We start from the raw sequence: 72,089 nt of genomic DNA, 5'->3' as shown, positions 1-72,089 counted from the left end.
GGTTTCCAGCCCTGGGGCATAAACTTCCCCAAAGCCCAAACCACTTAACACCACTCACGTGCCTCACCCAGAACCCACAGCTGGATGGCATGAAGCCAGCCCCAAATGTTAACGTAACCATCCCCACTGCCCCCAGACCACCAGTCCCTTTCCCTTTTCACATGTTCGCTTTAAACTAACCAGTCCTTGCCTCCCTCGGGAAATCTGCTAAGCTCTACCCCTGGACCACCATAAAGGCACAAACCCACGGGTCCCGCTTGCTCTACTTATGTGATCCCCACCTGCTTGTTCAGCCACCTGAGCTGATGGTGCTTCCCATCAACCCTTCAGGGACCCAACACTCTCTAGAACCTTTTGTGAGTAACAAACTTTCTTTTTTCATGCATTATGGACTTGGTTTCCCATTGTGTCATGCCTGACCTCTACCTGGACCCAAATTTTAACTCCAAAAAAACTAATTTGAAGCCCCTCCTCCCCTGCTCTGAACTTCTTCCCCCAGGAAACCATTGTTTTGCTCCCTGCCACCCATAGATTAGCTTGCTTTATCTAGAATTTTGTATAAATGAAATTGCATGGTATCTACTTTTGTTGTTGTTGTTCTGGCTTCTTCCTCTCAACATAATTATGAGATTCATCTATAGTATACCATGTACCAATAGTACATTCCCTTTTATTTCTGTGTAGTATTCCATTGTATGGACATACCACAGTTCATCCATTCACCCAATGATGTACATTTGGATTTTTTTAGTTTTTGGCTATTACAAATAAGTTTGCTATAAATAGTTGTGTGCAAATTTTGTGTGAACAGATGCTTTTATTTCACTTCAGTAAATACCAAGGGGTAGAGTGGCTGGATCCTATGGTAGGCATATGTTTAACTTTTTAAGAAACGGCCAAGATTTTTTCTGAAGTGGTTGTACTATCTTACATTCCCACCGGCAGCATGTGGGAGCTCTAGTTCATCCACATCCTCCCCAATACTTGGTAAGTCAATCTTTTTAATTTTACCTATTCTAATAGGTGTGTAGTACGTGTTAAAGTGATTTGTACATGTTAAAGTGATTTGAAAGCTAAAATTCAGTATGCAAATGAGAAGTTTTATTAACAATACCTTTTTACTCTGTATAACCTAAGGTTTGTAGATTTAGCTTGCATATCAGTTTCCAATCATTGGTTAATTGTTTTGAAAATATTTTCCAAAGTTTGGGGACTATTTTGAATACTTAAGTTTGCAAATGCTTCAACAGCAGTGATGAGGATTTTTATTTCTTTGATCTTAAAAACAAACAAACAAACTGTTCACTTACCAAAGAGAATATTATCTTCCTACTACTCAAGATTTCTCCAGACTACTTTGGCTCAACATCTACATCCAGCTGAATAGACCTAACCTTGGAGGATTTTACAAATTAAAACCTCATTCAACTAATATGTCCCAGTGACACTGATAGTATCTGTTTAATTTGTGTTGTGCATAAGTCTTTAGGCCAGTTCTTATTTTCACTGTGAAGGCAACTTCAATAAAATTTGGAATTTGAGTTGATTGGAGGAAAGAATAGCTTCAGAATTTTCTTGCAGCTATTTCTTACATAGGAATAACCTACGTAATGCAATCTATCTAAGAGACATTCTGATTTGCATCCCCAGAATCACACTGACTCTCATACCAGAAGGCCTTGCTAACTCTGATTGCTAAGGAGGAAAAAATAGATCCTTAAATAGATCATTAAATAGAAGGAAAGACCAGAATCATTTCTAAAAATAAACACTAATTAGATACACTTTTTAGAAAACAAACACTTAGTTCCTTGTTTTTCCCTTCAGTATTAATCTATGGGGTTACTGCCTATTATTAATAAACCCTTTATCAGTGTTGATAACTTAATAATTTGTAAAACAGTTTTAGATGCATTATTTTATGTGGTCTTGCAGTAAATCTAGGAGGAATTCCCACTTCAGAGATTAACAAACAAACAAACAAAAAGCAGCTGGAGGCTCAGAAAAGTTAAGCGACTTTCCCAAGGACTGTGTATTAGTTTTCTATTGCTGTGTAACATGTTGCCATACGCTTAGCAGCTTAAAACAACACGAATTTACTATATCGAAGTTTCCATGGGTCAGGAGTCCGGGCATGGGTTGACAGTTCTCTGCTCAGGTCTCACCAGGCTGAAATCAAGATGCTGACCAAGGCTGCAAAATCATCTGAGACTTGGGGTTCTCTTCCAAACTCTTGTGGCCATAAGGTTACAAGAGAATTCAGTTCCTTGCGGTTGTAGGGTTGAGATTCCTGCTTTCTGGCTGGCTGGAAACCACAGCTTCAGTTCCTTCTCCCTTGGTCCTCTGACAGTGTGGCAGCTTGCTTCTTCAAAGTCAGCAGGAAATCTTTCTCCAGTCTGCTGTGATGGAGTTATATATAATGTAATGTGATGGGGGTGGACTATTCCAGTACCTTTGCCATTTGTGGTAAACTAATCCCACCTATTAATAGTCTCACTCATGCTCAGGGAATTATACAGGGCCAACTTAGAATTCTGCCTTTCACACGTACACATGTAGAAAGCTGTAAGCATCAGAATTCAGATCTAGATGATCCAATAGCTTTCCAGGTGAGCTTATGAGATGGTCATCAGAGGTCTTAAGCATACATTCCTGTCCTTTATCACATCCGTCTCCCCTGTAAAGCTCCTCTTCAAAGTCAACGAGCCCTTCCCTGCCTTCCCGAGTACACAGTTGAAGTATGTTCAGCAAGACCTGAATTGAGCAATTTGCCCTTGGTTGGGACCAGTCTAAGGTAGGTCATGAGGGTATCCTGAGTGCCAGAAAACAGCATAACAGATGGTCACACACTATCTGGGTGGCTGACAGCATGTTTCAACCTGTACATAGATAAAGAGAGGCCTGTTGTTTCTGGCTGTCTACTGCAATTGTGGAAGCTAGCATCCTTTGCTTCTTTATTTCAGTTTTCCCAGTGACTCTGTTCACAATGCAGCACCTCCCTTTTGCAATCATGTCTTGTTCAGAGGTTCTTTTTCCATGTCTAACAACTCTCAGTTATCCTGTGTCATCATTCCATCACCTGTAATTGTACTTCTGTGGACTTCACCCACCGTTAATTGTCCAATAATATTTGTTCTCTCTTCTTTGGGTACAAAGCTAAAGTATATTTCCCAGCCTCCCTTGCAGCTAGTTATGGCCACATGACTCAATTTATGTGCCACTTCTTGGCCTTACTCATAAAAAAACTCTACATATTTTCTCCTCCATACTCTTTCCTCTTACTTTGGCTAGTCATAGATAAGGTAGAGGCATTTATGGATGAAGAAGCCATGAATGGAAGGAACATTGGAAGAAATCTGCTCTTCCAACTGAGCATCCTCCCAGATCAGTTGCATGAGAAAGATACAGTCTTCTGTGGTGTTGAGCCACTTGCTATTTAGATCTGTTAACTTGTCTAACCCACACTAACACATTCACTACTGTTTCCTTGGCTTCTAACCCTGTGCTTGCCACAGAGCAGGCAATTGACAAAGAATGAACAAGCAAATATTTGTGCCTGCTCAGGAATCCAACCATCTTCTCTTCATTTTCTTCTTGCAACTTAGCAGAATTTCATCATAGCAAACAATGAATGCTCTAAAACCTTTAGTCCTGATATTTAAAGTTCTAGGTATTAATTATAGATAACCTTGACGTTATGCTGAAATTTTTGACCAATTTCACCACCTGAAAGTCATTTCCTCTTTGGGGGCCAGCTGACAGAACTGCATGGTGCCAAGAACCCAGGTTTTGACTGGACTCTTCCTGGATTTATAATAATAACAACTATCATTTCTCAAGTTTCTAACAAAGGCCAGGCACCATATATATGTAGTCTTAATCTGAACAGCAAAACCTGTAAATCAGTACTGCTATCATTATTTCCATGATATAGATAAGGAACTAGGACTCAGAAGTTAGGGGCCTTATGTAGAGCAAATGTTGGTAAGTGGCAAAGGTGTCTTCAAACCCAAGTGCTCTTTCACCTCTCCAAACAGCCTTTGTCTCTATAGCTGTCCCCACTTCAGGGTTGCCCTGCCACTGAATCATTTACCTTCTCCATCAGAAGAAGAAACAGGGTCACCACTAGCCTATACTGTCCTTTTATAGGAATTAGACATTTTTTGTAATAAAAATACAAATTTATGTATTTGTATTGTAAATGATTTTTATTACAAAAAATAGAAACTTTTGTAATAAAAATACAAGTTTATGTATTTGTATTGTAATGATGGCACTCCTTAGGGTTGTTCAGTGCTCAACTTTCATATCTGTGTGGGGCCGCCCTGGGAGGGACTGCAAATTGTCATGTTGATCCGATCCAAATTTCAATACGATTGGTCTGTACTGCTGATTCTTGGGGCCCAGCAGGCTATTGTTTTGTTTTGTTCTGTTTTTTCACAGGAGTTTGGTGGCTCTGTGTCTCCCTATTCTCATCAAAACTTTATTAATGGATGGTATCAAAAGTTTTAATACAGGAGTAAATTTACCACACACAAAATGGACAGAAAAACCAATCTAGAAAAAAGTCCTCTTCTTATTTTCATATCATCTGTAGGACGTTTCCTGACTTTAACTCTGGAGTGGTGGGGTGGGATGCTTCTGGCCAGATTCATGTCCCTGTTGCTCCTCCAGAAGTGCGCCTGCCTGGGCTTCTGATTGCCCTGACTCCCTGGGCACAGGCCGAGTTGTCATGACTCAGAGAGAAGGGGGCTGTTCTGCTTCTTTCTCCTGCCTGTGATCCTCTGACAGCAAACACTGCATCCTCAGGAGCAGTTTACCTGGATTAGCTGGCTCATTGTACTTTGTCCAGAAATTTGGTGGCTCTAAGGTTACAAACCCAAGGAGAGAATGGAAGGAAGCATCTGCTGGACCCTCACAGCAGGGTGGGGAGCAGACGGCGGCAGCAGCCAAACCATCCCTTACTGTTCCTTCTTGTTCTGGAGATCATGCTCCTCCTTTATTCTGTAAACTGGAAAGAGAAATGGAGGGAAAATGGGCTTACTGGAGCACCTTTTAAACCAACCACAGCTATTTGTGCTCCCAGGCAGCACATTAGGAAGAGCCTGAGAAGACAGAGTAGAGGATGTGTTTAAAGAAAAAAATATTAACGTATCCAGAGGGCTTGAAAGGTCCAGGGAGGTATAATTCCCAGCTGCTGCGTCCTGTATTAGAAATTAGAAGTGTTTCTCAATTTTTCTTCTGCTGTATGTGGATTTTTCTGCATTAGGAGAGGAAATCCTTCAGAGCAGAACGAATTATTAAAGTTAATTCTAGAGCATTTGGAAGGAGTCATTTGGGCTCTGACATCCGGATGTAATTTTATCTTTGAGCCTCAGTTTCCTCATCTTTGTAATGGGGAGAGTAATAGTACCTATGTTACAGGGTTGTAACTGTAAATGAGAAACTCAATGTAAAGCCATTCTCTAAGTGTCTGGCATTTAGTAAGCACTCAGAAAAGAGTAGTTATTATTAATAGAAAATAATATAAAACTACTATACCAACCTTTCCCAGGGGTAATAAGACATTTCTCCCCCAGTCTTGTACCCTTTAGCAAAGTTTCCACAAAAGTTTAACAAATAACTTTCAAGAGATTCTGCAGGAATGAAACACTGTAGTGAAGAATTAGTTCTGTAATATATGACATAAATTTGCGTGCAAAAATCACTCAGCCTGCCACCTCTGTGTCCTCCAGCCCTTCTGGGGTGGATTGTGGCAGTGATTTTAATAGAATCCAGACTTCTGAGCCCAACTGATAAAGAAGAAAGAACTAGTCCAATGAAACTGCCATGGGGAGGGGGATTTAGATAAAGCCTCCTTTAGTAAATGTGCAAGTCCCTTTGGAGCTGGGATCCAGCTCCTCCCACCTGCCCACTCCTACACTTCTGCTGTTAGATCTAGGATTAGCCACAGGGCTGTGCACCCACGGAAGAAAGAGAACGAGGGAGTCTGGATTCAGCCAGAAAAAGGCAAGGCTGTGCTTGGATCTATCAGCACCCCCGCTTCAATCCCCCTTTGCCTCTTCTTTACTGAGAACCAATTCTCAGTAAGAATAAGAGACACAGATTGCAATTTTTTTAATTGATTTTGAAGCCCAGAATGCTGCAAATGTAGTTATATAAATGGTTCTCTATTCAAGTAGATCAGATCTGAAGGACAGAAAAGCAAAGATGAACGTGGAGGACTAAAGGACACTCCCTACAACTGACTAAACAATGAGCTTTGAAGGTCCCGGGCTGCTCCATGTGATTGTGCAGGCCGTGTGGGTGTACAACCTAAACAACTGTACATGGGGATCCTGAAAGGGCACAGGCACAGCCAGGCGAGCCATCCTGAGTGGTTACCCATGCCTATCTTCTCTGTTGCTCTGATCAGATTGCAGAGATCAGGGTTGGAAAAATCAGACAGACTCCTGGGTTTGAGAATTGTTTTGCATAATAGGCAGCACTGGGGATCATCTAATGTCTTTGTTCCTTTGAGTCTTATTAGCAGCTTGTCATAATCTGGGTTGCTGGGTCTGTGTGCTGCAAGGCACAGGGTCGCAGGTTGTGTGGTTCTTGGCTGTAATGAAGTCCTGGGCCTCCACCTGCTCACCTTCTGCGTGTTTACTCCTCCTCACAGCTGGGATATGGGGGCGCCCTTCACTTTTCTCTGTCTAGTAGGTGAAATACAGTCTGAAGTTAGGAGCTGGGAGAGTCACATGGGTTTGGGAAAATTAAGGGCTGGGCCAAGGAAATGTCCTGGCCCAATATCAAAAAGGGATGACTCTCCCTCTATTTTTCAGAGAACCTGCCTTTCCCTGTAGGGAGCTGAAGATGTCCTGCTTGTTGTTTGCCTCAAATGGCTGTGCTCTTAGCCAACAGCAGACAAAATGGGGGCAAATGAGCAAACAACCACCATACCTCTTGCTGCTGGATGGACTTTGAGAGAGCTGGGAGCTGTTTTCCTTCCAGGCTTTGAAGTGGGGCCACAGAGGGAAAACATCTTATGGTACTAGAGTAACTTAAATTGTTACATTTTACTTTCACATATTATATCATATCCCATCTCACCCCATCATTATGATATGACAAATGATGACATTGAGGCAGGCTAGAATAGGTCACTCTGGGCAGGCCAGGGGCGTTGGTCAGTTCAGATGGAGAGTCAGCATCAAGCCATAGAAAGCCAGATGGAAAGCAAGAAGGAGGGGCCGAGCCAAAGGGGGACCAAACCCTACCAGCTGAGACAGACAGGTGGAGGGAGAAGGAGCGGTTAAGCCAGAGTGGAGGAGGATGGGAACTTCCACCCCCAACCCTGGCCTGAAGCATAGCAACAGGCTAACATACAAAACCTGGACATAGCTCAACCTAGCACGTCTCCTTTCTTGGGCTCGCCTGCACTGACCTCTCAAGCATGTGTTTCTTTTTACCAACCTTTGCTATTCCCCATGTGTGCTGGCTTTTCAAATAAAACTTTACTGCTTGCTACTATTCCTCTTGTCCATGAATTCTTTCTTGAGACAAGAAAATGAGCCTACACTGGAGCTCACCTCGGGTGCCAACCGGGCTCCAGCAACAACATGATATGATATGATTTTTAAGGGGAAAAGGAGAATTATCTGAAGGTTGAATAAACCTCTCAGGAAATTTCAGTCAGTGGTTTATTTTAGTGTTTGTTTGCCTTTGCCTCTTTCCTTGATACTTTGATCTTGAGGTTAATATTAAAAATATGTTATGAAGACTTCCACCCAGCTGTAAAAGACAGGAAAATGAGGGGATCCTTTCCAGGTCAGGCTGAGTTTGTGTTGAGAATAGAGTCCATGTAAAGTTTCCCCAGGGATAATGGGGTAATGAAGCAGAGAGATGCAGGGGGTTGACAATGCCAAGGAGACTTTGGGGGCTTGGTGGTGGGATGATGAAAATAAGAATGGATCTCCACATTAACCAGGGACAGAGGGAAAAAAAACTTGCCTAGCAACTTCCCAGGGGCAGGGAAGAGGAGTCTTGGGGGACGGGTGCTTTTGAAGGCACTGCTCCTGGCCGTGGGCCACCCTCTGTGGCTGGAACAGACCCAAGAGGCTGGTCACACCTGTCGGCAGCAGGCTCTTCATCCAGGACTTCTTCCTGCAAAAGTGAACAGTCAGCAGGAGTCCAGGGCACAGAGTCCCAGGAGTGTGGGAAATAATATGAGGGGCAGCCTGAGTGTAAAATAATAATGAGAGCTTTTTATTCCACAATTTGTGCCACGGAGGAGGAAATGGCATGGCCATTGGCACCAAAGGTTATGGTTTAAAAATGCATTCAGGTGCCAGCTGGGTACCGAGTTACTTGCTGGGAGGAAACAAAGGTAAACCAGACACGAACCTTGGCCATAGTCGCCTCACTATCTAGTGGGGGAGTGAAGCATAAAGACACATTGCTAATCAGCTGTAACTATGGGGTCTAAAACAATGCCTAGCGGCTAAAAGCACAGATTCAGAGCCACATTTTGAATCCCAGTGTGCATCACACAAGCTGTGTAACTTGGGATAACATGACCTTGGGGAAGTTACTTATTCTCTCAGAAGTAAACCAAGGGTAATAATTCCTATGTCATAGGGTTGCTATGAGAACTAAATGAGTTAGCAGTTGTAAAGTGCTAAGAAAAATGTCTAGCAAATAGTAAGACTTGTAAAACTTTGTTAAATAAATAAGTACAAAATAGAAGCTAAAAAACCCAGGCTATGAGTGCAGTATTGAATGTAACCCAAGTACCTTTCGATATACACATGCTCCTATAACGGTGATGCCCAGCTAGGGGACACCTATGATGCCATACCCAATTTTTTAGTAAGTGGTACTTTGATTAACTTCCTAACTGTTGCAAATTGTTGTGATATACTCTTCTCTGTGAAGGAAGTAGTGTCTTTCAAACTCAGATGAACAGCCTGAGGTAGAACACTCCTTCTTGTTTTCTTTTTCTGTCACCTGGAATGAGGAAGAATGTTCCTATCACGGTGCACTTCCTTTGCCATCAGTACAGCCCCACTCTAGCTCACTTGTCTGCACAGGGTCCATTTCCCTTCCTTCTTCCTCCACGAAACCCTGACGACTGCCTCTAGCTTTCTCTAGAAATACACTCATGTGTCCCCGAGTGCACACAATGGAAACCTTGCAAGCTTCCTGGCAGGTCAGCTTGTTGCCTATTGAATAAAATAACATCAGATCAGCAGATGAGCTTGAGATGTTCTTGATCGCCCAGCTCTGTTCCCCTGCAACAGCCCCCATGATGCTCGGCCGGCAGGACCCAGTGTCAGCCAATTGCCACAGATAGAGACAACTCCAGAATGTCAGCTCTGCAGCGGGCAGGGTGTTTGTGGCACAAGTTTTAGAGAAGAAAAAGAAAGAAGGAGCAAGAGGGAAAGTCCTGAGAACACATGTTCTCTGCGGACTGGCTGCCTCACCACCCCTGCTGGGCCCCCAGGGCCATCAGGAGCCGCCCCTCAAGTGTCCAGACCACCCAGAACCTCACAAACCAAGAGTGTACTCAGTCCACCCTCAGGGTTTTCCAGGAAAGATAAAATCATCAGACTATGGAAAGCCCTAGTTTTCTGCCCCAAAGAGCTTTTTTTTTCTTAGTTTTAAACAATTTTATTCACATCATATAATCCATCCAAAGTTTAAAATCAGTGGCTCTCAGTATAATCACAGAGCATGCATTCATTACCACAATGAATTTGAGAACATTTTCATTACCTCAAAAAGAAACATCCTGTATGCCTTATCCTCCCCCCACCCTATCATTGACACTTAGCATTGGTTTGGAACCTTCATTACAATTGATGAAAGAATATTACAGTATTACTGTTAACTATAGTCCATAGTTTGCATTAGTTGTATTTTTTCCCATATGCCACCCTATTATTAATACCTTGTAATAGTGATGTACATTTGTCCTAGTTCATGGAAGAACATTCTTATATTTGTACTATTAATCACAATCATGGTCCACAACAGGTTCCCTATGTTATACAGTCCCATGTTTTATCCTCTGGCTTTCCTTCTAGCGACATACAAGCCCCAAAACTTTCCCTTTCACCCACAATCACACCCATAATTCAGAGCTGTTAATTGCACTCACAATTATGCGCTACCATCACCTCTATCCATTTCCAAACATTTAAAATCAACCTTATTAAAAATTCTGCACAAATTAAACATCCACTCCCCATTTTCTACCCTCATTCGATCTCCTAGTAACCTATACTCCAGATTTTAACTCCATGAATTTGCTCGTTGTAGTTAGTTCATATCAGTGAGATCACACAATGTTTGTCCTTCTGTGTCTGACTTATTTCATTCAACATAATATCCCCCAGTTTTGATCAACTCAGATAAAGGCTGAGATTTAGAATTCTGTCCCTTGATTCCATGCCTGAGGGCATTTGACTGGAGATGTGCAGAATTCTCTTTTTAAATGCCTCACTTCCCCATGGGAAAGCATAATTTTTGTGTTAAAGTACCAGGGCCTCTTCAGGGAGATAGTAAAATGCTACAGTCTCTCCCTGTGCACAGGCTCTTGATAGGCCCCTCCACGGTCTGCTGGCTATCTCCGTTCTTGCCCATCTGCTAAGCTGGCCAGGGGCCCACTTACAAGTTGGTTTGACCCTTGACCTCAGGCACATGTCCAAGGCCACATGGGCTTAGACGGCCTGTCTAAGTAATGCCGGAGGTGCCATCTGTCCTGCAGGAAAACCATTTTCCATGTCAGTCCTAAAGCACTGGCTCCATATTTAAATCACAGCTGGTAAGTGTTATTGCCCAAATGAAAGATACCTGAACACTAAGGAAAGGAAGGCACGTGATTCCGGGGGCAATTCTAAGTATTAGCTAGAAGTTTCTAGCCAAAGAAATGTTTCTCCTGGAAACATTTAAACCAAAAATGATAATAATAATCATAATAATCAAATCAGAACATTGCTCAAAAGAATAAGAAATTGCTAGGACACTTAGAAAACCCAGAAAGATTCCTATAACTTGGGGAATAGCTTGGCAAAGGGTTTTGTCAAAATCAAAGCCACCAAAAAGGTTCTTAAAGTCTTCCTCATTTGGCATTTCCAAGGCCCTGTCCCACCTTTCTCCATCTCAGAATACACCCAGGTTTCTCCTAGAGAAATCTGAAACTCCAGTATTCCAAACAAGACTTGGATGTCAGGGAAGGAAAGTGACTACACCCAGAAATAATACCACCACTTAGTCGATTCCCAGGATGAGAGGATTGAAAAACATCTCCCTGCTCCAAAGGCCTACAGGCAGAACTGGAAACCATTGCCAGAAAAGCCAGTTTCAAGACAGTCCCTAAACTTGTATTTATTGAATGAGTTTATTGGACATGATTGGCTATAAGCAGGCAGCAACTTGATTCCTTCTTACAAATACTCTCTTTGAACCCCCTGTACCCTTGGGCAACTCCCCTTGGATAATGTCCCAAGCTGATCTTACTGTCTTGTAGTCACTCCCAGATAGGGACAACTCCAAGCCACACCTGTGCAACCTCTTACCTGGATTTCTATCTTTAGAATTTTTATTTCATTTAAAGTTCTTCCCTTTCCTCAGACTTGGACCTGGAGGTGGGGGTGAGAAGAGGAACCCTGAGGGAAACCTCCTTCTCCCCTAACTTCCCTTCCAACTCAGTGCAACTGGTTCAAGTCCCTCAGGCTGGAGCCCAGGGCAGGAAGGATTAGAGGAGCGAGTTTGAAAGGCCTGTCATCTGGTGTGAGTGCTCTCTAGGCATAGGATTATGATAGTGCAGACCAGGAAACTGAAAGAAGAAAATATTACATCACTTGCCCCAAGTTGGAAAGTGGCGGAGTATGGATTTGAACCTGGACAATCTAGTTCCAAAGTCCAATGCCAAGAAGACTCCATTCCCCTTGACTTGAGCAGCACCTCCTCGTGCTGGCCTCTGTGACAGCCACTCCACCCTGGTGTCAGGCAGTACCCCCCACCGCCCACCCCTGACCTCTGCTTGTCTTCCCATCAGAGCTAGCCGCCCTTCTCAGCCGGGGTCCCTTTGAAGATGACTGACAGCTGGGTCCCTTCAGTGTGGTCAAGACAGGTGTCCGGGACAGCCTCTCCCTGCCCTGCCCACTCTGGACGTTCAGGTTTTCACTAAGCAGTTCTGTCTTTCCAGCTGGCAGCTGCCCAGCCCAGCCTTTAGATTTTCAGACATGCACCAGGAGCCAGTCCCTAGAGCCCCCAAATGTCCAGATCCACTTGTCAGGCCCCCCGAGGGGTACCACTGAAGCTATCCTCACTTGGCTTCAGGTAAGGGAAACTCCCAGCCTCCTGACAACTCTCTCCAAAGAAATTCTCTCTTCTGTTTGATAACGTTTCAAGGAATTCTTATCTACCCTAAGGTGGGCTATGGGCTAAGGGTCACAAAATTGGTCTCACACCCCCTTAGCATTTCTTCTATGGGTGATCTGTCATCTACTATTCTCAGTTTGGGGGCTTGGCCAAAACTTGAAACTCAGAACAGGAAAAAGCCACATTTCACATCCTGTTATACATGCTACAGCTGGTATTCTCCAAGTGCAATGTCTATCTTTGTCCTCCAGGTTCTTCCTACACACATAAACGCATACACATATGCACACACAAGAAAAGGAAAGGAAGGGAAGGGAGGGAAGAACAAACTGAGGATTTAAATGCTGGACTCCAAAATCCTGAACTAACATGTGGGATGAAGCCCTCTCCTGGGGAGTCCATGACAGTTTATGAGGCTCTGTGCGGACTATTCTAACACCCTTTCAAGGAAGACACTATAATTACCATTTTATAGATAAGGAAACTAGGCAGAAACCTCAGGGCAGCTCTTTCAGGGATGCCCACAAACAAAACAGGCAGCTTTCTACCAGATTGCTATTTATTTTGCAATTAACACATATTTGAAACATTTCCTTTACTGGGTGGCTAGGTTCCTGGTTTCTCCTGGATCTCCCTCTGCCCTCTCGTTACTCCTCATCCTCCTAACCTCTAAACTTTGGCAGCCCAGGGCTCAGCCCTTGGGCCTACTTTCCCACCCACACTCACTCCTAGGCTATCTCATCTGGATTTGCAGCTTCACCTGGACTCTGTGTGGTGACTCTCAAAGTTTCATTTCCAGGCCTGGTCTGTCCCCTGTCATGCTTTCTATTCGACATCTCCAATGTTATGTGTCCAAAGCTGAGCTCCAGATGCTCTGCCTTGAACCTATTCTTCTCATGGTCTTCCTAGTTCAGTAAGTGGCAAGTCCATTTTTCCAATTGCTCAGAATAAAAACCTGGAAAGCACCCTTCACTACTCTCTTTCTCTCATATCCAATATATCCAACCCAACAGGAAATCCTGCAGCATTCTACCTTCAAAGTGTATCTGGTATTCAAACACTTCTCCCCAGAAACTCTGGTACATCTTGGTCTACGTCACCTCCAGTAGCACAGTAGCCCCTTACCTGACTCCCTGCTTCTATCCTTGCCATGTCACCTACTATTCTCCACCCAGAAGCTAGAGTGACCCTTTTGAAATGTTTGTCAGATCATGCCACACCTCTGCTGGAACCCAGTCCTGCCCAATGGTTTCCCATCACATTTGGAGTGAAACCCCAAATCCTTCTAGGAACTATGCCCTTCGAGAGCTGACCATCTGCTGCCTCTCCAATCTCCCCTCCAAGCGCTCTCCTTCCCCTCACATGGCTGTAGCTGCACTGGCCTCCCATTATCCCTTGAATATACCAGGTGTATTCTCACCTGGGGCCCTTGGCTCTTGCTATTCTCTCTGCCTGAAATGCTCTTTCCTCAGAGGATCACATGGCTTCAAGTCTGTACTTAAATGTCACCTTCCTGGTGGGCCTTCCCTGGCCCATCAGACACTTCTTACGCAGTTGCTCAGATCCCCTTGTCTCCAAGGCTCTTGGTTACTTTGTTCTGCAGCCACCAACTCTGTGGGGGCCCCACCAATGTCTTGCAGGGACAACCCAGCAGCCCCTCACATCATACCCACACCATATGCCTCTCACCTTATACCTCAGGGCTTCCCTATTACCTAAGGCAGGAGACACCTCAGGACCTGCTTGGTGCCCACATATCTGCAACTGGAATTGTGGTGAAGTTAACACCCCAAAGGGAACAGAAGCCTGCAGTTAAATTCTTCTTCCTTCCTCCCTTTGGACAGACTTCCCTGAATTGTGATGGTTTTTACAGCTTCTCAGAAGTCAATCCCATGAGATGCAGCAATCAGTTGCACTTGATATCAAGCAGTGGCCGTCACAAATGCACCTTTGCATTGATTCTCCCTCCTTTCCTGCTTTACCATTTTCTCCCCTACTCTTGCTTCCCTAGGATCTTCTCACCAATAAATGTAAGTGCACATAAGCTTTAATTTCAAGCTCTGTGCTACGGAAAACTCACTTTCTAAAATTGTGAGACTCCTTCCCTAATACACACACGCACACACACACACAATCATATACATACTCCTCTATTCTTTTCTCTTCTTTGTTTTTCACCTCAACACTTACCACCATATACTATGCCCTATATAGACTGACTTCTTGTGTTTACTGTCTGTCTCCTTACTAGAATATAATCTCTATTATTTTTTCTATTTTGTTTACCATTGTATCCATAGCATCTGAAAATAGGAAGTGCTCAATAAATATTTGTTAAATGAATGAATAAATGTGAAAAGGAAAAGGAGTTCAATCTGAAAAAGATTACAGAAAACCAAGTTTATATATGGGTCACCAAAAAAGGAGGAAGTGACTCCCTAAAGATGGAACTGAAGCAGAGACAGTGATATACAGAGGGCCCAGTGGGAAAGTCTTGGAGCGGAATAACAGGTTAGTTTTTTCATGCCCCAATGGTTAGACAGGTGTTGGGAATGGTCAATGAAATGACACTAGACTTATGATTGGTTTATGGTCTATGAAATTGAGTAGACTAGCTTCATGGAAAAAATGTGTTTTGTTGCTCTTGATGGTTTCCAAATCTTTAATGTAGATCTAATTTGTTTTGCTTTACGTTTGGGGATACAAGTGCTATACAACTTCAGATAACACATTTGCTACTATTTTTTTTTTTAATTCCTAGCCGGTCTGTAGTATTCTAGTTATATTTTACCCAGAAAATAACTCTTCATGAGAAGAAAATACTAAAACCATATCAAATGTTCCACAGAAATAAATAAATTCCAAATGGAAGAATTCAGTTCACAGATCATCTTTGTGGGATTAGGAGGAGTTATCCTGCATTTCACATCTCCTGCCAAAGCAAACGAGGTACATTTCTGATCAATTTGGAAACCAGCCATATCAAGAGGCTTTTACAGCAGTCAAGCAATATTTATTTGAAATACAGACTGCCTAGGAGATATCTAAAATTACTTGTCTACTAAAAGCAAGATCAATACAGAATAATAGGGTACCACGAGTGACTCCAAATCTAGAAAACTCTTTTATTTTATCTTGGGTGTAGTGTACCATAACAGGAAACTTTCTATTGAGAGAAATAGTGCATTTCAGAAGAGAAAAACATCTGTTATGGATAGGATTTCAAATTGTTATAGCAGAAGAACCTACAGATATAGCATATCTAGATTTCAGCAGGCATTTGACTACATCACACATGCTGTCTCCATATGGACAACATGGACAAATGAGGACCTTCCTTATAGGATTAATGTGAGGGTTAGAGAAAAAATTATATATAAAGCTCATGATTCAACTCACAGGGCAGAATAGATATTCTAAAAATGATAGTTATTATTAGTAACTTTATATCAACCCCTGTTCCAAGCAGCTAATGCTGCCATTTCACAAAACACCAGAAATGGATTGGCTTTTATAAAAGGGTTTATTTGGTTACAAGTTACAGTCCCAAGGTCATAAAGTGTCCAAGGTAAGGCATCAACAATAGGGTGCCTTCACTGGAGAAAGGCCACTGGCATCTGGAAAACCTCTATTAGCTGGGAAGGCATGTGGCTGGCATCTGCTTGCTCCCAGGTTGCGTTTCAAAATGGCGTTCTCCAAACTGTTGCTCTTGGGGTGTTTTGTCCTCTCTTAGCTGCAGCACCTCTTCAAAATGTCACTCTCAGTTGCTCTGAGCTCCTTCTGTCTGTGAACTCTTTTTTTAGGACTCCGGTGATTTAATAAGGACCCACCCTTAATGAGTGGGCTGACATCTCCATGGAAATTATCCAATCAAAGGTCTGGCCCAGTTGATTGAGTCACATCTCCATGGAAACACCCAATCAAAGATTGCAACCTAATCAACACTAATACATCTGCCCCCACAAGATTGCATTAAAGAACATGGCATTTTGGGGGACATAATGCATCCAAACTGGCACAACTCCCAGAAGACAAGTATGTACTAAAGAATTATGATGTTCAAGAGGAATTAAATGTACCAGTTTCATCCAGAGAGCAGAATGGGGGCTGTGAAACCCCAGCTGAGGAGCTAAGCCAGTGAGGAGTAGGATTGGGACAAAGTCTAAGGCTGTAATCCTTGGATACTGGTAGGTACAATGAGAATCAAGAGGATGACTAACCTGTCACAAGACCAGTGAGAGCTCCTAGTAAGAGAACAGTCATGCAGAAAGCACATCAGTGGTTGCCTGGAGACGGGGGTTGGGAGAGGGGGGTGATTACCAAGGGAAAGAGAAAACTTTGGGGGGTCATGGATATGATCATTCCCTTGATTGTGGTTATGATTTCATGGATGTACACAAATGTCAAAACTCATCAAATTGTACACTTTCCTGGTGTGCAGTTATTGCACATTAATTATACCTCAATGAAGCTGGAGAGCAAGGAGAGAAAGATAGAAAACAGTCAAGTCATAGATGTCAAAGTAATGGTATTGAGTCAGGAGTCAGAAAGTTGGGAGTCAATTCCAAATGTGAGACTGGAGTCACCAAAGAATGAAGATGCAAAGGCAGACACAGCTGGAGTGTTCTGACATTAGGTCAAGAAAGGTGAGAGACATTATTAGGCAAGCAAGATAAGAATGTGTATCTCTGAAAGATGATATGGCTCAATGCTTTTTATTGTGTGTTATTCCAAGCCCACAGACTCTTAAAAGGGACTTGTCTCAGGTCCAGGCAATGGCACCCCCTGGAGCCATATTCAAAGGCAACATCAGGAATGGCTGCACTGGGAGGTGGTAAGTTCTCACCACTGGGAGCGGTGAAATGAAGGTTGGGTGATCAGTGTCAGGGATAGCAATTCTGGTTGCCTAATCACCTAGGAAGCTTGTTAAAAATACAGGCATACCTTGGAGCTATTGTGGGTTTGGTTTCAGACCATCTCAATAAAGTGAATATCACAATAAAGTGAGTTGTGAACTTTTTGGTTTCAAGTGCATATAAAAGTCATGCTTACACTATACTGTAGTTTATTAAGTGTGCAACAACATTGTGTCTTAAAAAAACAATGTGCATACCTTTAATTTAAAATACTTTATTGCTAAAAAAAATGCTAATCATCATCTGTGCCTTCAGTAAGTTGTAATCTTTTTGCTGGTGGAGGGTCTTGCCTCAATATTAATGGCTATTGACTTGATCAGGTTGATGATTGCTGAAGGTTTGGGTGGCTGTGGTAATTTCTTAAAATGAGACAATGAAGTTTGCTCTTCCTTTTATGAAAGATTTCCATGTAGCATGCAATGCTGTTTGACAGCATTTTACCCACAGTAGAACTTCTTTCAAAATTAGAGTCAGTCCTATCAAACCCTGCTGCTGCTTTCTCCACTAAGCTTATGTAATAGTCTAAATCCTTTGTCAACATTTCAACAATGTTCCCAGCATCTTCACTAGAAGTGGATTCCATCTCGAGAAACCACTTTCTTTGCTCATGCATAAGCAGCAGCTTCTCATCTGTTAAAGTTTTGGCACAAGATTGCAGCAATTTAGTTGCAGAAGGCTCCACTTTTCATTCTAGTTCTCTTGCTATTTCCACCACATCTGCAATCACTTCCTCCACTGAATTCTTGAACCCCTCAAAGTCCTCCAAGGAGTTTGGAATGAGCTTCTTCCAAACTTCTATTAATGTCAACATTTTGACCTCCTTCCATGAATCACAAATATTCTTAATGGCATCTAGAATGGTGGATCCTTTCCAGAAAGTTTTCAATTGACTGCCCAGATCCATCAGAGAAATCACTATATCCATAGCAGCTAAAGCCTTAAGAAATATATTTCTTAAATCATAAGACTTGAAGGTTGAAATGACTCCTTGATCCATGGGCTGCAGAATGGACGTTGCATTAGCAGGCATGAAAACAGCATTAATCTCTTACATCTCCATCAGAGCTCTTGGCTGACCAGTTGCCTTGTCAATGAGCAGTAATCTTTTTTTTACATTGTTCCAAAACAGTTTAATTTCAAAAAGGTGAATATTCTGAAAATGTGGGGGGAAACCCAAAAGAGCATACTATGTGAGTCTACCACCTCAGACACAAAGAAACACCATCATCCAAAAAAAATTTAAAGCACAAATTTTATACAAAGAAAATATGAAAAATACTTCCACATCCTAAAAGCAATATGATTCAAAAATAAGGTCAGCTAGGCTATTTTTTTTTTTTTGACAACTGCAATTCACAAATGTTCTCTTTCCTGTTTTCTTCTAATATTCTCTTTTTATTTCTTCTCTAGTATGGGTAACTAGCTGGAAACTGTACAATTTGCATCCTCTTATCAATAGTGAAGAGAAAGTAAGCAAGACTAAAACGTACAACAAAATGTACTGGAATGCTATTGTACAATTTATTTTCTCATATACATACATCAATGCCTTATGAAAGATTTCCATGTAGCATGCAATGCTGTTTGACAGCATTTTACCCACAGTAGAACTTCTTTCAAAATTAGAGTCAGTCCTATCAAATCCTGCTGCTGCTTTCTCCACTAAGCTTATGTAATAGTCTAAATCCTTTGTCAACATTTCTACAAGGTTCCCAGCATCTTCACTAGAAGTGGATTCCATCTCGAGAAACCACTTTCTTTGCTCATGCATAAGAAGCATAAGCTTCTTATGTTTTGTTTTACACAACATACAAAATGGTACTACAGCAAACATAGTGCATCAAGACAGCATGGTGCAGTCTTGCTTTCTCTCATACTGAGCAGTAATCTTTTGAAATGAATCTTTTTTCTGAGCAGCAGTTTTCAACAGTGGGTTTAAAATATTCAGTAAACCATGTTGTAAACAGATGTGCTGTCATCCAGGCTTTGTTGTTCCATTTATAAAGCATAGGCAGAGTAGATTTAGGATAATTCTTAAGGGCCCCAGGATTTTTGGAATGGTAAATGAGCATTAGCTTCAACTTAAAGTCATCAGTTGTATTAGTCCTAACAAAAGAGTCAGCCTGTCTTTTGAAGGTTTGAAGTCAAGCATCGACTTCTCTTCTCTAGCTACAAAAAACAGCCTCATCCAACAGAAGGTTGTTTCATCTACATTAAAAATCTATTGTTTAGTGTAACCACCTTCATCAGTTATCTTCTAGATAACTTGCTGCAGCTTCTACATCAGCATTTGCAGTTTCACCTCCCTGTTTTATGTTATGGAGATGGCTTCTTTCCTTAAACCCCATAAACAACCTCTGCTAGCTTCAAGCTTTTCTTCTGCAGCTTTCTCACCTCTCTCAGCGTTCACAGAATTGAAAAGAGTTAGAGCCTTGCTCTGTATTAGGCTTTGGCTTAAGGGAATGCAGTGACTGTTTTGATCTTCTATCGAGACCTCTAAAACTTTCTCCATATCAACAATAAGACTTTCATTTTCTTATCATTCATGTGTTCACTGGAGTAGCACTTTTAATTTCCTTCAAGAGCTTTTCCTTTGCATTCACAACTTGGCCAACTATTTGGCACGAGAGGCCTAGCTTTCAGCCTAGCTTGGCTTTCGACATGCCTTCCTCACTAAGCTTAATCATTTCTAGCTTTTGATTTAAAGTGAGAGACATGCAACTCTTCCCTTCACTTGAACACTTACAGACCATTGTAGGATTATTAATTGGCCTAATTTCAATATTGTGTTTCAGGGACTAGGGAGACCTTAGGAGAGGGAGAGAGATGGGGGAGTAGCTGGTCAGTGGAAGAGTCAGAACACACACAACATTTATAGATTAAGTTCATCATCTTATATGGGCATGGTTTGTGGCACCCCAAAACAATTACAATAGTAGCCTTAAAGATAACTGATTATAGATCACCATAATGTAACTGAGAAGTTAGGATTTAAGGGATGATTATGATTAATGAATCATATAGATATTCCTTTTTTTATTTTCTGATATATTAGAGTGGACAGAGGGAAATCTCTGAACTGTAATCCAGCTGCCTTGATCTCTGATAATGATTGTATAGCCTTTATCTTGTGTCCTTGTGATTGTAAAAACCTTGTGACTGGTCCTCACTAGTACCATTTTATGTTTTTTTTTTTTTTACTTTACAGTCTTATGATCACTAAAGACAGCCCTTAATGTCTATTAATGAAGGAACATGAGTCAGCCCAGAACTAACCCACCCCAATTCCAAAGTTATCTTGATAACTGAAGCTGGATCTAACCAAAATGGACCTGCCTGACATGCACAGTAGTTTAGACTTTAAACTATATTGACTTATACTTCATTTTAATACTAAAAATCATGTCCATCATCATATTAAGGCCGCTGTTTTCTTACATATGTTCTGTGACTGAGCATGTAATCAATCTGTGCATGCTCAATAATTAGGTCATCTCTAATTACATAATCTGGGGCTATTGTGCTCATTATCCTAAAACCTGTTCATCTTTTGATACTATAAAACTATCAGAATTACAGCAGTTCAGGGAGACAGATTTTTAGGCCAATAGGCCATCTGATCCCTGCTTTGTGCCTAGCAATAAACTCTCTCTTTGAAACCCCGATGTCTCAAGAATTGGTTAGTTGAGCGCATCAGGCAGAGAACCCATTGCTTTTGATCGGTATCAATAACAGATATAATAATAATGAAAAAGTTTGAAACATTGCAAGAATTACCAAAATGTGACACAGAGACATGAAGTGAGCACATGTTGTTGGAAAAATGGCACCAATAGAGCTGCTCAATGCAGGGTTGCCACAAACCTTCAATTTGTAAAAACTGCAATCTGCGAAGGGCAGTATAGTGAGGTAGCCTGTACCACCCCTCACTCCTAGACAGCCCATTGTTTAGGATTGCTGATAAAGATTTGGACTCAGTTATTGCTACAGTTTGTTTTGTTTTGTTTTGTTTTTTCTAATTCTAAGTTTCCATGATTCAATGAACATCCTGGATATTTGAAATTATCCTTTGTTTCAAGGCTTCTGTCTGGGCCAGACTTCCTTTTTCTCGGAAAAGTGGTCACAGGACCTATTGCAAAGTTTGGGAGCCTCAAGTTTCTGGTTCTAATCAGCAACAAATGTTTACAAAAAGCTGTTTAGCCTGTACCAACCTACTCATCCCTGAAGACTTGTCCATCTCCTCCATGAAATTTCCTCCACCCCACTGTCCCCCAAAGCCCACAGAGACCTCTTCTTCCTCCTCTGAACTCTACATCACCAGCTTTTTTTTTGGCAGTGAGTGGAGAGGGGTGGGGACATTGGGCGGATGGAGGGTGGAGCAACAAAGGGCACATCTTGTCTTGTGTATTATTTTCATTGTTTTGGGGAGGTTCAGTAGACCCAATTAGTAACATTCTTCCTTCCCAGCAAGTTACAAACTAACAGAGAAATAAGACAAAAGAAAAGGGCATGTGAAGACTGAAATAGCATCTTCATTGCTGATAAATCTGTAGAAGAGCAGAATTCACAGGCAGTGACAAGGCAGCATTAGAAAGGCCTTCCCCACAGTGGGGAGCCTGCTCCTGTACAATGTATGTCCTGGAGGAGCAGAGCAAAGCCTGCCAAGAGGAAAGCGGAAGGAAGGAGCTTTCCTCCTCTCTTGGGGCAGGCTGGGTGGGGAGTGGCCAGCAGTGTTACAGAAGGGGACTCCCTCCCCATGGCGAGACCCCAGGAGTGGGAAGGAAACCCTCCCGCTTCCTCTAACACTTTCTTATTCCTCTTTTGCATATGTCTTACTCCTCCATGGAATTACAAGCCAACTGAACACAAGGATTATGTGTTAATTCCCCCATCCCCCACCCCACCCCCTGAAGTACCATTGTGCTGGGAATATTGTGGATGTTAAAAAAAATGTTTGAGAAAGAAACGAGAGGGGAGTAACAGAAAGGGGGAAGGAAGAAAAAGGAAAGGTTATGGCAGTGATTTGCAAGCTTATCTTACAGATGAGTGAAGCACAGTGGTTAAGGGCTTGGACTCTGAAGCCAGATGGTCTGAGTTCAATCTTGCCTCAGTTCCTCACCAGCTGCATGACTTTGGGCAAGTTGCCTAAGTTCTCTCTCATCACAGAGGGTTGCCATTAGCATTAAATGGGTTGTGGCCCATCAAGGGCTTAGAACAGGGGTTGGCCTATTTCTGTAAATAAAGTTTTATTGGAACCCAGTCACCCTATGGCTGCTCTTGCACTACAGTGGCCGTGTTGAGTAGTTGAAAGAGATCTTTATAGTCTGCAAAGCCTAAAATATTTACTATCTAACCCTTTATAGAAACAGTTTGCCAACCCCTGGCTTAAAACATAAGAGCTCCATTCTTTATCCCTAAAAAGTAAAAGGCTCAGTATATATGTCACCTCTTTACAGCAGTCCTCAATTCTTGCAATTAGACTTTGTTGCCCCTCTCCTCTGTCATCCCATAGCACCTCAAACCTACCACCCTTTTATAGCATTTGTCACACGCATTGTCTCATTTGTTTTGTCTCCCCACCTTGGACGCTGCAACTCTCCAAGGTGGGATCAGGCCTCATTTGCTGCTCTTACTTACCGCCTTGGACAAAATCAATACCCAGGAAATGCTTACTCAATGAATGTATTAACCATTAAATAAGCACTCACAGTATAAGCCTGCAGAAATAAAGGACTATAGACCTACCAAGTGGCAATGCCTAGCTGGGGTCCGAAGCAAGCCACTGAAGACTTTGTGAGGAATAGAGATTTCCATTTCCTTCTCTTCTACTCCTCTAAATTTCCCTTCTCTTGTATCTCAGAGCCTGGCCGGATAGAGTAGCAGCAGCTCGGCCCTCATTGATCAGCCTGCAACCTACAACTGGCATTCCTTTTCATTCCCGTTGGGTCATCAGCCTCCCCGTCAACGCTTGGAAATCAATGCCAAAACATGGTGGCGGGAAGGCGGCAGCCCCTGGTCGGACGCTCGCTCCGGGGAGGAAGGACGCCCGCCCTCGTCTCTCCTCCCGTCGCAGTCGGCAGCAGGTGTGGCGGGGGCCTTCTCCCCGAGCTTCTTGCTGAGATGCATTTGCCCCTGGTTTTCAGAACTCCTGATTGTTTTTTTACTTCAAAATGTTAAGCTGTCTCATCACCAAAGCTGCTCCTTGAAATTTCCGTCCAGGAAACATTTGAGTTGAGCCGTCAAGGAGGGAGAGGGTTGCGAGCCCCTCTGACTCTAGCATCGAGTGCTCCAGGAGGATGTGAACCCTCGCGCTGGATCTCCCTTTATATCGGCTTTGCGCTGCTTTACGCATTGACCTGCTTGAGGGGCAGGTTGTTGGACGCTGATCTTTCATCCTCCCACTGACAATATCTTGCCCAAATCTTCAGCTCTTAAGGTAAAAATTCCTCAAAAACCTCTGAGTAGCCTCAGCTTTCCCCAGGCTCCTTGGGGTTCAAAGGTGAAGTCAATGTTTGCCTCCAAGGAAGAATTCATTAGCTGCCATTGCCAATCAGAGCTGTTTTCTCCGAGCAGAAATGGACTCCCTGGAACTTTACAGGTTAGCAGGTCAACAGCTTAACATGCAGAGTCTGCAAATGCCAGTGGTCTCATCCACCAGAACGGGCAGGTACACAAAAGATTCCGCTTCTGGCTCCGTGGTCTGCCTTCCCATCAGGGATTGGCTGAAAAGTATCTGCCAGGTCTTGCTGATGAGACCCAGGCTCCATCAGATGGAACTAGGAACTTGACTTTCTCTCCTGGGCATCCTGGCTTGCTCACTACCCAGAAATGACACGACTTGAAAGAAGAGTTTCTTTTTTTTCTCCTGATGGTATTTTTATTCCCATAGGAATCAGTAAGTAGAAACCTATTTGTAAGATAATGGGTAAAAATGATTACTGAGTTTTAAAAATGCTCTTTCTGCTATTCCAATTTTTATTTAACTCAATGGTGACAGTTATCCTGACAGCCACACTTATTCATGATCTAGAGAAATCTTCTTTGCCTAATACTGCATTAAGCTCTGTTTGAAAAGTCACATCCCGTGAATAGTTTTCCCCGCGGCATTCAGGGCCCTTGCAACCCTACCTCCAAAGGTAGCAAAAGTCAGCTCCTGATGATGGGATTCCATTTTGGGCAAAGAAATAGTTCAGGATGGGCACAAGAGTCTGCCTTCCTCAGATAAATTTGCCTAAAGGAATGACACTGGCCCAACACACATCTCTGCAACAGACTCTGTTCTGACTGGGAAGAGGCCACAGAAAGCCCTTTTTAATTAAAACCCCAGAACCTTACTTATTAAAAGACTTTTGGCACATGCTGCCAGTGGAATTTTTCCTGCATGGTCCTTTTGGGAGCCACCTAGATGACTTTGGCAGAGAAATGACATATAAATAATATTTAGGATTATAATTATTGGGCTATATTCTCATCCTGTGTAACTCTCCGGGAATTCTAATGCTCAGTCTTGCTTGTTAAAAATACCGTATCTTTCACCTTCCTCTAAGTGCACAGGAGATGAGGTAGTAGTGTGCTGTGTGGGGGTTAGAAAAGGGCATCATTTGGAATATCCATTAACAGAAGTCAGTTTGAAAGTCATTCTGCACATGACTAAATAGATTATAAAAAATTATTCCCTTATTTCAGGTAATTTATTCCTTCCCCAAGTCTCCAGGGAGGTAAATGGCAAGTAGGTTTTATACCCATCTCAGGAATGAAAAACAGATTGAATTGGCCTAGTGGGTAATGAGGTAATAGAATAAATAACACTGGCCTGGCCATGGAGTAAGAAACCAGGATCTGTTGCAGGGAGACTATGTCTCTAACCAGATGGGACAACGTCTGGAGGCAGGAGGTAGGGAAGGTGGACTATTCCCAGAATCAAAGAGAAGAGCTTCTATTTAGGAATGCTGGTACCAGATCAATCCTAGGTTGACCATTGACTCACTCAACTAATATTTGAGTCTGTACCATGTGCCAGGTACTATTCTCTGTACTGGTCTGGAATGGTAAAGAGGCAAAGGACCCTCCTCTTTGGAAGCTCAAATTCTAGGGTGTGGGGTAGGAGGAGATAGATGACAACTAACCAAGCAAACCAACAAATATGATACATTCAGAGAACTAAAAGTGGTACAAAGTAAATAAAACACAGAACCGAGATAGAATGTGACTGGGGAGGGTAGGTCTTGGGGACCCTGGATAATTCAGGAGAGTGCACTAGAGTGTTATCTCTCGAAGGAGATAACATTTGAACTGAGACCCAAAGGATGAGAAGGAGCCAGATCTGTGAAGATCTGGCTGCAGGGCTTTTTAGGCAGAGGAAAGCAATTGCAAATACCCTGGGGCAAGGACTTGTTTGGCATGTTCCAGCGGCAGAAAGAAGCCAGGTCCTGTGCAGCCTGGTGAGCCATGGGGAGAGGGCAGGGGAGGTAGACAGCACACATCACACAGGGCCACGGAGGCCAGGGTCAAAGTTTGGGTTTCATTCTGCATGTGTGGGTAGCACTGGCAAGGTGTGAAAGAGATCACTAGCTGTCCCCCTGAATCCATTCTCCTGCTCTTCCTTTTAGTCCTTGAACCCCTTGAGTTTTAGCCAGGCAAATGACCACCCAATTAAAGGGTACATTCTTGACTCTTTTGCATATATATGTGATAATCTCTTGCCATTTAGATGTGAGCAGAAGCAATGTGTGCAAATTTCTGGGTCTTGCTCTTAAACTGAATGGGCATGTGCTGTTCCCTTTCTGGATATGGAAACAGCTGTAGAGTCAGCTTCGACTAGGGAGAAGGCAGGGCAACATCCTATGGTATGATAAACAGCAAGATAGAAGGAATCTGGGTCCCTGCATGGCTGTGTGCAGCTTGGCCACCTCCCTGCCCTGAACCATCTGCCTTCCTTTGTGTGAGCCATTGTATTGTGGGTCTCTTTGAAATAGCAGCTTAGCCTGTATCCTAATTAATATAGCCTATTTTAAGCAAGGAGGTGACATGATCTGATTTACAGGTCAAAGAGATAAACCTCGCTGTCGTGTGGATTAAGCAGTGGGAGGCAGGGGGGAGAAGAGTGGACCTAAGAAGACCAGAGCTCCATTAGGAGACCACTGCAGTAATCCGAGCTTGGGGCACTAATGCTCAGTGAGACAGTTGCTCTGCACACAGAGAGACATGGGATCAATTTTGGATGCAGAACCAAAAATATTTGAGGATGGATTAGACCACTGGGAGGGAGGCTGAGGAAAGAATAATCAAGGTGACTCCTAGTTTGGGATCCTTTTTTTCCAGATATCTTGTTGGAATCTGGAGACAATGAGAAGTGAATCCCACTGAGGGGACATAGGAGCCTCGCTGACACAGTAGCTACCCCTGAGATGGCACACTCAGAGATGACCCAAACCACAATTGTCAGGCTAATTATACTCTGTGTAGACACAGATCTCATGCCCCATATTTGAGTTGTGAAAATACTCATGATTCTTTTAGTTACATGTAACTGAAATCAACTCTGACTAGTTTAAGACACAAAAATAGTTTATCAGATGGATTAGACATAGCTCACAGAACCCACATGTAGCCAGATCTTTAAAAAGGACCAGAACTGGGAACTAGAAAGATGACAGGAACAGGCAATAGTCTTACTCTTTGTCCCTCAACAGACCTTTTGTGTTTTTCTGTAACAGTCCAAATGGTGGTATTTACATTATTTCAGCTTTTATACTACTTGCACAAACAGACTAAACAGATCTAGACACTCTAAGTCCCAATTCTAAACCCCTAGGAATGAGAGTCTAAGTAGCCCAGCAGTTGGGTCAGTGGCCCAATAACCATAGTCAGGAGAACAGGGACCGAATAGTATAAAAACGGCTGCTTCAGCCCACCCATGTGGGCACAGAGAATGGGGAGGTCACAGGGAAAGGGGTCCATGTTAACTGGGCATATATCCGCCGAAGTGCATTTCTCGGCATATATCCACCAAAGTGCATTTCTGACAAGGTCCATATTGAACACAAATATTAGTTTCATGAAGACACAGCATCAGAACTCAAAAGCCTTTTAGAAATACAAAGCTAAACTGAAACCACCTTGAGCATTTTTAAATAAGATATTTTTAAAGCTATCTTGCATAGAAGACTGCATAGTTTTCCTTGGGGACCATTGGTGGGGACTCACAATTGTCACAGATATGTCCTTCTTATTTCTCACCTTTGTGCTTGCCACAGCGAGTGTAAGCTCTTCTCGTTCCCTCCTCTTCAAGAAGAGGGCCAGCCGAACACCAGTTCTACTATACTAGTCAGTACAGCCCTGCAGACGGTGCACCTCGGGAAGAGGTGGAGTGGATGTGGAAATCTGTAGCTGTGACCTGATGTTACCCTACAGCCTCACAGATTTGTCTTCCACTTAGATTTGTTTTTCCAAAAGCATCTATTATTCCACAAGTAAGTGATTGCATCTCCCTCTTCCCTTTGCTTAGTCTCAAACATTCATTCTTTATTCCCAACCAGGGCACCCTCTCCTCACTTCTCCGAATAAAGTTTAGAATTGAGCTATAAGAATGGAGATAGCAGCTCTTTATCTGTCAGAGAAAGATTAACTAAGGATAGTTATGGGCCCCAGGCAAGGATGAGGCTGCAGTCTGCCTCTTAAAGGCTTGATTGGGAGGATTTTATTGTTACTGTAAAGATGCACTTTCTTTTAAAAGTTTAGAGCTGGGATTTTTTTTCTTCTTTTAGTCACAGGAGGTCATGTACTTTTTTTTAAGACACTTTTTTTGTTTTAAGGCTGTGCAATAAGAACTTTGGGAAGTGAGTGGGCCTCTGAGGAAAGCTCTTTGCCCCTATCAGTACAGGGGTACTCGACCTGATGAGTTTTGTGCCTCTTGGTAATATATACAGGTCACAACCTTTCCACCATGGAACAAGCCCACAGCAGGGGCTTGGATACACTTTTTCCAAAGGCAAGGCAACGAAAAATGACCTTTTGATGTCCTTTCTGTCTCCCGGTTCCTTTGACTTTTTTATTATGCAACTAACGATTATGATCAAGTGAATATTATGGATAAAAAGTGCTCTAAAAAATACAATCCTATTATTTTTACAGGTATTAAATTTTCATACCAGAGATTCTGCTCAAGGTGTTCACAGCCAGTTATCATTACCCCTAAGAGCTATCATAAGCTTCTCCTTTTTTTAAAAGAATTGGTTTTTGTTAGAGCAGTTGCAGGTTTACAGAAAAACCATGCAGAAAGTATAGTATAGAGTTCCCAAATGTTCCCTGCACACACACACACACACACACACACACACAGTGTTTCCTAGTATTAAAACTTTGCATTAGTGTGGTACCTTTGTTATAATTGATGAAATGATATTATTAGAGTTATACTATTAACTATAGTCCACAGTTTACATTAGGGTTCACTCTGTGTTTTACAATCCTATTGGCTTTTTTAAAAAATTTTTATCCTGGTAACATATGTACAACTTAAAATTTCCCATTTTAACCACTTTCAAATATACAATTCAGTGCTGTTAATTATATTCACAATGTTGCGCTACCATCACCACCATCCATTACCAAAACTTTTCCATCACCCCAAACAAAATCTCTGCACCAATTACCGTTAACGCCTCATTCCCCACACAACCCTGGCCCCTATGAACTTATATTCTAGTTTCTGACTCTATGAATTTTCATATTCTAATTATTACCTATCAGTGAGATTATAGAGTATTTGTCCTTTTGAGTTTGGCTTATTTCATTTAACATGATGTCTTCAAGTTTCATCCATGTTGTTGCATGACTCAGAATGTCGTTCTGTTTTAAGCCCCTGCTTCATAATTGATTCTCCAGATCAGGCACCAGCCTCACTCCCTGCCACACGCAGTCTCCAACCACCAGGCCTGCCCAGCCTCACACAGAGAACAGAGGCCGTCCATTCTAAATTGTGGCCTTTACATAAGAATATCTCACTCTGCATTCTTCATCTTATTTAATCCTCATGAAACCTTGCAAGCTAGATAGTACTGCCTCATTTTATAGTTGAAGAAAATGAGACGTGCATAGATTAGATCACAATGCTAGTAAACAACAAAGCCAGGGTGCAACTCAGCTTGTCCAAATACCAGTTCCTGCTCTTAACCATTATGCTATCCCTCTTGCCCCACTGACTATCAAAATTGTGTATCTGCCAACCACCTGGCAATACAGAATCCAGATTCTTGCCAAGGATTAAAACCGTGACCTCTAAGTTGTACAATCTTTATACAAAACCCCAGGTTGGAAAAATATTTACATAGGCGGTACATGCACTCTACTGAGAGGCAGTGTGGTGTAGTGGTTACGTTCCCAGGCCCTGGAACCAGACTGCTTGGGTTCAGCAGCTGAGCGACCTTAGCCAAACTACTTAATCTCTGTGATTCAGTTTCCACATCTTTAAAGTAAGGATGATGAGAATAATAATAGCACTATCATTGAGTTTTACTGGAGATAAAATTAATTGATGCATATAAAATTGCTAAAAACAGTGCTTGGTGCTTAGAAAACATTATGTATATGATTATCATGGATTTCTATGCCTAAATGAGTCTTCCATATTTTTGATCATAGATATTCCTTGAGATTCTGATGGTAGTTATCTATCTCTGTATCAGTTACATGCTTTCTGATGCATGTAATGAAAATTATGATTTGACTGGATTACACTAGAAGAAAATGTCTGGATATATCTTAAATTGAGAGGTAGAGCAGATTTGAGGCATGGCACATTTAGCAATTAATTATTCTCTCTATTACTCTGTTCTGCCATCTCAGCATCTGCCTCCTCCTAAGTCTAGCTCCTGGGAGCAAGATGGCTTCCAGTGACTATGAGAGCTTTATGTTCCTGCTCAGATCTAGAAAGACAGAAGGACTGAATTAGCTCAGTCTCTTTATGATCAGGCCAACTCTGGTCTCATGCCCACCTGAGGACCAGTAGTGGTTGCTGGAGGTGTGTCATCAAGAGCCCCTTTTGGAACTGAAGGAAGGGTTCTCTTAGAAAGACCAGACTAACTGCTTCAAGCTCCTATGCCCCCAAAAATGCAACATGCAAACTTGACAGACCATTTCGGAAGTTTCATTATCTCCAGATTAAGACCCTTGTGGTGGATTTTCTAAATGTTATTATGGATGAAGCCAGAACTCCATAGAGTTGTAAATATGAAATGTATTGCTTTGACCCATTGTAGAACCACTGTTACCTAATTGCACATCAGTATTATGCTGTGGGTCTCTTCTTCACCCATAATAGTCCTAGGAAAAAATTGCACTCATTTGTTTTAAGATTATGGGTACTGTGTGATTCGGTTTGCTAAAACTGCCAGAATGCAATATACCAGAAATGGGTTGGCTTTTACAGTAGGGATTTATTAGTTTACAAATTCACAGTTCTAAGACCATGAAAATGTCTCAGTTAAGGCAGCAACAGGACAATACCTTCTCTGAAGGAAAGCCAATAGCAACCAGCGTTCCTCTTGTCACGTGGGAAGGCACATGGCCAGCATCAGCTGATCCTGCTCTCCAGGTTTTGTTGCTTTCAGGTTCTGGCTCTTTCAGTTTCTTTGAGTCCTTGCTTGCTTCTCCCGGGGGTTTTCTCTGTGAGATCTCTGGGTGTTTCTCTATCTGTGTGCTCTCTCTGGGTGTTTCTCTGCCTTTTACTCTCTCATAAAGGATTCCAGGAAAGAATTAAGACCCACCTTGAGTTGGGTGGCTTACCTCTCCATGGAAACAACCTAATCAAAAGGTCCCACCCACAATAGGTCCGCACCTACATGGAAGGATTAAAAGAACATGGCCTTTTCTGGGGTACATCACAGCTCCAAACTACCACACTGTGGAACACATACTTAACCAGGTTTTCCTCTTCTTTTAGGTGTCTAGGAACCTTAAGTTTATGATTTACTTCAAGGAAATGCTAAAATTTATTTCTCTATACTAATCTTATATCCGGTTGTATAGAATTTTCCTAGTATATTTTCTCTTCTGCCTAATTCACTTAAGTATTTAAAAATTGTTTAATATTGTATATAAATTTTTAACCTACTAATTTCCTTATAGATGAAAATAAATAAATGCTTTGAGCTCCAAATATGGAAAAAAATTATACTCAATAATGTCAACCCCAGCATTATTAATAGTTAAAAAAAGCAATCTAAATATTCAGTTAAGGGAACAATTGAATAAATAAATAAATTATTGAATAATTAAATAAAAGACTGAATAAATCATAAACTTAAATATGCAAAAATTTAAAATTATGTTTACAAAGAGTTCGTGATAAAATGAGGAAATGCTCTTCTTGTAATATTTGTTGAAAGAGCAGCAAGGAAAATGGAGTATGGGTCTTCAGTTTCTGACAATATAGTAGGCTGAGCTAGCACACCCTGCTTCCATTACAAATAATATAAATGCCAGATTTAATTTTTGGAAATAAATTAAATACATAGCTGAGAAGCACTGAAAAAAGGAAGAATGATAGTGAGACAGCAATAATGAGAGGGAGGAAGGGAAAAGGGGGAGCCCTACATGAGGGAAATAAAGCCAGAGTTGTAATTGCCTGAGCTCATACCATGGAAGTCCCAGAGCTCATGGACTTAGAAACATACCCTAACAGCTGGGGCTTTTACACCCTTGTTGGGACAGAATACTGAGCCTTGAAACTAGACAAAGCGGGGAACTGAAACTGAAGTCTCTTTATAAAAGAGAATCCTGCTGCTCTTTCCGTGGGGTTAAATAGAACCCACTGGGCCAGAAAAGCACCAACAAAGTTTGTCTTTTCCTGTGATGGGGAGGGGGAAGCCTCCAGAAAGAAATTAAAATCCCCAAACCCCTTACATATACATATGTAATGACCAAATATATTTTATTCATGAGGTGGTAATATCAAGCTGAGAAACTAATGATTGGTGAAACCACTAGGAACCCAGAAAAATCAAGTGCAGAATCCACCCTATGAGGAGGACACTTTCACAGACTGCCATAAAAAACAAGCAAATTAAAAAACACTGAGGATTATTATATTATCAAAGCAGTTAAAGAAGATGTAATAAACAGAATTGGCACCCAACTTGAAAAAAATGTTAGAACAATATGAGAGAGATTATAAATAAAAGTTTAAATTATCAAAGAGAAAAAATAAGGAATAGACACATAATGAAAGAATGAGATACTATAAATTAAAAATATAAAAGTTGAAAGTAATAACCCAATATAACAGGTGATTAGAATCAGCTAAGCAGAATCAGTAAACTAGAAAACAAACTTGAGGAAGTTAAAAAATACAGTGTTAAAAAAAGAATGCAACATAAAAAAAATAGAGATGAAAAATAAGACATTTTAACAATTTAGAGGCTTAAATGAGAATGTACAACATATAACTAAAAAGAATTCCAAAAGGAGGGAAAGAGAAGCAATACCCAAAAAGCAAACAGCTAAGAATTTTCTGTAATTGATGATAAGTACAGATCCTCAGATTACAAAAACAATCTAAATACAGAATAGGAAAAATAAACATAAATCCACATCTAAACATCATACTAATATTGCAGAGTACCAGACAAAGGGAAAATGCTAGGAGTAATAAGAACAAGAAGACAGAGATCTAAAAAGAAACCACAAATAGACTGCAACAACAGAGAACAAGTATGGTGGAACGACATCTTAAAAGTATTCAGGAAATATTATTGTCAACAAAATACCTAGAAAAACTATCACTCAAGAGTTGAGTGCAAACCAAAGCAAAGATGAAGAGAACCCAGCACTCACATGCCCTAGATGAAAGAACTCTGAAGAAAGTTATTTAATTATAACTAAATTGAACCTAGAAAATAGGAGTGGAACACATAAAGCACTGTTGAACAACGAAGTTAGTAAATATGAAGGCAAATCTAAATAAGCATTAACTGCAGAAAAACAAAACAGAAACCCTACACATAAGAATGACCAATTTTAGGGAGCTTAAAAGCAAAGCAAGACTAACATGAGATAATGACATGGAAGATAGATGAGAGTCATCAGGTTCAAGTACTCTAAGGTCCTTGTGTTTTTCCAAGGAAAGTAGATGTACTTATTTAATGTTAGATTTCTTAAATCAAATACATAGGCTAAAAATTCAAGGGTAACCACTAAAAGAATAGGAATAGAACACAGATACTTCCAAATAATGGTAGATAAAACACCAAATACATAAATATAAAAATAAATATAAACATAGTAAGTTCACCCATTAAAAGACAAAGATGATCACAGTTTTTAGAATATGCTTTACCTTCCTAGCGAATTTTTCAACTATTAAATAATGTTTATCTTTATCCCTATGAAATCATTTTTTTTTGCCTCAACATTCGTTTGTCTGATATAAATATAAACTCAAGTCTCTTAAGTCGATCACTCTTGACATTTTGAAATATTCCCTAATGGCCTTTAGAAATTTTATACCATATGTTAATTTTTTTCCAGAAAGGCTTTGACTCAAGAGGATGTCCATTTTAATATATGAATAGTATTAACTATCATAATCACTACCTTTTGATTTCTAGGCCTCCTCCACCAATATGATTTATCCTCTAAGACATGGGCAATATGTTTCAAAAAAGTGTGTTTATTTTCAGTAGGTTTTCTATAGATGCTCTTCGTCAAGTTAAGGAAAGTGTTCATTTATGAATGGATGATTCTTTAATTTTATACTTTTAAAACATTAGAAGCCTTTGCAAAATAGGCCCATCCTCTATCCCAGGTTCTAGTCAACTTTGTCTTATAGGAGGTCTTATCCAACAGAATAAAGCAAGAAAAAGGAAACCAGAGCTATGCAGATTAAAAAGGAAGAGTCAACATTGTCATTATTCACAAATAATATATAATTTTTCAATATAGATAATCTTCTGATGAACTCTTGGAATTACTAGTGGTTTCAGCAAGGATGCTAGATATGACAACCTTATATATGCAAATTAACATATCATCATTAATATTGCTCGCATCTAGAGGGATAGATCCATGTCACATTATTGGAGCAGGCCTAGAAATGAAAAGGTAGTGAATATAATATTTAACATTATTCATATATTAACATGGACATCATTCTAAATCAAAGCCTTTGTGGAAAACAAAATGACATATGTGTATTTAATTTCTAAAGACCACTAGGAAACGTTCCCAAATGTCAATAGTGGCTGATCATAGGGAATGGATTTTTATGCATGGCTTTTAACTTTTATCTCTATAATTATCTGTGTTTAAAAAATGTTCTACAATGATGTACTAGTTCATAATCAGGAAGAGAAATACTTTTTTTAAGAAATAAAAAGAAAGGCACTGGAGCTAGCCCTATGCCACATCTACATCTTACCCTCCACCTCCCTGAGAACCAAAGGAGGCATTCATACAGCCCGAGAGCTCTTGCCTATCCAAACTGCTTTCCGCCTCACTAATTCCATCTTATTTTCACCCTCATCTGAAAAACACAAACAACTTTTCTTCATTCCTTAGCAGTATATGCCTTAATTGCTCCTCCTCTGCTTCCTATAATTACATCATCAAATCATGTGATGAACTTTTGCCCATGGGAGCCTAGATTATAATAAAACCTTCTCCTAAAAGTGCAGTATCTGACACTTGCACAGTCCTTGGCTGATAACGTGGCAGAGAAATAGTGACAGGACCTGCCTTTTGTACCCAGAATAGGTAACTGCTAGGGTGGAGAAGTCTCACCGTGTCTGAAATTCCACCCTTTAAATCTTTAGGTTATGCATTGTCTTATCTTGGTTCCTTTCTGAAGGTTCTTAATCTGATGGAAGCGAGTAAGACAGTAAACAGTTCTCCTGTTTAAAATCTCCCTCATAAATAGAAGGGAGTGGAGGAGCTGGACAAAAGGATAAACACAGTTTCTCAAAATCTGGACTAGGCCCACATAATAGTGGGTTCCCTTCTCTTGTTGAGGCAAGGAAGAATTTCAGAAAAAATCAGAAAAGAGATTGGGTCAACAAAGCTGACTTTGGTGTTACTAGTGTTACGTTCTCTTAAGAAAGACTTCCTCAGCTTATTCGGTAGGAGTCTGTTCTATAGAAATTATGACAATCTAATTTTTCAGAATTTGGACAAATCCTCCCAGTTTTACATCTAAGTACTTGGCTAATGAAAGTGAGTGAGAAACCCATCAGAAAGCCTCTTTTGATAGGCAGGAGTTGCTGGGGTGGGGAAGCTTCTGTTCTCAGTCCTCACCCCAAAGCAAGGGGCTCTGTGTGAGGGAAGCGACAGGGCCAGCCCATGTGCCCCCTACCCATCCATCACCCATCACCCCAGGAGACCCGTTTCCAGCTCTGTCCTCTCACTCACACCCAACACTGGGTCCAACAGGGTCACCTCCTTGTCCTGCTCAGGTTGGTGTTTGAGTTTATTAGCTTAGGGTAACCCCATCAATGAGCAAAGAGAAGTCTGGGAAACCCAGAAACTGTAAAACATAAGTATCTCTAAGCGATCTGAATTTTTTTTCAGGCCATAAAGGAAGTTTAAAATAGTTGGAGATTTATTCAGTCACACAGTCATTTTATTAGTAAACAACTGTCAAGCTTCCCTCCATGTGTAAAGCCTCCACTATGCCTTGCGGTGGCGGATATAGCACCATCTTATATAAGCATCTAGAAGGGAGAGAGACGACAATAGGCAAATAACCACAAAACAAAGCCATGTAAAGAAAGTGTCATGAAAGTTCCAAACCAACTTTGTGGCTAAGCACTAGGGTGAAACTGATAGGATGAAATCCTGGATCCAACACTTCCTAGCTTTGTGACTAATACGAGAGCCAACAAATATTGAGAATGTTCTCTATGCCAGGCATTATATGAAGCACTCTGACATCCTTTTTTCATTTACCCTTTAAAATAACCATAAGAGGTGTTGTTTCCTTTTTATAATAGGAAACTAAGAATTAGAAGCAAATGCTAAAATGGAGTTTGGGGTGCAAGATGCTTATCAGAGATCAGCACTGTGAAAGGTGTTCCATGTTGGGCTGAAATGGCTTTGACACCTCCTACCTCACTCAGACACTGGGTGCAGCTGCCCCCAGAAGGACCCACCCTCTGCAAGGCAGCTCTGCAGCTGGAGGCCCCTGTAGGACCTGATGGCTGGATGCTGACTCCTGAGCACACTCCCCTGTAGCTGGGCAGCAAGTCCTGAGCAGCTTCTCTCCATGTCCACCACCACAAGTGCCTAACCTGCCAAATGGTTGGAAGCACTAGAAATAACATATGCAAAGTGCTTGGCACAGAATAATTGCTCAATAATTTGTAGCTTTTCTTACTCAACACAGAACTGAGACAGGAAAAATGTCACAGCCACTCCTGAAAGATACAACAAAAGGACAGTGTCGAAGATGATGGAGTGGTGAGGTGTAGGTTTTAGTTACTCCTCCAAGGCAGTAGGTAGAAAACCAGGAACTATGTGGACTGGACACTGGAGAGCAATCTGACTTTGGGCATACTTGACACAACACTCACGAACACATGGAACAGCTGAGATCAGCTGTTCTCACAGCCAGGGACCCACACCCCTCCCTGCCAGGCTCAGTCCCCTGGGAGGAGGGGCCATCGGTGCTGGGAATGAGGAGGAAGAACTGCAGTTGCGGCTCTTATTGAAACCTCAGACTGCCAATTCAAACTCCAAACATAGATAGACTGAGACCAGACACCGGAGAATCTGGGAGCAGTCAGCCCAGCAGAGAGGAGAAAGGGCTAGCAAAAACAGAAAAAAAAAAAAAACAAAAACAAAAACAAAAACAAAAAAACTGAAAATCAGAACAGAGACTTTTTGGAGTTCTGGTGAAAATAGAACGGAGAAGGGCAGGGCTCAAATAGAGTCAGGCTCATATGCAAATCCAGAGAGTGTGTTTCCTTGTCTGAAGAGTTGGATTCTCTGCTTTCTTGATTGTTCCCTAATGGCCCTAATCTCCTTGTCTCTTAGCATTTCAATAGCCCATTAGATCTGCAAGGAGGGCCCTTTTTTTATTTTTTTTTATTTTTTTATCTTTTTCTCTTTTTCTAAAATAATTACTCTAAGAAGCCCATTAAAGAAAGCCTTAAAGACTTGCAATTTGGGCCCAGACAAGAGCAGAGCTAAGAGAGCTCTCAGACACAAGGCAATAAGTCCAGTGGCTGAGAAAATTCGCTGAACACCACAACTTCCCAAGAAAAGGGGGTTTCCCCTCACAGCCATCTTCCTGGTGGGCTGGGAATGCTCCTGCCCAGTGCCAGCACCACAGCCCAGAGCTACCCCAAACAAGCCAGTGTGACAGGAAGTGTTTCCAACAACACACATACACACCACAATATCAAACGTGGACAATAGCCTTTCCCCCACCCTCAGCTAATTGTCCCGGAGCTGGGAAGGCAGAGCTGTGTGAAAAGGGGGAAATTAACATGCCCCATTCAGCCATCCTTTCAGCAGACTGGGAATGCCCCTACACAGCCCGGTGGCCCAGAACTTCCCTTGGGGGATGGTGCTCACCTGTGATGTAGCAAGTCATCCCTCAGCAGAGGACTTAGGAGTGCACTGCTTGGAAGAGGGACCCACTTATAAGTCCCAGGGACCATACACCAATGCCAAAGACTTGTGTGTCAGTGGCAGGGAAAAACTGTGGCAAGACTGAACTGAAGGATTAGACTATTTCAAAAGCTTTAAATCTCCAGGGACACCTGGGGGATTTGATTATTAAAGCCACCCCTCCTCCCTAACTGCTCAGACACATGCCCCATATGCAGGGAGGGCAACACCAACTACACATGTAAGCTTGGTGCACTAATTGGACCCCACAAGACTCACACCCCCACACACCACAAAGACAAAGTGGGGGAGAACTGGCTTCAGGGGAATAGGTGGCTCGCATATGCCACCTGCTGGTTAGTTAGAGAAAGTGTACTCCAACAAGCTGTAGATCTGACAAATTAGAGATAAGGGTTTGAATCGGTCTACATATCCTAAAAGTAACCTATCAAGTTAAGCAAATGCCAAGAGGCCAAAAACAACAGAAAATTTTAAAACACATGAAAAAAACAGAGGATATGGATAACCCAAGCCCAAACACCCAAATCAAAAGATCAGAGGAGACATCGTACTTGGAGCAATTAATCAAAGAACTAAAGACACACAATGAGAGCATGGCACAGGATATAAAGGACATGAAGAAGAGCATAGCACAGGATATAAAGGACATGAAGAAGACCCTAGAAGAGCACAAAGAAGAAATTGCAAGAGTAAATAAAAAAATAGACGATCTTATGGAAATAAAAGAAACTGTTGACCAAATTTAAAAGATTCTGGATACTAACAGTTCAAGACTAGAGGAAGCTGAACAGCAAATCAGTGACCTGGAGGATGACAGGATGGAAAATGAAAGAACAAAAGAAAGAATGGGGGAAAAAAGCAAAAAAATTGAAATGGACCTCAGGGATATGATAGATAATATAAAATGTCTAAATATAAGACTCATTGGTGTTCCAGAAGGGGAAGAGAAGGGTAGAGGTCTAGGAAGAGTATTCAAAGAAATTGTTGGGGAAAACTTCCCAAATCTTCTAAACACCATAAATACACAAATTATAAATGCCCAGCAAACTCCAAATAGAATAAATCCAAATAAACCCACTCCAAGACATATTCTGATCACACTGTCAAATATGGAAGACAAGGAACAAGTTCTGAAAGCAGCAAGAGAAAAGCAATTCACCACATACAAAGGAAACAGCATAAGACTAAGTAGTGACTACTCAGCAGCCACCATGGAGGCGAGAAGGCAGTGGCATGACATATTTAAAATTCTGAGAGAGAAAAATTTCCAACCAAGAATACTTTATCCAGCAAAGCTCTCCTTCAGATTTGAGGGACAGCTTAAATTTTTCACAGACAAACAAATGATGAGAGAATTTGCTAACAAGAGACCCACGCTACTTGAGATACGAAAGGGAGCCCTACTGACAGAGAAACAAAGAAAGGAGAGAGAGATATGGGGAAAGGTTCAGTGCAAAAGAGATTCAGTATGGGTACATTAAAGGACATTAAGAGAGAGGAAAAAAATATATGTGACAAACATAAACCAAAGGATAAGATGGCTGATTCAAGAAATGCCTTCACAGTAATAACGTTGATTGTAAATGGATTAAACTCCCCAATCAAAAGACATAGATTGGCAGAATGGATCAAAAAAAAAGAAATGATCTATCAATATGTTGCAAACAAGAGACTCATCTTACATACAGGGACACAAAGAAATTGAAAGTGAAAGGATGGAAAAAATATTTCCTGCAAGCTACAGCCAAAAGAAAGCAGGAGTATCAAAATTAATCTCAGATAAAATAGACTTTAAATGCAAGGATGCTAGGAGAGACAAAGTAGGCCACTACATAGTAATAAAAGGGGCAATTCAACAAGAAGAAATAATAATCATAAATGTTTATGCAGTCAATCAAGGTGCCACCAAATATATGAGACAAACACTGGCAAAACTAAGGGAAGCAATTGATGTTTCCACAATAATTATGGGAGACTTCAATACATCACTCTCTCCTACAGATAGATCAACCAGACAGAAGACCAATAAGGAAATTGAAAATCTAAACAATCTGATAAATGAATTGGATTTAACAGACATACATAGACCATTACATCCCAAATCACTAGGATACACATTCTTCTCTAGTGCTCACAGAACTTTCTCCAGAATAGATCATATGCTAGGACATAAAACAAGTCTCAATAAATTTAAAAAAATTGAAATTATTCAAAGCATATTCTCTGACCACAGTGGAATACAATTAGAAGACAATAACCATCAGAAACTTAGAAAATTCACAAATACCTGGAGGTTAAACAACACACTCCTAAACAATCAGTGGGTTAAAGAAGAAATAGCAAGAGAAATTGCTAAATATATAGAGATGAATGAAAATGAGAACACAACATACCAAAACCTATGGGATGCAGCAAAAGCAGTACTGAGAAGGAAATTTATAGCACTAAATGCATACATTAAAAAAAAAGAAAGAGCCAAAAGCAAAGAACTAATGGATCAACTGAAGAAGCTAGAAAATGAACAGCAAACCAATCCTAAACCAAGTAGAAGAAAAGAAATAACAAGGACTAAAGCAGAAATAAATGACATAGACAACAAAAAAAACAACACAGAGAATAAATAACACCAAAAGTTGGTTCTTTGAGAAGATCAACAAGATTGACAAGTCCCTAGCTAGACTGACAAAATCAAAAAGAAAGAAGTCCCATATAAACAAAATGATGAATGAGAAAGTTGACATTAGTGCAGAGCCCGAAGAAATTTAAAAAATTATAAGAGGATATTATGAACAACTGTACGCCAACAAACTGGATAATGTAGAGGAAATGGTCAATTTTCTGGAAACATATGAACAACCTAGACTGACCAGAGAAGAAACAGAAGACCTCAACCAACCAATCACAATCAAAGAGATCCAATCAGTCATCAAAAAGCTTCCTACAAATAAATGCCCAGGGCCAAATGGCTTCACAGGGGAATTCTACCAAACTTTCCAAAAAGAACTGACACCAATCTTACTTAAACTCTTTCAAAACATCGAAGAAAATGGAACACTACCTATTTTATGAAGCTAATATCAATCTAATACCAAAACCAGGCAAAGATGCTAAAGAAAAGGAAAACTACAGGCCTATCTCCCTAATGAATATAGATGCAAAAATTCTCAACAAAATACTTGCAAATCGAATCCAGAAACACATTTAAAAAATCATACACCATGACCAACTGGGGCTCATTCCAGGCATTCAAGGATGGTTCAACATAAGAAAATCAATCAATGTATTACGACACATTAACAAATCAAAAGAGAAAAATCAAATGATCATCTCAATAGATGCTGAAAAAGCATTCGACAAAATCCAACATCCCTTTTTGATAAAAGCACTTCAAAAGGTAGGAATTGAAGGAAATTTCCTCAATATGATAAAGAGCATATATGAAAAATCCACCACCAGCATAGTACTCAATAGTGAGAGACTGAAAGCCTTCCCTCTAAGATCAGGAACAAGACAAGGATGCCCGCTGTCACCACTGTTATTCAACATTGTGCTGGAAGTGCTAGCCAGGGCAATCCAGCAAGACAAAGAAATAAAAGGCGTCCAAATTGGAAAGGAAGAAGTAAAACTGTCACCGTTTGCAGACAATATGATCTCATATCTGGAACACCCTGAAAATTTGATGATACAGCTACTAGAGCTAATAAACAAATTTAGCAATGTAGCAGGATACAAGATAAATGCACATAAGTCAGTAATGTTTCTATCAGCTAGAAATGAACAACTTGAAGAGACACTCAAGGAAAAGATGCCATTTTCAATAGCAACTAACAAAAATCAAGTACCTAGGAATAAACTTAACCAAAGATGTAAAAGACCTATAAAAAGAAAACCACTTAACTCTACTAAAAGAAATAGAAGGGGACCTTAAAAGATGGAAAAATATTCCATGTTCATGGATAGGAAGGCTAAGTGTCATTAAGATGTCAATTCTAACCAAACTTATCTACAGATTCAATGCAATCCCAATCAAAATTCCAACAACCTACTTTGCAGACTTGGAAAAGCTAGTTATCAAATTTATTTGGAAAGAGAAGATGCCTTGAATTGCTAAAGACAGTCTAAAAAAGAAAAACTAAGTGGGAGGACTTACACTCCCTGACTTTGAAGCTTATTACGAAGCCATAGTTTTCAAAACACCAAGGTACTGGCACAAAGATAGTCATATTAATCAATGGAATCAAATTGAGAATTCGGAGATAGACCCCCAGATCTTTGGCCGACTGATCTTTGATAAGGCCCCCAAAGCCAGTGAACTGGGACATAACAGTTTTTTCGACAAATGGGGCTGGGCGAGTTGGTGGATATCCATAGCCAGAAGAATGAAAGAGGACCCCTACCTCACACCCTACACAAAAAGTAACTCAAAATGGATCAAAGATCTCAATATAAAAAACAGTACCATAAAACTCCTAGAAAATAATGTAGAGAAACATCTTCAAGACCTTGTATTAGGCGGACACTTCCTAGACTTTACACCCAAAGCACAAGCAACAAAAGAAAAAATAGATAAATGGGAACTCCTCAAGCTTAGAAGTTTCTGCACCTCAAAGGAATTTGTCAAAAAGGTGAAGAGGCAGCCAACTCAATGGGAAAAAATATTTGGAAACCATGTATCTGACAAAAGACTGAAATCTTGCATATATAAAGAAATCCTACAACTCAATGATGATAATTCAGACAGCCAAATTATAAAATGGGTAAAAGATATGAAAAGACAGTTCTGGGAAGAGGAAATACCAATGGCCAAGAAACACATGAAAAAATGTTCAGCTTAACTAGGTATTGGAGAGATGCAAATTAAGACCACAATGAGATACCATCTCACACCAATTAGAATGCTGCCATTAAACAAACAGGAAACTACAAATGCTGGAGAGGATGTGGAGAAATTGGAACTCTTATTCATTGTTGATGGGACTGTATAATGGTTCAGTCACTCTGGAAGTCAGTCTGGCAGTTCCTTAGAAAACTAGATATAGAGTTACCCTTCAATCCAGTGATTGCACTTCTCAGTGTATACCCAGAATATCTGAAAGCAGTGACACGAACAGATATCTGCACACCAATGTTCATAGCAGCATTATTCACAAGTGTCAAGAGATGGAAACAACCCAAATGTCCTTCAACAGATGAGTGGATAAATAAAATGTGGTATATATACACGATGGAATACTACGTGGCTGTAAGAAGAAACGATGTGAAACATATGACAACATGGATGAACCTTGAAGACATAATGCTGAGTGAAATAAGCCAGGCACAAAAAGAGAAATATTATATGCCACCACTAATGTGAACATTGAAAAATGGAAAACAAATGGTTTCTAATGTAGAATGTAGGGGAACTAGTGATAGAGAGCAATTAAGGAATGGGGAATGATAACCCAATAAGAATAGATAAGCTATCGTGGGTAAATTTAATGTTCTGGGAATGCTCAGGAATGACTATGGTCTGTAAATTTCTGGTGGGTATGGTAGGAACAAGTTCACAGAAATGTTACTATATTAGGTTATTTTCTTGGGATAGAGTAGGAACATGTTGGAAGTAAAGTAGTTACCTTAGTTGTCTTTTTCTTACTCCCTTATTATGGTTTATTTGAAATGTGGTTTTTTTAATTGTATTTTTTTAAAATTTTTTATATAGTTGATTTTAAAAAAAGTTAATTAAAAAAGAAAAAATATAAAGAGCCCTCTTGAGGAGCTGGTGCTCAGCTTCCCCACCTCAATGGTTGCTGATGTGCCCACAGACATAGGGGACTGGTGGTTTGATGGGCTGAGCCCTCTACCACAGGATTTACCCCTGGGAAGACGGTTGCTGCAAAGGAGAGGCTAGGCCTGCCTATAATTGTGCCTAAGAGCCTCCTCCCGAATGCCTCTTTGTTGCTCAGATGTGGCCCTCTCTCTCTAGCTAAGCCAACTTGAAAGGTGAAATCACTGCCCTGCCCCCTACGTGGGATCTGACAACGTGGAATATGACTCCTGGGGAGGAATGTAGACCCGGCATTGTGGGATGGAGAATATCTTCTTGATCAAAAGGGGGATGTGAAAGGAAATGAAATAAGCTACAGTGTCAGAGAGATTCTAAAGGGAGCTGAGAGGTCACTCTGGTGGGCACTCTTACGCACAATATAAACAACCCTTTTTAGGTTCTAATGAATTGGAATAGCTAGCAGTGAATACCTGAAACTATCAAACTACAACCCAGAGCCTATGAATCTTGAAGAAGATTATATAAAAATGTAGCTTATGAGGAGTGACAATGTGATTGGGAAAGCCATATGGACCACACTCCCCTTTGTCTAGTTTATGGATGGATGAGTAGAAAAATGGGGGAAGAAAAAAAAAAAAGGCACCCAGTGTTCTTTTTCACTTTAATTTTTATTCTTATTATTTTTTTGTGTGTGGTAAGGAAAATGTCAAAAATTAATTTTCATGATGAATGCACAAATATATAATGGTACTGTAAACAATTGAATGTATGCTTTGTTTTGTATGACTGCATGGTATGTGAGTATATCTCAATAAAATGAATAAAGAAAAAAGGACAATGTCATCCACATTGATTGAACCTCAAAACTCAGTTTCTCCCCCTTTCCTGTCCAGGGCAGGCAGTCACTGAGGCTAGCCCCAGCTACCAAGTGCCAAGCAGCAATGCAGAGTGATGTGGACAAAGAAACGGCCAGTTACAGGTGCAGGTATTGCTGTGAGGGAAAGGAAGCATGGGTTACAGGTAAAATTTTCTTATGGCAATATAAGATGGAATTTGTTAGTTTTGTGAGCATTTAGTAGAAATATTTTGCAGGGATGGTGTTTCATGGAAAATGCTATGGGTGGGTGGGAGGTCACTTATTATTCACCAGCAGAAAGGTACACAGTGCGGAGGTGTTTGCAGCAATTTTGGGATCCTCATCAAAGCTGAGCTCTGAAGGAACCAAGGTGGAGTCTGTGTGGATCTCCTGGTCAGGTCAAGAGGAGCTGTGATGGAACTGCAGTTGTTAAGCAAACCCACGCTCTCCAATTGCTCACAGCGACATATGTTCCTAAATACAAAAATGGCAGCTGAGACGATAGGAAACCTGCCTTTAGAGCATGTGTCCCACTCGATAGAGAGAAGCCTGGCTGCCCCGTGCCATTGATCCTATCAGTCTGATGGAAGCTAATTACCTGATGTGCACGACACTTGGAGAGCACTGCTAATCTGCCTTTAAAAAAAAAAATTAGGAAAAGGTAAGAGCCAAATGGTTTCCTGTTTTTATGTTATTTTGTTTACATTTGTAAAGCACGTCACACTTTTCAAAGCATTTTCACATCTGCGATCTCTAGCATTTTCAGCTTCTTCCTCCCTGGTGTACCCAGTTCCTCCCTGTTGCTGGACCCCACTACCCATTATGTATATCAGATTCTGAATAAATAGGAACAATTACTGTCATTCTCAATTTGTAAAAATTCTCTCCAAATTCTTTCCTTCTTCAAATATCTCGTGTTCTTTCTTTACGCTATTTAAATACTACCTTGATTGCTTCCAAGTCTACTCAGAAGGATTAGAAATAAGCCCTCACCCCTCACCTATATGTCAAGAAAGAAAACAAGGTTGAGGATGGAAAGCAGAAATCCATGCAAAGGGTGAGTAAAAACAAAGAAACTGTGGAAGACAAATTTATTTTCTTCCCTAGGAGTTTGTTCACTTGTTTGTTTTCAACCAAATAAAAATGCCTTGGAAGAAAACAAGATGTTTAAAAGTTGTTCTGTGCCTTTATACCTCTAACAGAGATATGTTCCCTCACAGCAACACCTGCACCTGTAACTGGCCGTTCCTTTGTCCACATCACTCTGCATTGCTGCTTGGCACTTGGAAGCTGGGGCTAGCCTCAGCCACTGCCTGCCCTGGACAGGAAAGGAGAGAAACTGAGTTTTGAGGTCCAATCAATGTGGATGAAACTTATAATGGTTTGAAGCTGTAGGTGTCGCAGAAAGGCATGCTCTTGAAATTAATCCATTCCTGTGTGTGGGAACCCATTGTAAGTAGGACCTTTTGATGAGGCTATTTCAGTTAAGGTGTGACCCACCTCAATCTGGATGGGTTTTAATCTGGAATCCTTTATAATTGGAATGAATATAACAAGAAAGAGAAAAAGCCACGGGATCATGAAGCTGAAATCAACAGAACCCGGAAGAGAAGGGAGAGCCCAGCAGATGCCGCCATTTGCCTTGCCATGTGACAGAGAAGCCACGGATCACCAGCAACCAGTCTTTGGGAAGAAAGTACCACCGTGATGGTGCCTTGATTTGGACATTTTCTTGGCCTCGAAACTGTAAGCTAATACACTCCCATTGTCAAGCCAACACATTCCACGGTATCTACTTTCAGTAGCCTAGCAAACTAAAACAAATCTTTTGCTGCCAAATTCTAGGAACAGGAGACCTATACCTTCAACCTCTCCTTGGCTGTCTCCTTCCATCACCTTCTGAGCTCCTTGCAGTACGGATTCTGCCACCACCACTCAACAGGAACCACTCTCGGTATAGACCCCAACAGGATCCTTCGGGACAAAGCCAATGGCCCTCCCTTAGTGTTTATCAAAATGGTCCCTCTGAAGCACTTGACATCTCATGTCCATTCCCTTGTGGAGCTTTATCTGTTTCTTACTACACTAAGGACAGCAAACAAATTTTAATTTGAGGGTCAACTTCTCCCATCTGGTAACGGCTGCCTGGAATGTTGTCTAGGGAAGAAAACCAAAGCTACATCTAGGATGCAGTGATCGATTAACATGCCTGCCACAGACACAGAATAGGGAGGCGTGGCATGGATTCTCCGTGTTCACCTTCCTGTGCCACACTAACTTGCTTTCCCTCATTTCTCTTTAAATTCTCCTTTTCTGTCACTATGTAAGTACTTGTTGACTTCTACCTGACCTCTAATGGAGTCTATTTCTACTGCAGGCTGTGATGGGGTTGTTAAGCGTATTACATGAGTTGATGGAGAGAAAGCCCCTTATATATATCAGATTCTGAATAAATAGCAACAATTACTATCATCCTCAATTTGTAAAAATCTCTCCAAATTCTTCTCTTCTTCAGATATCTCGTGTCCTTTCTTTACGCTATTTAAATACTACCTTGATTGCTTCCAAGTCTACTCAGAAGGATTGGAAATAAGCCCTCACCCCTCACCTATATGTCAAGAAAGAAAACAAGGTTGAGAATGGAAAGCAGAAATCCATGCAAAGGGTGAGTAAAAACAAAGAAACTGTGGAAGACAAATTTATTTTCTTCCCTAGGAGTTTGTTCACTTGTTTGTTTTCAACCAAATAAAAATGCCTTGGAAGAAAACAAGATGTTTAAAAGCTGTTCTGTGCCTTTATACCTCTAACAGAGATATGTTCCCTCACAGCAACACCTGCACATGTAACTGGCCGTTCCTTTGTCCACATCACTCTGCATTGCTGCTTGGCACTTGGAAGCTGGGGCTAGCCTCAGCCACTGCCTGCCCTGGACAGGAAAGGAGAGAAACTGAGTTTTGAGGTCCAATCAATGTGGATGAACCTTATAATGGTTTGAAGCTGTAGGTGTCACAGAAAGGCATGCTCTTGAAATTAATCCATTCCTGTGTGTGGGAACCCATTGCAAGTAGGACCTTTTGATGAGGCTATTTCAGTTAAGGTGTGACCCACCTCAATCAGGATGGGTTTTAATCTGGAATCCTTTATAATTGGAATGGATATAACAAGAAAGAGAAAAAGCCACGGGATCATGAAGCTGAAATCAACAGAACCCGGAAGAGAAGGGAGAGCCCAGCAGATGCCGCCATTTGCCTTGCCATGTGACAGAGAAGCCACGGATCACCAGCAACCAGTCTTTGGGAAGAAAGTACCACCGTGATGGTGCCTTGATTTGGACATTTTCTTGGCCTCGAAACTGTAAGCTAATACACTCCCATTGTCAAGCCAACACATTCCACGGTATCTACTTTCAGTAGCCTAGCAAACTAAAACAAATCTTTTGCTGCCAAATTCTAGGAACAGGAGACCTATACCTTCAACCTCTCCTTGGCTGTCTCCTTCCATCACCTTCTGAGCTCCTTGCAGTACGGATTCTGCCACCACCACTCAACAGGAACCACTCTCGGTATAGACCCCAACAGGATCCTTCGGGACAAAGCCAATGGCCCTCCCTTAGTGTTTATCAAAATGGTCCCTCTGAAGCACTTGACATCTCATGTCCATTCCCTTGTGGAGCTTTATCTGTTTCTTACTACACTAAGGACAGCAAAAAAATTTTAATTTGAGGGTCAACTTCTCCCATCTGGTAACGGCTGCCTGGAATGTTGTCTAGGGAAGAAAACCAAAGCTACATCTAAGATGCAGTGATCGATTAACATGCCTGCCACAGACACAGAATAGGGAGGCGTGGCATGGATTCTACATGTTCACCTTCCTGTGACACACTAACTTGCTTTCCCTCATTTCTCTTTAAATTCTCCTTTTCTGTCACTATGTAAGTACTTGTTGACTTCTACCTGACCTCTAATGGAGTCTATTTCTACTGCAGGCTGTGATGGGGTTGTTAAGCGTATTACATGAGTTGATGGAGAGAAAGCCCCTTATATATATCAGATTCTGAATAAATAGCAACAATTACTATCAACCTCAATTTGTAAAAATCTCTCCAAATTCTTCTCTTCTTCAGATATCTCGTGTCCTTTCTTTACGCTATTTAAATACTACCTTGATTGCTTCCAAGTCTACTCAGAAGGATTAGAAATAAGCCCTCACCCCTCACCTATATGTCAAGAAAGAAAACAAGGTTGAGAATGGAAAGCAGAGATCCATGCAAGGGGTGAGCAAAAACAAAGAAACTGTGGAAGGCAAATTTATTTTCTTCCCTAGGAGTTTGTTCACTTGTTTATTTTCAACCAAATAAAAATGCCTTGGAAGAAAACAAGATGTTTAAAAGCTGTTCTGTGCCTTTATACCTCTAAAAGAGACATGTTGCCTCAGACCAAAGGCTCTGACCTCCAGGTGCCCTGACCTCTGGCTGCATGACATGAGTTCCGATTACCTGCTGCCGTGCCTTCCTTCCTATCTCCTGCCTTCTTCTTTCCTGCTGTGGGTCTCTCCAAGAGTAGAAAGGTCAGGTTAGCAGGAGAAAAAGAAACGCAGAAGTACTAGCCAAGGAAAACAGGGAGAGGAAGGAAACAATAAGGGGTGGGGGCACCGCGGTCAACAGTGGAGCCCTCCCTGCCCAGAGCCCGGGAAGCCTCTCCTGGCCTCCACAGCCCTGACCTTGACCCTGGCCAAGAGCAAAGCCTTGGCTGACCCCTTGTGGAAGGACACTGTGCCTTCTGTTTCTATTTGTCTACCTAAGGATGGATTTTGCTTTTTGTGCGGGATATCTGTAATCCCCCCTTTTCTCTTCCTCTTAGCAGTGTGGCCTCGGGAAGCTTTATGGTGGCCACAGTGTGGGCTGCTGCCCCCAGCTGTCCTTCTCCTTGGTTTGCCAGGAGTCTCAGTAGGAAGTGCCTCCATTTTGTAGGCTTTTTCCACTCCCATCCCCACCCTCCTCTGCCCTCTCACTAATCTCAGACTCCAGTAGCCCCTTTTCGCAGTGATGATTTAGTCTGTTTCCCACTTGCTAATGCTAAGGGTTTTTCTCACTCCAAGAAATTGACTTCTTTTGCAGAGGACAGCCCGATCTTTTTGGGGGAGCTTTAGGGGCTGTGTTCCAGGCAGTCTGGTGAGGGGGGCACACCTCACTGCCCACAGGCCTCCTGGGCACTCAGGGTAATGGCTCAGCCTTAGGGCTCCAGCTCACAGGCAGACTTGGGTCTGGGTGTAGATTCTGATGTACCCCAAATCTAAAGCTAGCAGACCCCCATGGGAAAAAAAAAAAAAAAAAAAAAAAAAAACTCTTCTCGCCATAAATAAATTAGTCACCTTACTTAGTAAACTGCATTATAAAGAAATCCATCAGTCTCCGTGAGCATTGCACTGGGTCAGATAAATGATATTTTATCTTTTTAATGAATAGAAAAATATATGCCTATTGCTTAAAATTAAAAAGTGCAATGACAACAAATAATTCCCAGGAAGGATTCTGGAGTCTGTGTTTTGTGGGGCCAAGGCATGGGGGTAAGGGGGTGTCTGTCTCTGCTCCACAGCGATGCTCCTTCCCCATAGTGACGCCTCCTTCCCAGGTTCTGCTCTGCTTCTCTGTCTTCAGTCTATGGCAGTCCACCGAGGAGGGGGCACGCCCCATGCAGCAGGCACTCAGGAAGTTTCTACTGTCCACACCATGAGAGATGCTTAAACACAATGGAAGGCTCCTACCTTCCCCTCTGGATGCTCGCTGCCTCTCTCCCTGCAGCCCCAGCTAAGTGGGAAATGTAAAGAGTAGCTGTGGCAACAGGCCAGGCCTCAAAGCTAAGACCCAGGCTCTTAATTACTAAGGCTCTAATCCCAGCTTGAAACCATAGCAATTTTCCCAGAGCATAAAGAGAATGCTAAAACTGTCTCTTCCCCCTGGCCTTTGGAGGGGTTATAAATAAGTGCTAGGAAGACCTAGAGAATTTGAATTTGGGGGGAAAAAGAAAAAGTATACAAAGCAGGGTGACACTTGTGCCCCCCACTCAACTCCCTCACACATTGTCTGGAGGAGGGAAAGATAAGGAAGCGGTCATAGGAACCTCCACCCCACAAGCTGGGAGCATCACCGGGCCAGCGATGTGATTTCCAGGGCCCAGTACAAAAGTAAAATGCAAGACTCCTTATTCAAAAAGCAGGAAAAATGTCATTAAAGGTACTAAAATATAAAGCTTTTACCTTTCTTCTGCAATCTCCCTCTCTTTTATTTGCTATTTAATGTTGCTCTAAGTAAAGAATAATTACAATTTTAAATTATTAGACTGAATTTTACCATTCTACTTTATATTGTACAATGCCAGTTTTAAATGCAAATTTAAAAGGGTTTAACTCAGATGCAGAATCACTGAAGTTATACAATTCGTACTTCATAGCACGTGCATGCATATGTATTTCGTTCTTACCAGAGTAGTGGAAAAGCTGCACTAAACGAACTCAACTGTGTTTATTTCACCTCTGGATCCACACACATTCTAGCAACACTCTCCACCTTTGGCTTCCTGATGTGTAAGAAAGGACAGCAAGGAAAAGGAACTGTGGGTTGCCTTCTCTTTCCCTTTCTTTCCATGTCATCATCTTTGGTTAAGGATTTGGCTGATTCAGGGATTTAACATAAATACAAAAGAATATGATAGGATCCCTTGGTTGTGTTTCTTAGAATGCCATTGCCATCTTTCTGCATTCAAAGCAAAACCAAAAGCCAGGCTTCTGGAACTGTTAGTACCCAAGTTACTCAGTCCTAGAGGTAGCAGAATAACCTCGTGCTTGCTTTAAGTGTCTCTGAACTCCCACGTATCATGGATCTACCGCAATGCACTGCTGCCTGGGGCATCACAGATGCTATGTGCAAGGGGGCAGGAAGACGCGGCAAGCACGCATATTACTTGTCTCTCCTCTGCTTGCCCACGTGCTGCACTATCTCATGGGATTTCGCTACAAAACACAAGCTCAAAGGTAAAATGATTGAGAATTTCAAGACGGTGACTGCAGAGCATTCAACCAAGCACAGACCCTTCTAATAAGCCCCAGCCCCGGTGCAACTGCCCAGTTCACACATCCGTGAAGCTGGGGCTGAGCATCAGCGAGAAAATGCCCTGACGTGACATCTCCTGGCTGCTGCTTGGAAGAGGGTGCACTGCAGGCCCGTCAGTGTGGCACAAGCCAGAGAGACAACAGCCGGTGGCATCTAAACATGACAAGCACCACCTTAAAAGTAGCAAAGAGGAAGTAAATAAATAAGCCTTTAGGGGTCCAGAAAGAAGCCCTAATATTAGCAAGGACTGGGTATCCCACTTTCAAAAGTCTGCCTGGAGTAGCAAGTGCAAATAAGCATCAAGAGGATGCCGCTGACAGAGCTTTGAAGGGGATGAGGCTAGAAAAATCCAACTGAATTTGATCCAGAAGTCACTAGATTGGATGCATTTACCTGTGCATGTCTGTTTGATGTTTTTGCTAAGGGGGCAAACTGGGCCTCAGGCTGGGTATTAAAAAGCTCTGTCTCTCTGCACCTCAATCTTATGTATAGTTATCAGTTAGGTATCAGTTGAGTCCTCGTGGTATTGCCAAGTACTATATTAAGCACTATAAGTACATTTATTATCTCATTAAAGTCCTAGCACCCTGAGATTTTGCCTCAAAGCACTTATCACATTTTGTCATCATACATTTATCTGTATGATTATTTGGATTAAGATCTGTCTTCCCAGCTACACTGAGCTGTCTGAGGGCAAGGACGGTGTCAGCTTTTCGCATCATTGTATCTCTAGCTGCTTGCACAGTGCTTGGCAAATCATAATTCCGGTTGAGGGGAGGGTTTGGGATTGTTGGGTTGGGGACGGGAGGGACTTTAGTTTGGTTTCACTGTACTAGACATCTTGGCTTCTTTGGGATCTTGGCTCTTAAAGAGCCCCTGGTGATAACCAAGAATCTTTGCTTCAAAATAAAATGAATATACATCAAAAGTTTTGCAAACAGTTCCAGAAGGTTTCAGGCCCCTTAAAGCCTATCCATGGACCCCAAGTTTGAGAACTCAAAAACTGTACAGTTGTACCCCGTTTTTTCAATTGACATTTTTAAAGGCATTTCCCTATTTCCATAAGCATCATTTCTAAAGACTAAAACTTCATAATAGCATGAATCATCACAATTTACTTAACTTTTGCCCTACTTTAGTATTTCCATATTTCTGACTATCTTTTATGCATGGATTTCTAGGTATTGAATCATTGGTTCAAATGTTACAAATATATTAAAGATTCTTAATACATGTTGCCATATTGCTTTGTAGAAAAGTACTACACATTTATACTCTGCTAACATGCCTATGCTAGCACTGAGTTTCTCAGGTTTTAAAATTTGCTAATTTGATTTAAAAAAGGTATTTAGTGGGTATTTTAATTTTTATTTCATTATCTCAAATAAAGTTAAACATTTTGTTAGCCATTTGTATTGCCTCTTCTGTAAATAATTCACAAAAAATTTTCTATTGTTTTGAGGTCTTGTTGTTTTTTCCTAATCAAAGTATATGAGTTTATTAAGGATATTAATCCTCTGTGTGTCATATTTATGGAAGCCATTTTCTTCTCAGCAAGTTGTCTGTTTTAAAGTTGTTTTATTGTAGTTTTTCTTTTTTACATACTCACTGATGCTTTAAACATTTATGCGGTCAAACCTATTGATTTTCCTTTGTAATTTAAAAAAAATAGTTGTGTACTTACAAAGTCCTTTTCTGTGCAAATATTTATATCAAATTTTTATTGCTATTTAAAAATTAAACTATTTAAACCATTTGGAAATTATTTCAGTGTATGCTGTAAATCGAGGTTCTAAATGCATATTTATTCCAAATAGCTAGACAGTTTTTTCCAGGAACTTGCCAGCATGTATAATCATTTAGATGGTCCAGCACCCAAGAGCAGCACGTCTAAAGCAGTAGCCTTCACACTGAAGACATTGTAGATTCGAGTATTAATTATGACAATTTTCTGGCAGGAGGCAGTGAAGTGTCTTGTTCTCACATATTCAGTGTACTATGACAATTTCCCAGCAGATGGAAGTAAAATGTCTTGAGGAATGGGCCCCTTTTTCTAATTCTCGAAATGCACTGTGTGGTCTAGCAGCAGCACTGCCTGATTAGCTAAATGAATTAACGCTTCAGAGCATCTCACTTCACAGTTAGGGAGAAGCTTTATGGCCGGGAGGCTCTGCCCTGTTAGATGTTGCCACTAAAACACACACACACAATAATAGAATGCCTTTCCTTCATAAATATGAAAGGCTGTCCTGCATGAGCCATTTAGCTACTTTCAAGTACTGAAGAACCAGAGAAGTGTTCGATTTTCTTTAACCTGAAATGCAACCACAAAGGTTCTCTCCCTCCAATCTCTCTCTTCTTCCTCTGTCCTCTAATAAATAAGAAAAGAAGAAAGTCGTCTCTCATTGGTTATAACAACTGGCCTTACAGAAGGGATCCCACACCCCAGAATGAATAAACGCCAGGGTTGCAACATGCAGATTAGGCAGGAAATAATCTCTCTGCAGCAGCATGTACCACATCCTCTAACAAGCCTCAAAATGATTTGTGCCACCTGTTTATGGCTCCAAGTGCTTGCCTCCGGTCCTTCAAATATTCTATTAAAAACTTTTGATTAACTTGGTCTCAGGGGTCAACTTTTTGTTTGTTTGTTTCTTTGGGGTGAATAAACGGAGGCTCCACGCCCTGTGTCTAGAGGACCACCTGAGTAAATGGCCAGGAAGCAATCAGGCTTAAAAATACCAGGAGTGCAAGCAGTACCCTCAGGCCTGACATTACCTGAGAGACTCAAGATTTGTCTGATTCATAAAAACTCCACTGCACAGGTGTGTAGAGTGAATCCTTCCCATTTATTTTAAGGACATGTTAGCTGTCAGGAGTTGGGGAGAAGGTGGCTTTGTTTTTTATGAGGCTGCAATCTTTTTCACTGCCGGATGCTGAGTGGTGATTGCATGTGTGTATACTGAGACACATCCCCAGTTTGGACCCAAGTCATAATAAATTTATATGCTATTTACACATGGCTTTAAATCATTTCACAATTCCATTGCCTGGAAATTTAGCTGCTGTTTCTGCTGCATAAATGGCCACCTCTTTAAAAAATGGAATGGAAAGCAGAAAGGGAAGAAGTAGCTTCCACTGTAACCAGAAAACTAATGATAATGATTTGTTTTTGCATAGCACTCAGTAAAGTGCTCTCCCATCCATGATCTCATTTGATCTTCATAAAATCCCTGTGAAGCAGGAAGGGAAGGGATTGCTATGCTGATTTTTTTCTTTTTATAAATGAAGAAACAGATGCTTAGCAAAGAGTGAACCTTCTCAAGGTCATGCAGTTTGTAAGTATCCGAAAAGACCAGACCTTCAGCATTATGACATCAGGTAGTCCAGTGGTCTGTCTAATATTCCACATTGCCTCCGCAAGCCACTAACGCTTTATCATCCACTATAGGGCCTTGATGTATTTTAGAAATTCTGGTATAAAATTTCATTTAGTAAGCCTTGTGCAGTTACTGAAAAGTAAGTCTCACTGGGATGGGGGCCTGTATAGGAGTCAGCACCATTGTGGAAGGGAATAGAGCAGGCAGATGGACCACCATACTTATACCGCACTCATGGCAGACATCACCAATCAATCACTGCACCTTTTCTCAAGGCAGGGCTCTAAATAAGCCAATACCAACTGACCAGAATCAGCATGTGAGAAAGAACCTTGTGGCCACCACACCCGGGCATTCTTGTGCATATTATTCTTGATCATATTAATTACTGTATATTGACTATATTGTTTCTTCCTAACTGAGTTCTGCCAAATCCCAGCCACTACCCCATACCACTAGAACCAGAGGCAATAACACATTAAGCTTCTTAGAGCATAAAACCTATGGCTCCATCCACACCTACCACACCCTCTGTAGGACCTGAGTTGAAAGCTACAGGGAGAATCCTGGCCATTGGTTTGCAAATAAGCTCTACTGCTGAAGGGGGAAGAATGAAATGGCAAAAGGCGTATATATCCCTCAAGACCTTGTTCACTGTGTATCAGGCCATACTCTTAATTTATTCACAGCACTATTGATTTGTTTAAATATTTATTATCTTCAAAAAGTAAAAGTAAAGTGTAAGTTCTTGAAGGCCAGGTGGACCTTTGTAGTGTCAGGCATGTGGTAGATCTTTGAAAAATATTTGCTGATGGACTGACAAGAGTGGAACTTAATGGCAAGAAAGTTTATTTGTTCCTTGCATGTTGGGAAGCAGATCCATTTCTAAGCATGGGGTTTTATAAGAAATCCCTAAATCTTGAGAAATTTGAGTTACACATGCCTGGGCTTTGGGGAATATTCTATCCATCAACTAATTTTCTCATTTTTTCCAGTCAGTAAGTATCACCCAAACACAATAAGGTATCCAGACAACAGTCTACACTTATCAGAAAGACCTCAGGACCATCCAGCATAGATGGACATCCCCAAGGCAGTATGAAAATGGACATCCCCAGCCTGAAGTCTTGCATCAGGAGGAAGAAACAAGGTTGGGCTAAGTCTTTATGTCCTCATAAACCACAAGCATGGGTTGACCTCCAAACATACTGTCTTTTTGGGTGGATTCCTAGAGGGTTAAAAGAACAATCATTCACATTGCTTCATTTTGCTTCTATTCCCTTCTGAAATGCCTCTGTTCTCAGAACTATAATTTAAGCTCAGGAATGGGTGGTAACTTTAAATTCCTTTCTTCTGTCCCACCTTCACTCCCTGTCTGGCTGGTGAGTTCCATGGGGTCTGTCTAATACCCCCACCACCGCCACCACCAGGAGAGGGACCCAGCACTGCCCTACCTAAATCCATTTTCTCAAACATAGCCTAATTTAAATGACACACCTCTTTCATCCCAATGAAACAATCAGGAATGGGACAAGATTTTATGTAAGGATGTCCAGTGCAGCATTCATTTATAACAGTACAACCCAGAATCAACATATTCATCAAAGTAGAATAGTTAATTAATTATGGCATTTATATCACATGGAACACAAAGTAGGCTTTATATATGTTTCCAAAGCATGTTTAATGGCACAGAGAAATGGTCCTCATATAATGGCATGCAAAAAAAAAGCAGATACAAAAACTATGAACCAGTTATGTAACTGCATGCAAAAGAAATGTGCATGCATAGAGAATGATCAGAAGAAAACAAACTAGAAGTTTAATAATAGTTAACTATCAGTAGTGCAATTTTGTGTGGTTTTTTTTTTCTTGTTCATACTTTTTGTACCTTTCCAAATTTTCTATAATAAACAAATTACACTGTAATCATAAAAAAGCAATACTCATTTGTTGGAAATAAAGTGGTACCGGTAAAGGAATAAATGCTCACTCAGTTCTGGAGGAGAAAAGAATTTATTTACAATCTTGCAAGAATGGGCACAGAGCCAGAAATGCGGTAGGCTGGTGCACCAGAAAAAGAACATGGTGATAGTTATATCCTATTCCTAATACGCATATCCCTCCCGTTTCCCCCTTGGCTGGGTGCTCCAGAGGTTACAGCCTATCCGAGAGAACTAACTAGCCCGCCTTTTGGATTTTAAATTGTACAGCCTATCTGAGAGAGCTCATCCAGTTTAAATTTCCTACTGAGAGTTCCCACCTTTGGCCATACCTCCACATTCCTTTACATTCCAGTAACCCTGGTTATCTTTCCCACATAAGGAACTGGCACTGATTCTAGACTTATGTCAGAGCACTCTCTCTTTTTCCGTCCCCTCACTACAGGGCTAGTTTAAGCCAGCTCTTCCACCCAATCTCCATCTTCCCTCTTGCATGTGGTCTTTATATGAAAGCTAAACTTAACCCTTCCTTACACGTTGAGAAGGTGTGTGCTCTCAGACTTTAGTGTGCACAGAATCACCTGAAGGGCTTGTTAAAACACAGATTTTTGGGTTCCATCCCCAGGATTTGTAATTCAGTAGGTCTGGAGTGGGGCTCAAGAATTTGCTTTTCCAACAAGTTCTCAGATCATGGTGGTGCTGCAGGTCCAGGACACTCTTTGAGAACTGCTCTTCTAGGTATTTCAAGCAGAGCTAATTTTAAGTAGAAAGAGGTATTTCAAGTAGAAAGAGGAGAAGTGTGAACAAAGTTTTTTGGATGTACTCCGCCTCTGCCAGAGGAAGAATAGCTCCTTTTTTCCCTTCCAAATATCACTAGTTTGCATCTCACCTGGAAGCAAGTGACTCTGGGAAATATAGTTTCCAAGTTTCCAGCCTCTGAGATACAAAGGGGTGTATAGACATGATTGGGAGGGAATGCTGATTGACAAAAACCGTATCTATCAAAGAGGAAGAGAGAGAGAAACTGAGATAGAGGAGGGGAGGGGAAAGGAGGGGTGAGGGAGAGAGGAGGGGAGGAAAGGTTGCATCAGGCTAACATCACAGAAGGAATTCATTTGTATGGGCAAAAATGTGCACTGGAATCAGACCCAAAATATGTTAACAGAGTACTGGGAGGCCAACATTTGCTTGGACCAGGATAAGACAGAAATTCTGACTTGAAATTTGTGAAGTTTGTGAATAACAAAATTGTGATTCCTCCTGCCTAATTTCTATCCTACACCTTAAGTGGACTCAGTTTAAGTGAGTAGATAAAAGTGATTGTAAAACTGGAAACACTATATAAATGTAAATAAGCATCATCTTTATTTCTCTTTTTCCCTCCTTCCCTCCCTCCCTCCCTCCCTCCTTCCTTTCCTTCCTTCCTTCCTTCCTTCCAGGTGGCCATCTAAGAATAACAACCAAATTGTCTGAAAAGCAGGGACAGGGCTTCTTCCTGAAAGCCTCTGAGCACCTGAAGGAGATAAAGAGGCAAAGGAAGGAAAACCATTACTCACAGTTCCCCATATGCATGTGTTGCTTTACTGTTTGTGCCAGTTTGGATGTATTATGTCCCTCAAAACACCATGTTCTTTGATGCAATCTTGTGGAGGCAGATATATTTGTGTTGATTAGGTTGGACTCTTTGGATTAGGCTGTTTTCATGGAGATGTGACCCACTCAACTGTGGGTAATACCTTTGATTAGATTATTTCCATGGAGGTGTGGCCCCGCCCACTCAGCGTGGGTCTTGATTAGTTCACTAGAGCCCTATAAAGGCTCAGATAGAAGGAACTTAGTGCAGCTGCAGCTTAGAGACACATTTGGAAGACGGCCGTTGAAAGCCAACACTGACATTTCGGAGAACACCATTTTGAAACGTAACCTGGGAGCAAGCAGACACCAGCCACATGTCTTCCCAGCTAGCAGGTTTTCTGGATGCCAGTGGCCTTTCTCCGGTGAAGGTACCCAATTGTTGATGCCTTAACTATCCCAGCCACGCACCTTCCCAGCTAACAGAGGTTTTCCAGATGCCACTGGCCTTCCTTCGGTGAAGGTATACTTGTGTTGATGCCTTAATTTGGACATTTTCATGGCCTTCAAACTATAAATTTGTAATCAGATAAACACCCTTTATAAAACCCAACCCATTTCTGGTATTTTGCATAATGGCAGCATTAGCAAACTGGAACAACTGTGCAGCCTTTAGACTAGCTGTTATACAATAGACCGATTGGAATTGTTTTTCAACTAAACATTTATAGGTAATAAAAGCCACTGCTTTCTCCTCTTTTAGCAGAGCAGACTCAGTGCTGAATCTCCAAATGGATGAGCAGGAAGCATCAGGGCAGGATTCCCAGGGCAGCTCGGATCCCAGAGAACAGTATTCTGGAAGCATGAAGGTAACGCTGGGCAATGAGAGAAGAGCTGAAAAACAGCAGAGGGAGCCTGGGAATTCCCAAAGGAAGCATGACAGGAAGCTCTCAAAGCCTAAATATGGAGTAGGTAGAACGTTTCCTGATATTATTGACCAAGGAGAACGAGACTTAGATTGGACAGCAGTGGAGTTCTCTCAGATTCCCCCAGGCATTTCTCCACAGTGCCCATTTTCTGTTTCTCCAACATCAGTGATTCAGTCTGATGCCCTCGTCTGCAGTCCCAGGTTCTGCTGAAACCAAGGAGGTGACTGTAGTGACTGAAGAAAACCATTATGAGCAGAGTCAACTGCCTGGGACCTCGGATTCCTCAGACTTTCCTGCAGCTGTCCTAGCCCACTTTGTATCAAGGAAACGCCAAAGCCTCACCTGACAAGCTTTCTCAGGGCAAGGCAGCACCTCAGCCAGCCAGCACTTCTCAGAAATAGACCCTTTTCCCTTTCACACTCTGCCTTGCTGTCACTATTGTCATTGATTTGCTTCAGTGTTTTGGGGTTTACTGAACGGCCCTGGCTGGCCTCCAGCAGCAGCATAAAGCACCCCTCTGCCCCTCCCTCTGCTCTTTTTCCCCCAGTGCAAACAAGGACCATGCCTGCCACATCCCCCTCTGCCCAAGACCAAGGATGCTGAGGGGGACTTCGGCTCTACCCTCTTTCCTGAAACCTCAGTCTCTTTGAGGCAGCTCTCTTGCCCCCAGAACTAAGCAAGGCAAACCTAGAGCTGCTGAGGAGCTGGTGTCTGCCAGCTGGAGGCCGCTATGGAGACCATTGTTACTCTAGTTTTTGGGCACACTTTACTTTTCTTCTCTGACTTAGGGCAATGGCTTGTGGTTCCAGATTGACCTTTCCTCAAAGCACAGTGGTAAAAAGCCCAACTCAGGAATGGACTTTGGAAGGAATAAAACAAAAGCAAATCTCTCAAACCACTTTTGGTCCACCAAGCCACTTTTGGTCCACCAAAATTCCCAACTGTTCTACTTTGGAGTTTGTGGCAGAATCCCCAAGTAATAACACACCAGTGTCTTGCTTTGCTTTGTCCCTTGCAGATGTCCCAGGTGTGTGTAGCCATTGAGGACAGGCTCAGGTGCTATGAGCTTATCTTCAGAGATCTGGGTCTATATTAAGGTATCTGATTTGAACGAGCTTGTGATCCTGACCACTCATTCGAGGCAATGAGACACTTTCATTGTCCCCTTCAAAGCAGAGAGTTCCTGCTTGGCATATTGTTTTCATGGCCAAAACTGCCCTGGAGGTCATACCTGACTGATCACATGGAAAGAATTCTGCTTGCTCCTCCTTGTCCTGTGACTCTTGCAGACACAGATATTTCATAAAGCTCGTGGGGACACTTTCCTACCTGAGGGCCAGGGTTGCTGCCTTTCTCACCCAGGCTAGTCTGAGGGTTTCCCAGGGCTGTTTTTTTAGGCAACGGCATTCACGGCATGTCTCAGAGATTTTGAAAAGGCTACGGGGTAATATACTATCTATCTAGACATTTAAAGGACATTTTTAAAATGCCAAATGTCTGTTCTTTTTCTGATGGGGTGAGTTTCTGTGCTTCATTTCCACTTTAACTCCGTGTGGGGAGGGCTCCTGCAGAAGCGAGCAGCCTGTGCAGAGAGGAAGTCAGTCAGCCTGCTTCCTTTCCACAGCAAGGGGATCTGGTTGACCAGTCTATACCCCATCTCTGATTTATCTGCATTTAAGAAGCTGATTTGGACAGCTAAGCTGAATATGATTGCAGTATGATATTCTCTGAGGAAAAACTGAGAGCTGATGTGGGGAACCCAAGCAGCAAGTGGCTCTAGGGGGCAACTCAGGAACAGGGATGATGTTCTCTACCACATGAGGCTCTTACTTCTCATTTGCAGCAGATTCAATGGTGTCCCAAGATGCCATTTTTCATTTTTGATAATGTGTGAGTTTTGTGATATTATCCCAGCATTTGACAAATGGTTTCCAAGTCCAAACGTTTGGTATAATTTTATGCTCTGTGAACGTGGAGCTGTAAGCAGGTCCAATCTTGATTCGTAAAACTGGTTATGTGCGTGTTGTAATTTGGTCACGGATGTCTTTTTTTATTCAGCAGTCAAGCTGTCCTTGGAATACTTAATTCACAAAGAGGAAGAGCTGCTGTTTGTGTTAATAAGTGGCCAGCCCAAGAGAGAAGCTTAAGTCAAAAGCGTGAGCCAAGTAAAAGGCACATGTCACTCTCACCAAAGATGTGCTTCTCAGAGGATCTCTGAGCTTAGTTTCTCCTAGGTTTTCCCAATATTGGCATTATAACCTCAACCATATAAAGTTTTATGACTATTTATCAACATCTAGAGATACATATTACCCATAGATACATAATAGAGTAATTAGAGACCAAAGTATATAAATAAGGGGCCATGAGAAATTGCATCAAGTATTTTAATCAGCCATTTAATCGATCAGCCAATATTGATTATCAGTCATTCATTCAAAACTATTAACTGGGTGTCTCTATAAACCAGGTACCATGGCAGCTGCTGAGAATACAACAATAAGTATGATATTGATCTTACTCTCAAGGAGCTCGTGGCCAGGTGAGAATCCAAGAAGTAAATCAATGAATACAATACAGAAAGGTAAGTGCCATAATGGCTAAATCCAGGGGGCTGTGGTAGCACAAAGGAGGGGCCATTAATTCAGGTTGGGTGGGGAGAGGAAGGGTAGAGTCAGAGAGAACTTCCTGGGACAGGTCACATCTACTGAATGTTGAAAGGTAGAAGATTACCAGTCAATGGGTAAGGAAAAAATACCTAGTAGGCTTATGACCCCCTCTGAGGCAAAGAATTAACTGGAAGCAGAAGACAAGTGCCAAACAAGTAGTTTAGTGTAATTGGAATTCAAAATTCAGCAGAAGTCATCAGAGAGGCTTTCCAGAGGATTAGATATGGCTCTTCTGGGTCAATCCAGATAGACAAAGAGGATAAAGCACCTCTATGAAGGAAAAAAGTTGCAAAACCAGGAAAACACAAGGGTGCTTAATGGTCAATAAGGAGAACATTCCTTCAATAAATGTTTATTGAGAGGTACACAGTTCTGTAGGAAAAAAGTTAGTTAGCCTAAGATAATGCTTCTGCCCTCTGTGCAAGGTCAGCAAACTTTTTCTATAAAGGGATAGATAGTAAATATATAAGCCTCTGTGGTCTATAGGCTGTGGTTTGCCAACCCCTACCCTAGAGATTTACATACACTCTTTTTGGTAAGGCAAGCTATGTATGCAGATAATTATAATGGATAAGTCTAGTCATGGGGACAGGGGTCATGTTGTGGAGGGCTTTGAATGACAGGCTCAGTAGCAGGATGCAATCTTGTAAGTGGGGACACAATTGATGGTTATAAGCAAGAAGTTGTCATTCGAAAGATTCTTTTGCACCAACATGCAGAATGGACTAAAGTAAAGAGAGCCTGGAGACAGGGAAACTTCTAAGAACTCTGTAGTGGGACTCAAACCACAAAGTGAAAAGAACTCAGATTCAGCAGTTAGTAAGGGAAATGGAATGAAAGAAAAGGGTGAGAGGCATTTCACATTGTTTGATAATTGGATATGAGGACTGAAGAAAGAAAGGAGTCAAGGATAACTCCACATTTACAAACCTGAGCGGTTAAATGGCAGAGCTGAATGAACAGATTTGGAATGCTGGGAAAGGAAAGTGGTTTAAAGGAACCAACTTGTTTAGCTTAATACATGTTGAGTTGGAGTTGACAGTGGGACATCTACATGAAATGCTGGTTTCAATGGCCAGGAGGAGCCCTCGTAAGTGTGACCAGGATTGCAAAAGTAGATTTCTTCATGGGTCATCCCTGAAGAAAAAATACACATAATGGCTAAAAGGATAATAACATCCCTGGTATGCAAGAGTAGTTCAACATAAGAAAATCAATTAATGTAATACACCACATTAATAAAACAAAGGTGAAAACCAGATAATCATCTCAATTGATGCAGAAAAGGCATTTGACAAAACCCAGCACCCTTTCTTGATAAAAAACCTAAGAAACTAGGAATAGAAGGAACCTTCCTCAATATGAAAAGGGCCTCTATGAAAAGCCCACAGCTAATGTCATATTCAATGGTGAAAAGCTGACAGTGACAGTTTTCCCTCTATGATCAAGAACAAGTCAAGGATGCCCACTGTTACCACTGTTATTCGTCATTGTACTGGAAGTTCTTACCAGAAGTTTTTACTAGAGCAATTAGGCAAGAGAACAAGATAAAATGTACCCAAATTGGAAAAAAAGAAGAAAACCTATCCTATTTACTGATGACATGATCCTATATACAGACAATCCTGAAAAATCCACAACAAAGTTCTTGGAGCTAATACATGAATTCAGCAAAGTGGCAGGGTACAAGATCAACACCCAAAAATAAGTAGTGTCTCTATATACTAGTAATGAACAACCTGAAGAAGAAATCAAGGACAAAATTCTGCTTACAGTAGCAACTAAAAGAATCAAATGTCTAGGGATAAATCTAACCAAAGATGTAAAGGACTTGTACACAAAAAACTACCAAACATTACTAAAAGAAATCAAAGACAACTTATATAAATGGAAAGATATTCCATGTTCATGGATTGGAAGACTAAATATTGTTAATATGTCAATCCTACCCAAAGCGATTTATAGATTCAAGAAAATCCCAATCAAAAGTCCAACAATCTTCTTTGCAAAAATGGAAAATCCAATGATCAAATTTATATGGAAGTGTAAGGGGCCCCAAATAGTCAAAGCCATCTTGACAAAGAAGAATGAAGTTGGAGGACTCACACTTCCCAATCTTAAAGCTTATTACAAAGGCACAGTAATCAAAACAGCATGGTACTGGCACAAGGACAGGCATATAGACCAGTGGAATCTAATTCAGAGCTCAGAAATCAACCTTCATGTTTAAGGGCAACTGATTTCTGGCAAGGGTTCCAAGTCCACTCAATGAGGAAAGAATAATCTTTTCAACAAATGGTGCTGGGTGAACTGGCTCTTCTTCAGGACATTGTGTTAGGCAATGGTTTCTTAGCCTCTATACCCAGAATATAAGCAACAAAAGAAAAAATAGATAAATGGCACCTCATCAAAATTAAAAGGTCTTGTACCTCAAAGAACTTTATTGTGAAAGTAAAATGACAGCCTACACAATGGGAGAAAATATTTGGAAACCACCTATCTGGTAAAGGTTTATTAACCAGATTATATAAAGAGGTCCTTCAAGTTAATAATAACAAGAAAGTAACCCAGTTAAAAAAAATGGGCAGAAGACTTGAATAGACTTCTCTCCAAAGAAGATATACAAATGGCCAAAAGTACATGAAAGGATGCTCAACATCATTAGCCATCAGGGAGATGCAAATCAAAACTACAATGAGATACCATTTCACACACACTAGAATGACTGCTATTTTTTTTTTAAATGGAAAATTACAAGTGATGGAGAGGATGTGGAAAAATAGGAAAATAGGAACATTCATTCATTGCTGGAAGCAATGTAAAATGGTGCAGCCTCTGCAGAAGACAGTTTGGCAGCTCCTCACAAAGTATAGGATTACTGTATGACCCAAAAATCCTACTAGATATATACCAGAAAGTATTAAAAGCAGGGACTTGAACAGATATTTGCACACTGATGGTCCTAGTGGCATTACTTAAAATTGCCAAAAGGTAGAAACAACTCAAGTGTCCATGAAGTTCTGATACATGTTACAACATGGATGAAACTTGAAGCCGTCATAAGTGAAATAAGCCGGATACAGAGGGTCTAATGATGGATGATCTCACTGATATAATTAGGGTAAGCAAGCTCATAGAGTCAGGATCTAGAATATAAGTTACCAAGGGATGGGCTGGGGATAGGGAATGGAAAATTAAGGCTTAAAAATTACAGGGTTCCTATTTAGAACATATTTAGATATATTTTGGTGATGTATGGTGGTGATGGTGGCGCAGCATTATGAATGTAATTAACAGCACAATGATGTATATTTTAACGTGGTTAAAAAGGAAATGTTAGGTTGTTTATGTGATAACAGAATAACTTAAAAAAAAATAAATGGAACTGCACTACACAAACAGTCAACTCTAAGTTAAACCATGGATTACAGTTAATAGTATAAAAATGTGCTTTCATCAGTTGTAATAAGTATTCCACACCAATACAAGGTATTAATAATAGGGTGGTATATGGTAACCCTTTATTTTATGCATGCTTGTTCTGTAAACCTACAACTTCTCTAATAAAGAAAAAAAGATAATAAAGAAAAAAACTTCTCTAATAAAGAAAAAAAAGATAATAACAGCGAGTACTAATGGAGAGCAATTATTATGCTAAGGTGTTGCCTTAGCCATTTTACATGTAATCTCCTTTAATCACCCCCACAACCCAATGAAGTTAATATTGTTATCCACATTTTATGAATGAGGAAATTGAGCCTCAGAGATGTTAAGTGATTTACTCAAAGTCACACAGCATGTAATGTGTAAAACCACAATTAGTAGTCATGTCTCTCTGCCTCATAAAGCTGTGCTTGTAGCATCAAACTGCACTGCCTCTTCTCAAGGGAGCCGTTCTGGGGGTGAAGAAGCTTTCTTCTCTCTAGGCTGTCAAACTCAGAGCCTGGATTCACTCTTGGGTTTCCAATGTGGAAAAATACCATCTTTCTTTTCTAAATTAACCTGGAACCAGATGGCCACTCCTCACAGTTACCCACCCACAGCAGGTGTGGGTTCTCTCTTAGTGGTTTCCTCACCCTCTTCTGTTAGCAAGGAGAACCAGGGCCAACCGAGTGGCTTGATCTGTGTGCCTTCTCTAGTTGATGTCACAGGATTCCTCAGATTTGTCCCTCCCTTACAGGCTTTGAAGCAATGACCTCTTCCTGCCTCACCTGTTCTGGCAGCAGGGGCTGCCAGACACCATTTGTGTGTTCCCCATTTTTTTAGCTCCCAGTGTTAGATTGCAAAAATGGTCACAATTCTTTCCCCTTTCATGTATCAATGCCACTGCAATGTGACTTTGAGGCATTTTCCATCAAGAGGTAGGGTCACCTTCCCCAGTCCTCGAATCTGGGCTGCCGTTATGGCTGCTTTGTCCACCAGCATGTGGGTAAGTGACACTGGGCCCGTTCCAAGTGTAGGCTTCAAGAGGCGTTGAATGCATCTACCTTCTCTTTAGAGACCGCTGTCTCTACCCGATGAACAAACCTCAGCTAGCCTGATGGAGGATAAGAAACCACGTGGACCAGAGATGATTAGCTTCATTGTCCCAGCTGAGGCCTGAGGCATGTGAATTGCCTGGCCAAGACAAGCAAAGCCACCTACTTGAAACACATTGACTGTGGAAGCATGAAGGAGCCTTGCTGCATCCAGACTAAATTAATGATTTGCACAACTTTGAGCTAAATAAATGGTTGGTTTGGTTTTCTTCTTTAAACTACCAAGTTTGGGGTTACATAGAAGAATCTAACTGATCCACTCCCTTTGTTTCACAAAGACCTCAACAATATCTGCATTTGAACAGCCAACAGCTAGTTCTACTCTAGAATTTCCTGGATTTCATATATCTGGGGACTTGGAGATTCATCACCTTGCTTGTGGTTGCTATGAGTTAGCTCCAGAACTGAGAACGGAAGGTAGGGCCAGGTCAGCTGGACTTAGGACACCTCTCTCTCAGATGAAAGAACTCCGATTAAAAGGCAGGAAAGATCAAATATCTCTGGAGTTCACTGCTAAAGATATATAAAAAACTGGTTCTTAAAGTTGCTTTGCTTCTGACTATTCACACATTAGAAGACTAATTAACTATGACAAGCTGACCACTGGAAACCATTTGCATAAGGATGACAAGATGATAGATGAGTCCATGCTGTTACAATGTCATGGCTAAAAAAGATGTGACAAGTGCAAGTTCCAATTAGATGCACGTACAATACAGAGTTCTCTTTCAAGCCACAGAACCCCATTGAAACAGACTGACATGTGTCACCTTTTACGTATTTAAGGATTATATTCATGGGCTGATGACATATTGTGCTATACATGCAGGGCCACCTTCTCTGCATCTGGCAGCTGGAAGTAGATTCAACTGTATCTTGTGGCTTCATGGCTTTAGATATCAAATAGGAAGTTTGTGCAATGGAAAAATCCAACCCAGAGCATTGTTTTCCCAATTCCTTTTTCAACATGGGAAACACATGTATGGTGTGTGTATCATGTGTAATGCTGCCCCACCAAGTAAACTCCCAATGTCATGACTAGGCCTGCCCTGTCACTCAATGGAGTGCGTGTATTGGATCTGATATATTTGGCTAGAAGTTGGCCTCTGTTTTTCAATTTTTCATTTTTAATTGTTTTTTCAAGAAGTTACAGGCTTACAGAAAAGCCATGCATAAAATACAGAGTCCCCATGTACCACCCTATTGCTAACCCCTTGCATTAGTGTGGTACATTTGCTACAATTCATGAAAGAACATTTTTGAATTGTATTAACTATAATCCACCATTTACAATGTGGTTCACTGTTTTTGCTGTACAGCTGTATGTTTGGTTGTTTTTAAATTTTTATTCTAGTAACATATATACAACCTAAAATTTCCCCTTTAACAACATTCAAATACATAATTCAGTGTTGTTAATTATGTTCACAGTGTTGCACTATCATCACCACCATCCATTACCAAAACTTTACTGCCAACCCAAATAGAAACTCTGTATAATTTAAGCATTAATTCCACATCCCCTAACCCTACCTTGTCCACTGATGCTCTATATGCTAGATTCTGACTGGATGAGTTTCCTTATTCTAATTATTTCGTATCAGTGAGGTCATGCAATAGTTGTTCTTTCGTGTCTGTTTTATTTCACTCAACATTATGTCTTCAAGGTTCATCCATGATGTCGCACATATCAGGACTCCATTCCTTTTTGTGGATGAATAATATTCCATTGTATGTATATAACACATTGTATTTATCCATTCATTGGTTGATGGTCACTTGAGTTGTTTCTATCTTTTAACAATTGTGGATAATGCCACTATGAACATCAGTGCACAAATATCTGTTTAAGTCCCTGCTTTCAATTCTTTTGAGTATCTACCTAGAAGTGGGATTGTTAGGTCACATGGTAAGTCTATACTTAACTTTGTGAGGAACTGCCAAGCCATCTTCCACAGTGGCTGCACCATTTTACATTCCTAACAACAATGCATGAGTGTTTCTGTTTTTCTGCATCTTCTCCAACCCTTGTAAATTTTTTTTTTTAAGTAGTAACCATTCTAGTGGGTGTGAAATGTTATCTCATTGTGGTTGTGATTTGCATTTCCCTAATAGCTAGTGATATTGAGCATCTTTTCACATGCTTTTTGCTCATTTGTACATGTTCTTTGAAGAATTGTTTATTCAATTATTTTGCCTGTTTTTAAATTAGTTGTTTGTCTTTTTATTGTTGAGTTGAAGGATTTCTTTATATATTCTGTATATTAAAACCCTTATCAGATATGTGGTTCTGAAATATTTCCTCCCATTGAGTAGGTTGTCTTTTTCCTTTCATGTTAAAGTCCTTTGATGCACAAGTTTTTAAGTTTGATGAGGCCCCATTTATCTATTTTTTATTTTGTTGCTTATGCTATGGGTGTAGAGTCTGAGAAACCATTGCCTAACACAATGTCCTGAAGATGCTTCCCTACATTTTTTTCTAGGATTTTATAAGTCTCGTTCTTATATTTAGGTCTTAGTTTCATTTTGAGTTGATTTTGTATATGGTGTGAAGTAGGAGTCCTCCTTCATTGTTTTGCACTTGGAGATCCAGTTCTCCCAGCACTACTTTTTGAAGAGACTATTCTTTCCCCACTGAGTGGTCTTTGCTCCTTGTCAAAAATCAGTTGTCCATAAATGTTAGCATTGATTTCTGGGCTCTCAGTTTAATTCCATTGGTCTATATGTCTGTCCTTGTGCTAGTACATGCTCTTCTGATTACTGTGGCTTTGTATCAAGTTTTAAGATTGGGAAGTGTGAATCCTCCAACTTCATTTTTCTTTCTCAAGATGGCTTCAGCTATTCAGTGCCCCTTACCCTTCCATATAAATTTGATGATTGGCTTTTCTGTTTCTGCAAAGAAGATTTTTGGAATTTTTATTGGAATTGTGTTGAATATGTAAATCACTTCGGGTAGAATTGACATTTTAACAATATTTAGTCCCCCAATCCATGCATATGGGATGTCTCCATTTATTTAGGTCTTCATTGATCTCTTTTAGCAATATTTTTTTATTCAATTTTATTGAGATACATTCACAAACCATACAATCATCCAAAGTGTACAATGAATTGTTCACCATACCATCATATAGTTGTGCATTCATCACCCCAATCTATTTTTGAACATTTTCCTCATACCAGAAACAGTGAAAATAAGAGTAAAAAAAAAAAAGTAAAAAAGAAGACCCAAAGCACCCCCCCACACCCTATTTTTCATTTAGTTTTTTGTCCTCATTTTTCTACTCATCCATCCAAAGACTGGATAAAGGGAGTGTGGTCAATAAGGCTTTCACAATCACACTGTCACCTCTTGTAAGCTACATTGCTATACAATCATCTTCAAGAGTCAAGGCTACTGGGTTGCAGTTTGATAGTTTCAGGTATTTACTTCTAGCTATTCCAGTGCATTAAAACCTAAAAAGGGTTATCTATATAGTGCATAAGAATGCCCATCAGAGTGACCTTTTGACTCCATTTGGAATCTCTTAGCCACTGAAACTTTATTTTGCTTCATTTCTCATCCCTCTTTTGGTCAAGATATTCTGAATCCCACAATGTCAGAATCATATCCCATGTTTCCAGGAAGATTTATACCCCTGGGAGTCAGATCCCATGTAGGGGGGAGGGCAATGAGTTCACCTGCCGAGTTGGCTTAGTTAGAGAGAGAGGGCCACATCTAAGCAATAAAGAGGTACTCAGGGAAAGACCCTTAGGCACAATTATAAGCAGGTTTAGCCTCTCCTTTGCATTGATGAGCTTCTTATGAGCAAGTCCTGTGATAGAGGACTCAGCACATCAAACTACCAGTCCTCAATGTTTCTTTTAGTGATATTTTATAGTTTTCTGTGTATAAGTCCTTTACATGCTTGGTTAGATATATTTCTAGATATTTGATTCCTTTAAGTGCCATTGTAAATAGAATGTTTTCCTTGATTTCTTCTTCAGACTGTTCATTACTAGTGTATAGAAACACTACTGATTTTTGCATGTTGATCTTGTACCCCACCAGTTTGCTGAATTCATTTATTAGTTTCGGTAGCTTTGCTGTGGATTTTTCAGCATTGTTTGTACATGGGGTCATGTCATCTGCAAATAGGGTAAGTTTTACTTCTTACTTTCCAATTTGGGTGCTTTTTATTTCTTTTTCTTGCCTAATTGCTCTGGCAAGAACTTCCAGTACAATGTTGAATAGCAGCAGTGAGCATGGGCATCCTTGTCTTGTTCCTGATCTTAGAAGGAAAGCTTTCAGACTTTCACCATTGAGTATGATGTTAGCTGTGGATTTTTCACAGATGCCCTTTATCATGATGAGAAACTTTCGTTCTATTCCTAGTTTTCTAAGTGTTTTTATCAAGAAGGGGTGCTGGATTTTGTCAAGTGTCTTTTCTGCATCAATTGAAATGATCATGTGATTTTTTTTTCCTTTGTTCTGTTAATTAGTGTATTACATTAATTGATCTTATGTTGAACCAACCTTGCCTACCTGGGATGAATCCCACCTGATCATAATGTATAATTCTTTTGCTGTGCTGTTGAATTCGGTTTGCTAGTATTTTGTTGAGGACTTTTGCATCTATATTCATATGGGATATTGGTCTGTAGTTTTTGTTGTTGTTGTTGTTGTTGTTGTTTTCTTCTGTTATCTTTATCTGGCTTGGTGTGAGGGTGATGTTGGCCTCATAGGATGTTAGGGAGTGGTCTCTCATCTTCAAATTTTTGGAAGACTCTGGGCAGGATAGATGTTAGCTCTTCTTGGAATATTTGGCAAAATTCACCAGCGAAGCCATCTGACCCTGGGATTTTCTTTGTTGGGAGGTTTTCAGTTACTGACTCAATCTCTTTACTAATACTTATTTGTTGAGATCTTCTATATCTTCTTGATTCCATGTAGGTAATATGTTGTTTGTAGGAATTTCTCCATTTCATCTAGGTTATCCAGTTTTTGGTGTACAGTTGTTCACAGTCCTTTTTATTTCTGTGAGGTTGGTAGCAATGTCCCCCATTTCATTTCTGATTTTAGTTATTTGTTTCCTCTTTCTTTTTTTTCTATATAAGTCTAGCTAAAGATTTATTGACTTTATTGATCTTTTCAAAGAATCAATTATTGATTTTGCTGATTCTTTCTACTGTTTTTTATTCTATATCTTATTTATCTCTGCTTTAATCTTTGTTATTCCCTTCATTCTGTTTGCTTTGGGTTTCACTTCTTCTTCTTTTTCTAGATCCTCTAGTTTTGAGGTAAGCTATCTGATTTGAGATCATTTATTTTTTTATTTTTTTAATTGAGATTGTTCACATACCATACAATTATCCAAAGATCCAAAGTGTACAATCAGTTGCCCATGGTGCCATCATACAGCTGTGCATCCATC

The 72,089-nt window shown here is 40.9% G+C and overlaps 1 long non-coding RNA gene across 1 annotated transcript; it reads left to right on the top strand.

Moving 5' to 3' along the window:
• The first annotated feature begins 46,232 nt into the window (after positions 1-46,232).
• On the top strand, positions 46,233-47,133 carry LOC119530180. Its single transcript, XR_005216048.1, has 3 exons — positions 46,233-46,282; positions 46,382-46,490; positions 47,052-47,133. It is a non-coding gene; the product is annotated as an uncharacterized LOC119530180 (long non-coding RNA).
• Positions 47,134-72,089: the final 24,956 nt, after the last annotated feature.

Source organism: Choloepus didactylus, chromosome 3 (assembly GCF_015220235.1).
Source record: "Choloepus didactylus isolate mChoDid1 chromosome 3, mChoDid1.pri, whole genome shotgun sequence".
NCBI lineage: Eukaryota > Metazoa > Chordata > Mammalia > Pilosa > Megalonychidae > Choloepus > Choloepus didactylus.
This window is presented reverse-complemented; position numbering and strand designations above follow the sequence as displayed.